The sequence below is a fragment of the Ammodytes marinus genome (assembly GCF_949987685.1).
Source record: "Ammodytes marinus genome assembly, chromosome: 1".
Lineage (NCBI taxonomy): Eukaryota > Metazoa > Chordata > Actinopteri > Uranoscopiformes > Ammodytidae > Ammodytes > Ammodytes marinus.
Window position 1 is genome coordinate 8367639 of NC_137230.1, and position 62795 is coordinate 8430433.

A 62795-nucleotide genomic window follows, 5' to 3' on the forward strand; every position below is an offset into this window, starting at 1 on the left:
CCCAAACTTTTTCATATGACTGTATGCTACCTGTTGTAAACCATTTTACTTTATTCTGTAAGATAGATAGCCTACACCTACATGATTATTATAAGTGTTACTTCAAACAGTATGATGGTCAGTCGATCAATCTGGAGGCTATTTAATTGAGATACAGCCATCAAAAAGTACCAGTGTACCAGCCCTCACCTGTCAGTAAAAATCACAAGCTTTGTGAATTCAAAGCTGTGGAAAAGACAGTGGACCACAGGAGGAGGCATTTTAGACCACAGTCTCCTAGGATCTGAAGTGGGCCACTCTGTTACACTAGAGATCTGTATGCCATGACAACCAGACACAACAACAGGTTCCTATCACTGGCACTGGCCGTGTGGCAAATGTACTACTCAAGTTCTGTGCCTAAATAGTGGTAGCCCATGAGCAATTTTACTTCAGTAAAGGATCTGAATACTTTACCTCCAACACTGCAGTTATCCACCTTTTTAACTGGAACATATTATGATCATTGTCAAATCTAGCTAGATAGTGTACCCTTATAGTGTATTGCAAAAGAGAAAGGCCAGTGTTGCAGTAGGCTATAACAAGAAAAATGTACATAATGAATTGAAGTTTAGATGGATACTTTATTGATCCTGAAATTCTGACATCCAGTATCAGCACACATAGGCTATACATATTACACACCGCCCCCGCCCCCCCCCCCCCCCCCCACACACACACACACTCACACACACACACACATATCAAATTTAACTTTGCAAAAAGATAGCATAATTAAAAACTAAGAGCAAACATTTAAATAAATTAAAACTTGCAATGAAGAAAATAGAAACGGTAGGCTATGTGTAAAAAATGTGTAGGCTTGCAAAAAAATATAGAAATAAAAACGTATTTAAAAAACTAAATTAGAAAATATAGCCTAATTAAATAAAATAATAGAAATTAAAATAAGTAGCCTACAAATTTGAATGAAACCTATAAAAAAATAGAAATCAAAACAAGGTGTAAGAATCACAATTTAAAAAAGCCTTGCAAATGAGAATACTTTTATGAAACATTACAGCACTGCTGCGTGAATGTAGAAAGTGCATAAAGAACTAAATAGAATCAGTCCGTCAGTTTGTTTCGTCAGTTTGTTGGTGTTGTTTGTTTAGAGCAGACCATAGACATATACTGTATATGTATATTATATCTATGAGAGCAGACGAGCAGTCATTCCACACAGCAGCAGCCTGGAGGCAGCAGCGCTCTGAATTTCCGGAAGCTGAGACACGAGGCGAGGAAAACATTTCCACCGGCTTCTTGTCTTTGTCCATCCACCTTCCTGCCGAAGCAGTAACATCCACAGCAGCACCATGGCGACCCCGGTCGATACCAAACTATACGACATTCTCGGTGTGTCTCCGTCAGTTACGGAAAACGAGCTGAAGAAGGTAATAACACGAGAAAGACCGGACAAACTACGCAGTTACATTTCCTTTCTATGGGGGCTTCAAACTGTTCGAATTGCTACAATCAGGAAATGCGTTGGTTGCTATGCGCAGCTAGCTGACGTTAGCCGAGAGTTGGGCTAGTGTGATAGCATGCTAATTGGCCTGGATGCTCATGTGAGGATGCGCCTGTCACGTTTATCGATTATGGGTTCGGACATTGTGTCATTTCTCTATTTTTTTAGCCACAGCCACCTGAAAATGGCCTTTAGTATTGTACATGGCAGTTATCTTTGATATCGTTAATCAAAAGCTAGGCGGAGTTAGCCAACTTAGCTTGTGACGTTACGAATGAAGCAATTGACCTGACGTTAGCTTTAGCTCAGGTGTTTGTCGCGCAGCTAGCTCAGCCCATCGAAGGTTGTGGAAAAAGGTAGTTTCCCCCAAGGCTCGACGCAGTTTAAGGCGAGACAGCTGACTGACAAAATTAGGAGATGTGGCAAAGAAAACATAATTAAAAACAGACTTGAGTGTAGTTAGTTTTTGGACTACCGCCACCTCGTTCGTATCGTAGGTCGTAACGTTAATATTAACTTTGGCCAGTCAGTGACAAGGGTCAACATGTACAGTGGGCCCGGAATATATTTCCGTCTGTAGACTAGTTGAGCCAAGTGCCAAAAATGTATCGTCGTGGCTTACATTAAATAGTTTAACGTGAACTACAGCATCCGCTAGCATTAGCTAGCTGACTGCAGAGTGCGTGTCATTTCTACTATCTCATTGGGAGCTAATGTAAGCGCTAACATAGCACAATGACTTTATGGTTTCACGTCTGTTGCAGTGTCCAGTATTTAGTTGATTCTATTCCCAGGCTTAAAGTTAACTCTATTTGACCAAATGGAAAACACATGTCACATTTAGGTATCGTTGGAAATAGGGTAACGCATCGCCATAGTAGGATATACTAATTACCAGACGCATGCTTACCGTAACGTTGGTGATAAAACTGCCTATTACTTTCGACAATGGTATTTATCTATACGTTGTTGTGACACGGCATAGGCAGTAGCCTCCAATAAACCCCGCCAACATGTACTTGACACAGAGGGTGTTTTGCCGGCCGGAACATCTGGATTTGTCAGTGAGGCACGTGTGATTGCGCAACGGCGGATAAGATTCATTACGTATGTGTATGAGTCACACTGGTGTGTATGGTTCCAGTAAACAAGGCATGTGTACAATGCAAATTATATAAACTAAAATGGCTGTCTTTTGTGTACTCCTAGGCATACCGAAAACTGGCCAAAGAGTACCACCCTGACAAGAACCCCAATGCTGGTGACAAGGTAAGACATTTGTGAGTGACAGTCCCTTTCAGTTTGATTAAGGACTAGAGGGTGATTGGAACAAGAGCGTTGCCCCCCCCCTCCCCCCCCCATGCTCATCTTCTTCCTTAAGCTATTTTCAAGGTCTTGTAGAAAGTTATCAACAGTCCAGTTTTGTATTGTTACAGTATTTGTATTCAAATAACAGCCACAGTATGTAGACCAAATCCCATTTTATTTTAGTCCTGACAGCTTTATGTTCTGCCATTCTTATTTGTTTTCAATTAACTGATCTGTTGTGAAAAACATACTTATTAATACAATTGATTTGTTTGTGGTTAACAGCTTTTATCAGCTGTCTTTATTTTCGTCCTTTCAGAAACAATGTCTATGCACTCAGCGGCCTGATCAAGCTGCCAGCAGACACTCTTTGTTAATTGGCCTCACGCACACAAGCATTGGTCAATGCAGATTATCTCAAAATGTCCTTAATTGACCAGATGAATCGGTTGGCCTATAGTCCATTGTTTCTTAATCTCTAAAGTCTAAGGCTTCTGTTGTAGTAGCAGCTGTTGATTTGCTGTGTGGTCCATTGTTGGAAGTTGACTCTCCTTGCTCTTGTAACATACTTGTCATTGTTTTATGTTCCCTTAAAACAGTTCAAAGAAATCAGTTTTGCCTATGATGTGCTGACCAACCCTGAGAAGAAGGAACTTTACGACCGTTATGGAGAACAGGGCTTGCGGGAAGGAGGTGGGGGTGGCCAAGGGATGGATGACATCTTCTCCCACATCTTTGGAGGTGGACTGTTTGGATTCATGGGGGGCCAGGGAGGTCGCGGAGCCAGGAACGGAGGTCGGAGGAGAGGAGAGGACATGGTCCACCCACTCAAGTAAGACCAAGCGTATGCACTTTCATACATTAGACTTGAGTTCAAAGTTTGTACTTTCTTATTTGCCAAAAAAGTTCAAATGTATTTGATGTTCAGCACAAGCCAATGTTGCCCTTATGTCACTGAACAGTATCTAATAATCGCACTTTTACAGGGTGACACTGGAGGACCTGTACAATGGGAAAACAACTAAACTTCAACTTAGCAAGAATGTCCTGTGTAGCGCTTGTAGTGGGTAAGTTGTGTAACCAACAGGCTGAAGTCCACATTGGCGTCTGCTTGATTTAGTCAATTGAAGTGTTGTCCTGTTACATTTTCCTATGTTTCTAACAATATATCCATCTCTGGGTGTGTATGTGTGCAGGCAGGGAGGCAAGACAGGCGCTGTGCAGAAATGTACAACGTGTAGGGGTCGTGGGATGCGCATCATGATAAGACAGCTGGCCCCAGGGATGGTCCAACAGATGCAGTCTGTGTGTACTGATTGTAATGGAGAAGGTAAGGGGCTTGCCATCCTAACAGTGAAAAGGCATCTCTTAAATATCGTGGCTTGGCCTTCACACATCCCTCATCATGTTTTCTTTGACGCACTCCAGGTGAAGTTATCAGTGAGAAAGACCGCTGTAAAAAATGTGAGGGCAAGAAAGTTATTAAGGAGGTGAAGATCCTGGAGGTTCACGTGGACAAAGGCATGAAGCACGGCCAGAAAATCACCTTTGGAGGGGAGGCTGACCAGGCACCAGGTGTCGAGCCTGGGGATATAGTACTTGTCCTGCAGGAAAAAGATAATGAGGTACGTGGGCCACTCCCCTATTCCTGTAGCCTCACTCATCTTTACCTTTTTTTCAGAAAAGTTTTGTTCGTCTATTTAGGCAAGGTGTGCTAATAACAAAGTTTAAAATGTCGGTTCACCTATTATTTCTGGCTATAAATAGATGACATTAGTTAAGACGTGTGGGTGCAGAGGTGACAACTGTGTTCATATGCTGGACAATAAGCTTTATGGAGTGGATTTTATTATTATTATTTTTAATGAATCCAAAAAATCCTTATAGTTTGGAATAGTCTTATCATGTTTCTTGATGAGCTACTTCTACAAAATGATAATAAAAAAAAAGCTTTTCAGTACAATTGGAATTGCCATGTCAGTATTAACAAATTGCTCTGTGATGTTGGGCATTAGAGATTAAAGTTGTGATTTCTTTGTTGTTGTATTTTGCTAGGATGTTTTTTTTTTTTTTTTTTGTCGCTGGTTTTTGTTTATTATCACAAAGTCATTTTGCATGCATTTGCTCCGAAATGTCAAGCAAGGTCTCACTTGTTGAACAGCTCAACTGAGTTCTGATTTTCCACTTTGTGGTGAGTCTGCATAACCAGCTTCATTACAAATCAGGATTGTGCAAGGCTGAATAATTACCGACGTTGTTGTAATGTTAGGTAAATGAGCAGTTTGTCACAGCTGGTAGTGCTTCAAACCTCTCCAGTGTCCGAGTGCTGAGAACCAGATTGTCTTGACAGTGCTGTGATCTCAGAGTGGCACTTCGTGTAAACTTAGACTATGATACAACTTGAAGGGATATCTGCCATGATGAATATTGGTCTGCCAATATTGACCAAATTATAGCCATATTCTTGCTGTTGGACCACACGCCCATATCATGAATAAATGATTTGAAATTATGTTTTAACTTTGTACCACACAGCATATTAAACAAATGAGCACCAGCTAATAGGTCGGCCCACTGCTGTAATTCAACATGTCATTAAATGGAATCAGACTTAGAACAATGCACTTCTAGTAAAAAGATTGTTCACCTGGTTGAACCCATAGTTTTGGAGGTTAGCTGCTGTATTGTCAATCAATAACAAAGAGATTTGTGTGTGTGATCTAAGAGCAGACCAACCAATACATCTTGACTGACTTGTCCAACACCTGTTGCATACCCAACTGCATCTGTTAGGAAATGAAAATGAAACTTGTATTCCAACTGGGCCAATTCTTGCTAACTGGCGCACATAGAGCCTACTAGAGAGGAATACCGTTAAAGAGTGGTTGGTTTTAGGGGTGTACACGTGTAGCCGGTTAGTAAATCATAACCGTTTAGGAAAAATCAATAAACGAAAACATTTATTTATTTTGGAAAATTACTTCATTTATTTCCAGGAGTGGGGGCAACATTTGCTACTGTAGGCTAGTAAAGCAGATAACGCAACACATTATTGTGTTTGGTTACAATATGCACAATACTGCTCCACCTTCAGTTTCACTTTTTCTTTCATCTCCGTCTCAAACAGCTGGTCCGATCAGCTGTTCGGCTCGACAGCGGGAGTCAGTCTAAAAAAAAAATATATGATCGCTAGGCTAGTTATGATCACTTTTAAGACAAAAAGCAAAATTATGAAATAAAGACCTCTCTGCCTATCTGTCGGCTGGTCTTTCTCACTGCACACTGTCACTCCAACAGCATTGAAAAAAGAAAAATAAATTACGTCGTCCCCCCCATATTAAACAGTTAAATGGTAAATGGTAATGGACTTGACTTATATAGCGCTTTCTAGCCGATTTTCTCAGCCCCAAAGCGCTTTACATATCTTACCACATTCACCCATTCATACACACACTCATACACCGATGGTAGAACGTGTACACGAAAAAATTGGAGCCGTGTAACCGTTTAAACATTTTTGTAAACGTTCACAACCCTAGTTGGTTTGTCCTAGATTCTTAAAAAAGTCAACTATGGGTTATATCGAAACCTTACAGGTACACTTGCTTCTTGGTGCAATCAGTAAGACAAGTTCCACATGCCCTGCCTTTCAGAACATGAGTGGAATGTCGTTGACTGTGGTCACCGAGTCATTTAATTAATTTGTCTAATAGCTAGCACAAAACTAACGGATCGGATTATTTTCGGGTCAACAACAAAAAAGGCAAAGTTACCAAGACAAATATGACGTTGCTTTCAATTACCTTTGTCATTTTATATAAAAATCCACAGTAAATTACAAAATAGCCTGTTGTGTCCTCAAAAGGCTATTTTACATAACATCTTCAAATATTTAAAAACAAAATAAAGGGCAAAATAAGGTAAAAATCCTGCTTCCTTTCAACAGAGTAGTGACTAAGTGTACAATGGAGAGAGAAAGATAGGCAGATGGATGGAGGAAGAGACAGCTTCATAATTTAGCTTTTTGACTTGGAGTGATCATCACTCAGTGCAGTTTGTGCAGACTCATAATCGGGTAAATAAAAGAATAAGACTTCAACAGGACTTGTAAAATGCATGTGAACACCTTTATCCGATATACTTAGCACAAATCGGCACATTAACGGACAAGCAAAGTCGGATAAGAGCACCTAGATAACTTGTTCATAGTCTGCATTCTACCTGCATGTATACAGGATTGCATATCGGAGTTTGCGTTCTGCATTACTCGAGAGTTCCCTGTCTTGGATTTCACAAGGAAGTGGAAGGAGACGACGTAATAAATAGTAGTGTTGTTGTTGCCGGAAAGGAACCGGACGTGGCTCTATAACCACTTGTTGAAAGTGCTACAGCCACCTAGCATAGCGGAGTCAGCCATGCTCTGGCCATTTATCGAATATTTGAAATGCCATGTATACTCAGACAAGTGACGCGGTCTGTTCGAGTGGCAAGTTCAGTATATGTCTTAATCCAATCTAGTTGTCCCATAGAAACACACTGACTGACTACCGCTGTCAAGCCCATCAGCTGATCCGATCAGCTATTTGACCCGGAGATTAAACGAAAGTGAAAGTAGTTCCTGGGTGGGCTGAGTTGAGGTGGAGCAGCCAAATATAAATTAATAAATGTTGTTACTAAACACAATGGCCCTCATTTATCAAACTTGCGTGGAAACTGGTGCAGATTCTGGCGCAAATACCTCCCTACGCCAGGTATCGCGTGGGATTTATCAAACAGTCGTATCTCGCCAATCTCAGCGTACGCCAGGCCATTATTGATAAATGCGGCGGCTGAAAATCATGCCCCTATATTTTCTCAGTTTAGAGGCCTCGCCCAGAGGTTTTACGACATGGATATGCGCATTATGGCACAGAAGAGGAACTTCTCTGAAGTAGAAATTGACAGAATAACAGCGAAAGTAGAAAAAAATAAGTTTCATTTCGGAGCGTTACAAGCGGCATCAAAGAACGACAGAAGGCAGCAGTGAGGAAGGAAATAACTGCTGCGGTCAACAGCGTTTGTGTTGACAATAAACGATCTCCAGCTGAGGATTTTGCATTTAAGGTTTACATCAGTAGGCTACTATCGCTCAAATGCTATAAAACAGTATATCCAATTATGTCGCAATTTCTTTACATAGGTGAAGAAAAAGTGGTCTAACTCAAAAATCGCCACTAAAAAAAGCGTGTTGCTGTTCTGAAATGCAACCAACTGGGGGTGCGGGCATAATATAAGTGGTAGAGGAGAAACAGACGCACCAACTGTCCGGTAATGGTCCCCATAAAAGAAATACACGTCTGCAGAGATTTGAATGATTAGAATGAATTGGCCCTTTTAGATAGCACTACTCAAAAGGGTTTTAAAAACTAAAAATAACACATTTTGCGTTTTACTGTATGACAGCATGCGCTTGGCACGAGTGGTCAGCCCGGCCCTCAGCTGCACAAGCCGACCCGGCAACGATCAGCTGTGAGAGCGCCCACCGTCCTGCTCCACCAGCAGGTCGGAAAAATGTGCCGGTTAATGGTGGAAATAAATCGCTCGCTTAAGCGATCAATGACACATTAAAAGAGGAACTAACATCTAAAAAGTGCGTCAAATAAATAAAATGTTAAGCTCAATGTTGTGCCGTGTATTTTTTTTGTCATAAAGAGCAGTGTAGGCCTACTACATATTTAATACTTTGGCTAACATTTTGAATTAATGCAGCCCCCGTACCTCAGTGTCCCCCCAGCTGCTCCAAGACAGAGACAACTGCCCTTACCCAGTCCCATGAAGTGCTCCTAAGTGGCCGGTGTGCGCACTATTGAATCAGCTCTCCTACTCATTTGCACACCATAAGCTGCACATTTTTAAGTGATTAATAATTTATAATTTATTTCGGTCTGAGCAAACACTGCATTTGTATTATCTTCTAATAAGTGTCCAACAAAGTCATCGGCTACCCGGCACAGCCTGCACTGCGAGTCCATGCTGTTTACAAACTTGCGTACACGAGCTGAGAGCTGGCGTGGGATTTGAGCGTATCCTACGCTCACGTCCATATTGATAAATGCTGAGGTTTGCGTGGAAATGTGCGTACACCCACTTTTCTGGTCTACGCACGGTTGATAAATGAGGGCCAATGTGTTGTGTGATTTGCTACAGTAGCCCACATTCTAAGCTCCTCGTGCCACTAAACGTTCTGTATTACACATGCACTGATCACATGAACACACTTGTGATCCGTTGCACCACTACTAATAGCTATGCAAAGGATAGAATGAAGGCATTCTCAAAAGACGTATAAACCATGATGTCGGTATAATCTCCCATGGTCCTAAAGTTCATGGACCAATGTTTCTAACCATCTCTTTCTCTCAATTTCCAGACATTCAGGCGAGAAGGCAATGACCTGTACATGAACCATAAGATTGGTCTGGTGGAGGCGCTGTGCGGCTTCCAGTTTATGCTGAAGCACTTAGACGATAGACAGATCGTTGTGAAGTACCCTGCTGGCAAAATCATCGAACCAGGTTAGCAGTCTTGATGCCTCTTCTATCTCACTTGTTGATTTTTGACTTTTATTTCAACAGACAGGTGTAGTTGGAACACTGTGTATTCAAAAGGGAAATAATGTCCAAAAGAAGACATAATGGGTGGTATTAATATGTATGTATATTAGTAAATATTTAATGGCACAGGGATGAATTTATTTTTTTAAACGTATCACAAAGGTAAAATGCTTACACACTGGGTTCCTGCTGAGACTGAACACAACAAGTGTGGCCATTGGGGAAGATGGAATGATGCTTCTGGATCCTCTTTCACCATTATGCCACTATTGTCTATTCACAATGCCTACACACTTAAAGCTGTTTTTGGGAGTTGTCTGCTGTAATACAGTACGCTGCATGAATTAGTGGAAAATAACGTATGACGTTTCATAAAAGTAACATGCAGCATCTTTTTTTCCACAGCCTCAGTCAGGGTGGTGCGAGGAGAGGGCATGCCTCAGTACCGGAACCCATTTGAGAAGGGAGATCTGTACGTCAAGTTTGATGTCCAGTTCCCCCAAAACAACTGGATCAGCCCGGAGAAACTTGTGGTATGACATGTTATTCTTTTAATTATAAACAGTCCATTACCTTCTCTTATTGTGTTCTGATACTTCTCCGGCAGATGCTGAGATTCAGGACAGCCTGAAACAAACAATGCTTCATACTCAACAGCTGTTGATTGTAATATTGACAGTTATTTTGTTTTTGTCAATTTTGCACAAGTGACTTGGCATAAAATCATTAAACTAAATTTATGGTCAAGAGTGTAGGCTCCTATGTTGGGTTTCTATACAGATTTGTATAAGGGAGAATCAAGTGAGCTAATCGTTGTCACAAGTCTGGGTTATCCTCAAAAATGTGGGCCATAATATTACGCAACCAAAAGTTATAAGAGATGGGAAATGAAATTCCACCATCAAGAATCTATTTGCCACAAGAGTCAGTGGCAAATAGGCAAGATGTAAAACAACTTGTTGTAGTAGGTATATTATTGGCAGTGCATTTGAAGGAAGAGAAACTATTCTGAGCATTCTGTTACAACAATGAGGAGATTAAACATGCTCCTTTCAGTGTTTTTAATGATGGCTAAGACTTTCACAAATTAGAATGTGCAGCTACATTTATACCAGTAATTCCACTCAGGGATTAGAGCTATTCTGGCCATAAATGGGTTACTTATTGAGCACTGCCATTCACACAGTAACCCTTCTTGTTCTCCCTAAAGATGTTGCACTCTGAGTGGAGTTAAATTGAGGCTACACTTTTGACCCCTGAGCTCTAAATCTCTGAGACTAAAGTTGTTAAAAGCTATAGGGCCTAAACTTTTCATATGAATGAATGACGGTTACATCAAGCTGATGCCAAATGAGTTGACAAAGTTAATATTGCCAGAAGACTCTTTGCATTTCTCAGTATGGCAGCGTTTACAAACTGCTGTCGCCCCCCCGACACTGCCGCAGAAGCTCAAGAAGCGCACACAAAAAACCTGGACGTAAAGCAGAAAGAATAAAAAACAGGCGTGTTGTTGTTGTCATTCCTCAGAAGTTCCGCACTATATCTTTAATATACATGTCTTCCATGTGTAGGAGTTGGAGGACATGCTGCCGTCACGGTCAGAGCCTCCCATCATCACTGGAGACACAGAGGAGGTGGAGCTGCAGGATTATGACGTGAGCCAGAGCTCCTCCTCGGGCGGCCGCAGAGAAGCCTACCACGACAGCTCTGATGAAGAGGGTGGTCACCACGGCCCAGGGGTTCAGTGTGCCCACCAGTAGACACACACACACACACAGACACACACACACACACGTCACCCACGTTCTACTTGGGGAGAAAATGTATGAGTTGCAGAGCAAACAAGGTGGGACTGAAAAGGCTCGGCAGTTCCTCAGACACAGACCAAATAAACATATTGATCGTGGCACCATCGTGGAGTTGTTGGATAATGTTATTTTACTTTTGTGCCGGGATTGGTTTGATCTTTGTCTGAGGAAGTGGCGCTAGGGCAGCCCAATACTTATTACACTGCACCTGAAACTGAGTTAGACACTTTCAAAAAGCAACTTCAGTTTTATTGAGTATTTGAGATTTATTGAAGCATGGTTGCCCCAGTGAATGCCATGCCATGTTAAGACTATGATCTGGTGTTCAAGCCCCTCTATTCCTCTCAGCCTTGTGAAAGTCCATTCTCCCCCTCCACTAATGGGAACTCCAGACCAGTCAAAGTAAGGAATGTTTCTTGTTTGCTGAGTGTGTGACTTGCATTTTGTTTTCATAGTATTTACAATAATTAATTTAAGAACTAACCCGTGTGTATACACAGACAGCGGCTGAGCAATGTGGCGTGCAGATCTTTGGACTCGTGGATTCATCCACTCAGCGCCATTCTTAGGATTTATTTCTGATTTTTACTGCTTTGTTTTCTTTGTAGCTTTATACTTGTTTTTTTTTCCTTTCTATATATTTTAATTGAAATTGGTTATTGTGTTTATCATTGAACTGGTTGTAAGCTTCATTAGCTGCTGTATTAAAAGCTTTTTGATTTTAAAAAAAGACAGTGAAATGACAACGTATAGCCTGTATCTGTGCTGTGCCCATGTGCATGTAAAAAAGCTTTCGGTTTCTGCACTTATCAAACTTCAAAAAGCAGCACACTTCCTAAAAGATGTCTATGAAGATGTTGAATAAATTGTTGAACTATCATTTACGGTGTTTGGTACTACTTTGTATCACTTATGTATTCTCATTTACAATGTGATAAATGCCCCTAATGGTTGGCTTTATCCAAGCTGATTGGTTTCAATATTTAACCTTTCTGCCATCATCGAAACACAATAGTGATGCCTTCAAAACACAATATTGAATTTTACAATTTGGTTCATGTTGTTCAGAGCCTGGACATTACACTGGGGGGGGGGAATCAGCTGTTCCTTTTTAGAAACTCAGTGATCAGCTAATCCACTGGTACGTCAGCATTTTATCCCAACCATTTGCACTAATAACTGTTGACAGAAAATACCACCTGGCCAAAATGCCTGGTGCTCATTTTAGATCGCTGTCCTTTCTGAAAATGTTCCGTTGTTAGTCATTCATTCTATGAAAGTGAGTGAGATCACATTCCCTGCTCATATCAATCTGACTCAATGGAAAGGTGTTCACTGTCATATTGAGACAAGGGCACAGTGATGAGTTGAAGGTTACATCTCTTAAACTTACCACGTGGTTGTCCACTCAAGATATGCACTAAATATAATTCAAGACATTAAACGCTTATAATTTATTTTTTTAAATATGTATTTCATGGGTATTCGTTGTTGGTGTCGTCATTAATACCGCCCTAACACAGTTAAATGTACCGGTATTTGTACTCATATATCAAATATAATATTTGAGGTAAGTTATGAATACTAATCTTACACCACATACATTTACGACCATATGGTTTCGGCAATGTAAGGATTGAAATGCTGTTCAGAGGGTTTCCAGATAAACCTGTTGGCTTAAACCTAGACCCCAATAATGCAAAAGCCATTACGTCACCGATACTGGTATGTAGATAACATTCATAAACGCAAATTTAACGAGGCGCTACCGTCGGCGTCGTGGCTTAGATGGTTAAAGCGCCTGTCTAGTAAACAGGAGATCCTGGGTTCGAATCCCAGCGATGCCTTTTACTCTACATTGTTTCTTTAAAAAAAAACATGTGATATCAATTTGAAGCAAATTGAAAGTGAAACAATCACATGGTCATCACATATACACAATCCCTGCAGTGTATGTGTAAACTGCATACAGTACTGTAAATGTAGGCTTCTGTATATTTACTTTGTCAGGCATTTTGCAGTACGCATATCTGAACACATGGGGGCAGTAGAGGAACGGCCGACTGATCCAAGAATCCGTCAGAATCATGGTCAGAATAGAGTGGAAAGATATGTGAAGAAAATCATGAAGCAACCGTATCTAGGACTACTCTCTCCATTTCATAAAGCATAGGCGTTTATTGTTATCTACACTCCAGGACATGACTACAGTTCCTATCCTTCCCAACTGTTTGTTACATTCATCCCAAGAGTGAAGACCCATAAACAAAGAATAATGCTGACCACTTTGTCCTGTTTTAGATGCGGCAAGCCGGACTGGGAGTAGGCCACAATTAGAGCGGAAGTTAGATGTTTTTGTCTTCAAAATAAGACCAGCAAAACGCGAAAGAAAGGGACCAAAGACCATAACTCGAATGGTAACTGCTCAGCCATCAGTTGTAAAGCTGCAGAATTAGCCTTTCGTCAATGTCTGTCCTTGGTAACAAACATTGATCAAATATTATTTTTAATTCCCATATTTAATGTTTTATTGTCAATTTTCTTACACTTTGACCTTTTGGCTTTCAAATAGTTTTTCCACTTTAGAAGTCTTTAATTTTCCAGATATGCAAAGCTGATACATACACTTAACTAGGTTATATTTTGCAGTAGCGTGCTGCTAGTTCAACAACATTCATTTTTTCATTGTTATAAAAGTAGCCTAGTTATTAATCAAGTAATTACTTGTTTGTCAATTTCTGTGTAGCTAACTACTGAAACGACAACATGTGTGGGCCATAAAAGGACAGGAATTAATTTAAATTGTACCATTGCGCTCTCTAATTGAACCCCCAGTGACGAGCCCCGTCCCCTTTTTCTTCCATCCTGACCACTATGAAGGTATGCACAAGGCTATCCACAGTCCACGAAGCTGGTTTGTTGCTTTTTGTTTTAATCGGTTAATTATTAATTAATGTTATTATTTGGTTTATGTAGGTGACAGGTCTATGACCTGTGAGGAACACATTTTTAGTGTGTAATAAAGTGGCATTTTATGCTGGCATGTGATTTTTAAAATATTATATGTTTTAATAATTTCAAATCACGTTGTCAAATAGTTTTTTTCTTCTTTCTTTTTCTTTTTTTGGTTTACAAAGTAGGCCTATTTTGAATGACTTTTCCTCAGTAGCCTACCTGAATATGACCAAACTAGATTTCGTCCTGGGGTAGCTTTGTAGTAGGCTATTAGTTCTTCCAGTGTCAACTCATCCGCCGTTTGCAAATCTCTGCTTTCATAGTAGGTTGTGTGTGTAGCCTACTTTATTGTAAAGTGTTACCCATAGGAGTTCTTTCAGAGTAGGCTAGTTCCTTGTGTAAATGTAATATCGATTCAATATGACTTTTATTTTGAATACGCTTGCCGGATATTCTTTGGTTTGCTACAGTTAGCTTGACCGCGGCGTCTTGGCTCCCTGCAAAGGACACAATGCTTTTTCCACGGTGAAGAGCACGGTGTGTGTGTGTGAGCTGAATGCAGATGTGGGAGCCTCGGATTTGGAGCAAACCGTGGTGGGGATCTCAGTGTCCGAGGTCATAGCAGCAGTCTCCGGCCCGGCGGACCATGGTGGGACTGACGGAGCCTCCACCGCTGCTGCTGCTGCTGCTTGGACTGCTGTGGCTCCGCTCCGCTCTGCTGTGTGCAGGTGAGGAACAACAATGCATCCGACACACTGATGTAATGTTCAGAAGGAAAGCGGTGCATGAATTGAATGTGTCTTATGTGCTGTTATTTCAACATGCCTTTGTGCTGTATAGGCTATGTAGTCAAACCATGAAGACGATTCAATGGATAGTGGTTGGTTGTTTGTTTGCATGTTTTGTCATCCTTGGAGATCTAGTTAAACAATGCTTCTCGTAGGCTATGTATCATTACATCATTGACTGACTATCACAACAGAGCACTACTTCTATGAAAGCTGATGTTCACAGCCGGATAGCATTGGCCGTTATTGTTCTTTCTCCTGTGTCCCTGTGGCAAAGTGATATGATTGGTGAAGACAGCGTGTTTCCATTGTTGTGATCGGCTGCAGTGAGATGCCGAGGCTATCACTGTGCACGGATCGATCTGCGGTGGGGAAATGATCGGGGTTAGTGTGGAAACACGGATGCTCTCGCTCAAATGTGATGCTGCTATCAGCATTACATCACTGCTGCTTCTCCTCTGCAGCCACTCACTCAATCCCTCTCTCTCTCTCTCTCTCTCTCTCTCTCTCTCTCCCCCTCCCCATCCCCCTCACCCACCCACCCCCATCTCTGTATTATCATATCCTGCTCACACTTTTATTGGCATGGAAATAAAGGAGGAGGCTGCCATGGCAAGACTCTTTCAGATTTAAAAGGAAAGGTGTGTGTGTGTGTGTGTGTGTGTGTGTGTGTGTGTGTGTGTGTGTGTGTGTGTGTGTGTGTGTGTGTGTGTGTGTGTGTGTGTGTGTGTGTGTGTGTGTGTGTGTGTGTGTGTGTGTGTGTGTGTGTTACGATCTTTATTTATAAAGCACTTTCAAAACACGTAGTTACCTAGTGCTTCACACACACACATGTGCAATGTGAACAAATAAGTAAATATGGACACAATTACAATAAATACCAAAAGTGGGCTAGTAAGTGTAAAGGTGGGTTAAGAGACGCTTAAAGATGTGTGTGTGTGTGTGTGTGTGTGTGTGTGTGTGTGTGTGTGTGTGTGTGTGTGTGTGTGTGTGTGTGTGTGTGTGTGTGTGTGTGTGTGTGTGTGTGTGTGTGTGTGTGTGTGTGTGTGTGTGTGTGTGTGTGTGTGTGTGTGTGTGTGTGTGTGTGTGTGTGTGTGTGTGTGTGTGTGTGTGTGTGTGTGTGTGTGTGTGTGTGTGTGTGTTGGAGGAGGAGGAGGAGGAGGAAAGAGAAGCAGTCAGACACACTCCATTAAACACACTCTATCCAAAACACTTGTCAGTACTTGTTTGACCTGCCTCTTCACACAAAAAGTACTAGTCTAGGACACACACACACACACACACACACACACACACATTCACACTAACCAGCTGTGTGGCTGCTGTAAGAAGAAAAGCATTATGTGTGTTTTAGAGGCTCAGTATTTGTATTTAGACACAGAGGATCCAATGTTCTTTTTGTAAACTGATGAAAAGAGCTGAAGGTCTTAATACTGCAACATAGCCAAATGTATTCTAGAACCAAAACTTAAGTACAAGTTTGATGTATTTTATCTTTGTTTATAGTACTCAACTTTATATCTATCTACGTATAAGTATCCACGTCACTACATTTAGCAGCTAGATTTAATAGCCTGTGTTTAAGACTGTGCCTAAAAAGCATCATGAGCTTGTAAAATCAAATGCATTGTTTGAGATGAAGTGGTTTCCATTTTGTTTGGCCTCACAAAGGAGTAGCGTTTCAGATGTCTGTGAGTTGTCAGCTCTTTAGTAGAACCGTTCATCATGCAGTGATGCATCAGTATTAACCATCTAATAATGTCAGATAAAAGGATAGAGCAGTCACAGTCACAGAGATAACTAACTGTCAAGGGGGCCTTTTATTCTGCATTAAAAGGAACGTTAGCTTCTGATACCTTAGGCACGCTGTCTTTGCTATTAATACACACTGTGCTGACTTCACTGATTCATCATGAAGAGCCTGACACAAACACACTGGCTCAGCAGAAGTGAGCAGCAGACGCTCTACTGTGTGACCATGTTGGAGAGTTAATGTTAAGCACTTCAGCTAGAATGTTCTGTCTCCGTGGTTTTCGGGGGTTTAAATAAGAGGCTTCTTGGACAGATCCTTCTCGCATGCCTTTCATTTTTCTACTACCGCATTAAGCTTTGTATATATATCTGTTCTGGGTCAATTCTTTACCACTGATTGTAACATTCACCTCACATTACCTCACTCTCTCCACTGGCATGAGGCCTTTCTCTTTTCAAATAGCTGTGAGGGTTAATAGAATAGGATTTGTGGCCTGCTGTCCGTAGTCATCTCTGTCTTGTTGGTGGAGCTACTCTCAGACACCTCACACTGTGTTGTTCCCTGGAGCGATGGCAGCGGAGGCGATGCTGTTGCCTTGGCTGCCAGTTTGACTGCTGCTGCGAGTTCTGCTGCTTTTTTTTTTTTTTTCGTTTTTAGCTCCTCTGAAAGACACTGAGGTCATTTGTGCTCATTTGTTGTGTATTAGAATGGGTTGAAACTCATACTATCTATGGTTGAAACTTTTGACACTGATCAGAGACAAATAAATTATACATTTGGATAAAATGTTACACACTTTTGGAGTTGTAGCAGAAATAAGGTGACATACCTTAATACATTGATCTTTCAAGCACTAGTACATTTTGCGATTTTTGGCGGTTTTGCTTTCATACCTAACTAAACCTTGTCAGTTTGCTGTATATTTCTCCTAAACATCTATCTTTAACGGCCATTACCTCAACATACGTTTTTATCAACTAACATTTTCATACGAGTTCATTACAGAAGGATTTGTTCATTTGTTGTTTATTGTCTGATTTATGATATACCTCTTTGATCATGCTGAAAGTGCATTTTTAAGAACTGTCCATATGTTTTGATTTATAAAATGAATTTGCGCTGTATTCAAAATCTGTCAATGTAAGTAACCAACTGGCATTCTATAGGTTCAAAATGTTACACTATTCACCTGCAGTGTCTCTCCAAAATGCATTACTGCCAGAACTTCTGTCAACTGTCAGTGTTCCTTGTACAGATCCACCATGTCATTGTGTGTTTTGTTGCAGACATGTGCACGTCTACAGATGGACTGACCTTACTAATGTGTGTGTGTTCATCTCCCATGTGTCCCCTCTGCTACCTTCAGGCTGCAGTGAGCGGGTGGAGGTCCATGCAGAGCGGAGGGGAGTGATCTACAGTCCCTCCTGGCCTCTGAACTACCCCGCTGGAGTCAACTGCAGCTGGCACATCCAGGGAGGTCAGGGAGAGGTCATCACCATCAGGTAAAACCCCCCACACATACAGTTTATATACACACACATGACATTTGTTTTGAGGTATAAGCTCCTAAATGTTCGATGTTCTATCCCTAGTTTCCGTAACTTTGACGTGGCTGAGTCGGGCCGTTGTTTGGGGGACTGGCTGGTGCTGACTCCAGCGTGGAATGGGGAGTCCAGACGCTGTGGCTCCGTGCTGCCTAAGCCCTTCATCTCCACCAGGGGGCGTGTCTGGCTCTATTTCCACTCTCAGGCCAACAGCACAGGACAGGCCCAGGGCTTCCGCCTCTCCTACATCAGAGGTGAGCTGGACTAGGGGGGGGGGGGGGAGGTATATATTGAGGCTATCTTTAATGCAAGTTATGTTGATTAAACATTTACATTTTATTTTATTTAAAAAAAATAATAATAACTTATTCACTTTTTCATTTACGTTTAATGTATTTTATTTCCATTCAATCCTTAGCTTCAGTGAAACCAAATATGTAGTTTAAGAGAGTGTAATATTGAAATAAAACTGTAAACAGTTCTGAAGGTATTCGTGTGAAAGCTTATAGTGATAGATAGATATTTTCATATCTAGATGGTGTAATTTATAACAATCATAATAACCTTAGAATCCCCTGTGTCACATTATAGCAGTGTTTCTTTTTGCTATATGACCTCATCACTAGATATTGTTTGTTCTTGGCTCTATTTGCTCTGCTTGCTAAACTCTGTTGTCAGACTGTGGGCCACAGTGAGCTGAAGCGCTATGCTGTGGCTTGGGCAAGAGCCAATCCCATCATTTCTCTAGAGTCAGTGCAGGGGGAACTCAGCCATAACATTGTACACAAATTGTTGTAATATTTATTTTGTTTTACAATAACAAATCATCAATCATTTATCATATCAAAGGCCTGGATGTGTTCAGGAGTGTTATAGTGGCTTTCTGTTTGACCCAGGACATTACAACACTGGGTCAGGATTGACAGAGTTTTATAATTAAAAAATGGGGTTTAGCTGCCGGGCTATGCTCAAGATAGAAAGTTAAAGCCATTAGTTGATGATTGCCCTAGTAGTGGCAATGAAGGCAAATTGTAGTGTAGCCTATATTTGTGAGGAATGTCACACTAGTTTCTTAGTGTATGATTGAGATCACTGTTGGTTGTGTGTGTATGATCTTAAAATCAAACGTGTTCTTTTTTTTTTGCGCTCAGCTAAATGCTAACACGGGTCCCTTCCTCTCCTCTTCAGGTCACCTGGGTCAGAGCAGCTGTCAGTCGGATGAGTTCCTGTGTGGGAACGGGAAGTGTCTGCCTCGCTCCTGGAAGTGTAACGGTCAGGACGAGTGCGGCGACGGGACAGACGAGCGCTTCTGTTCCCCCCCTCCCACCGAGGCCTCTCCTGGCCTGTGTCCGTATGGCTCTCTGCCCTGCACCCAGGCCCAGTCCACCCACTGTCTGCCCGCCGCACTGCGCTGCAACGGAGCCAGAGACTGTCCTGATGGTACGGACGAGCTGGGCTGCCCCGACACCGCCTGTGGTAAACGTATGGGCAACTTCTACGGCTCCTTCGCCTCCCCAGATTTCTTCCGTGCCAACAGGAGTGGAGTGCTGGAGCTGAGGTGTTCGTGGTGGCTAGACACCCAGGATCCAAAGCCCATAGTGCTGCAGCTGGACCTGCAGCTGGGGCCTGGGGACTCTCTGCATGTGTATGACGGCCTGCTGCAGAGGGCAGAGCATCTCCTACAGGTGTTATCCTATCATAACAACAGAAGGCCTGCACTGCTGGAGTCAAGCAGGGGGCAGATGAGTGTTCTGTACATGGCCCAGCCCCGCAGCCCCGGACACGGCTTCAACGCTACGTACCAGGTAGGCTTATAGCTGGGAAGATTACCACCTGTTTTTAAAACTTATTCTCTCCAGATTTAAGTGTAGTGTCAAAACAACCATTTACACTCCTCACAGTGCTATTTCTAAATCTCCTCTTTTTAGCCTCTGTCTGAAATGCTCTTTTTTAAGAGCCTTTAAGCCCCGCAAAAAGCACAGTCTGTGCCAATCTAATCCAATCCAATCTGTCAATCAAACTGCCACTTAGTGCTAAATAAGGGAAGAGAAATCTGGAAGGTGGAGGTGAAGAAAAAGAAAGAGAGGGTTGTTTTCTCTCATACACTGGGAATCTACACACACTGGGGACCCATATTGATGTTAAAGAAAACGTGAAAAAATGCATTTTGCATTATACAGTAGGTGACCTTTAAATCCTTCATCTCATCCCAACACTGCATGTTTCACAGTATATCTTCTTTTGGTTCCTTTCACCATCTCTATCTTCCCTAATAAATCAGCCCTTTTCTGATTAGCATGGATGAACTAGATGGATGTTGGTGCAAAGAATCCCTCAGTCATCATTTGTTTTCAACACTGACATATTTCTCCTCTGCCCTTCCCAGGTCAAAGGTTACTGTTTCCCTGGTGAGCGTCCCTGTGGCAGTGAGCAGGGCTGCTACTCCGAGCGCCAGCGCTGCGACGGCTACTGGCACTGTCCGTCTGGCCGTGACGAGGAGGCCTGTCCCTCCTGCCCGCGGGGGGAGTTCCCCTGTGAGGGGGCGGCCGCAGTGTGCTACCCCGCCTCAGAGCGCTGCAACAACCAGAAGAGATGTCCAGACGGCTCTGATGAAAAGAACTGCCACGACTGCCAGCCGGGGAACTTCCACTGCGGCACCAACCTGTGTATCTTTGAGACGTGGCGCTGTGACGGTCAGGAGGACTGTCTGGACGGGAGCGATGAGAGGGACTGCTTGGTGGCCGTGCCCAGGAAGGTGATCACTGCGGCCCTGATAGGAAGCCTGGTCTGCAGTCTGCTGCTGGTCATCGCACTAGGCTGTGCCCTCAAACTACACTCCCTCAGGAACAGAGAGTACAGGTGAGGTTGGGGGGGACGCAACACTTCAGCCTGTTTTTTGAATCTGGAAATCATCAAATCTTCCTCTTCCTACACTGCTTTTGCAAGATGTGTACTACTTGGTTTTTTCTTCATCCCGCCTTTGATGCGTTCATTGCTTTGTGTCACCATAACAACATTGTTTTATCTCTTTGATTACATACCAGTTTACAAACCTAGTTTGTGTATTAACACCATATGTCCGTGATTGTGAGGAGATATTCACTGATTGACAAGCCTTCTCCAGAATTGTGACCCCACCTTTAAAGCACATTGTCTGAATCAATCACTTAACTTCTTTCTCCTCTCCTCTGCCCTGCTGTCTCTCTGCTCTCCTGGCTCTTGTCTGTCCCTTGCAGAGCTTTTGAGACTCAGATGACTCGCATGGAGGCTGACTTTGTCCAGAGAGAGGCCCCCCCTTCCTATGGACAGTTAATCGCCCAGGGCCTCATCCCTCCAGTGGAGGATTTCCCAGTGTACAACCCCACTCAGGTAGTACACACATGTTGATATCTAAGAGCAGCAAGAAACCAATCTCAAACCATTCCTTTAAGGGATAAGGGGGAGGACACCCCTCAGCTAGTCATAGCAGTCAATAAACTTTCCATAGCTCTACTCATGCAAATAGTGTTAGTAGACAATTTAAATAGTGAAATGGATCCCTGTAATAATCCTCTTGACATAACAGAAAATGTATTTGGATATCCATAGCAAATGGTCCCTTGGTTTTAAAGTGTTCAGTTTAATATACAATTGTACTTACAGCTGTAATGGAGGACAGGACCTATCATTTGGATGGCTGCTTTAGTCAGACCTATCCACATGATAGGTCTATTAAGAGTTCACTGTTCAAACCTAGAACTCTGCCACCCTGCCTGAACTGCAGCTTTGTTTGGAGTGCAAACAGAGAAATGGACTACTGCCTGACGATAATTGCGTCTCATTTACACTTCTGCTGGCTTCACACCAGCACAGGAAATAGGGCTGCATGGGCCCACTGCCAGGTAAAATCTACTTGACATTTACTTAGTGCTCCTCTGTGTCTTCCTGTATATCTGCCCCTCCCCCTCTCCTCCAGGCCTCCGTCTTACAGAACCTGCGTCTGGCCATGCGCAGGCAGATCAGACGTCACTCCACACGGCGCTCCACCTCCTCCACCTGCCGCCGGCACCTGGGTCACCTGTGGAGCCGCGTGTTTCAAAATGGAGGTCGACCCAGAGGCAGCGTGGCCCTGCTGGACCCCCCTGGACCCACACAGATCACACTGGGGCTCCACAGCTACCGGACTGTGGGCGTGCAGGGGCCCCGGGCTGCAGCCAGGGCTGCTGGAGCTGCTGGATCTGGGCTGGGGGATGAGGTGGGATCCCGTGGCTCAGCTAGCATGGGCCTGCAGCCATACACTCCTGAGAGCCCCGCGTCACCTCTCTCCCTGCAGTCGGTGGACAGTCAAGAAGATGAGCTGTCACCTATTAGCAGCAGGGACACGCGATCAGAGCCCCCCACCCCTGTTCAGAGTGACTCTTCTTCAGGCCACAGCGGACTAGCTCACACTCCCCAGGAAGCCTACGTACCCCCCTGCCACCCACGGGCGTCTAGGAAACTGGTTCTGGAGCTGGCCGTTAACCTAAAAGGTGTTTCCTTGAGACGATACTCCCCACTGGGGCCCCTGTCCCCTATCTCACCCCCTCTGTTTTCAAGCAGCTCCCAGACACCCACAACCGGCCCTAACTCCCCCGGGCTGGGGCTGGGGGTGACGTCCCCTTGTGAGGCCTCGTCCTCTTTGGTTAAGGGGGAGGACAGAGACGGCCATTTTACCGTGGAAGTGCCAGGCAGGGAAATGAGAAACAGGCACGAGAGGAGGAAGAAGGGCAAAAGTAGACTGTTCAGGTTGAGCAGGACCTTCAGTGACGAGGGAGGAGATTCAGGGAGGGACACCACGCCATCCTGAAGGGTTCCCCTCTGTCTGTAAAGACCTGCTGTCAGTCATATCTGCTCTGCTAAAGTGTCCTTTTAAATGTGTCCCCACCAGACCCAGAGGTGAGAGCTGTACCTTATGCCTCATTTCCACTGAGCGGCACGGTTTGGTATGGAATGGTTACCATAGATCTGGCTTGTGTTTCCACTACCGACAGTACCCTTACTTGGTTGATGGGGTATATGTCGGATGGCGATAGCTGCAGTCAGAATTTACAGTCTATGGGTCAGGGCCGTTGAACAGCACTGGCCCTTACAATCAGTCTTTGTTCTGGCAGCAGCAGATACATAACTATCCTGACATCATAGCAGCGAGACCCAGTGTAGCCCCACAATTAATTCAATGAGGAGGAAGAACACGGCACAGTAAACAAAGAGCTGTGCGCCAACAATTTTTCTCTTGCCAAGAATATTACACACAGTGGTTTATCTCTTGAAGGGAAATGACTATTCTGTCAACCAATCGACAGCCTGCATTGTGTACCTCCACCCTTTTGGGAAATGGAAATGGTGACAAAAATCGGTACGGCTCTGTTCCCTTTTCTTGGCACCCTTCCTAACTTTTGACAGTGGAAATGCAACTAAATGCATGCCGTGCTGTACTGAGCCACAGCGCTCAGTGGAAACAAGGCTTAATCCCACTACATGGAGGAGGTACAGTAACGTACAATGAGCTCATGTCCATGCAACACTTTGATTGAATGCATATAAATCTTCATATGCTCAAATTTATACATATGCACCTTTTTCCTAAAATGAATAAAAACCAGCGTTAGTAATTTTAACGGTTTGTGAGACAGTTCTGGCCAGCAGTACCAACACACAACATTGGCAACATCTTCTCACAATGCCAAAGCAGCCTTTGTGTCGTTACCCAGAGCCCTTATGCACCGCCCAATACTGTGAACTAAAAAAGCCTATAAAGTGATCACACATTGATCTGGTTAATGACCCTTTACTGTCTTATACACAATTTGATGGTGTTGTTGTGTGGCATTTCTAAAATGTTAATGCTGGAAATATTTTATATTTTAATTATTCTCATCAAGTCACATGAAAAGGCCAAAACCATCGATGTGTTTACCCTACTCTCAATAACTTTGAACTTCACCAGCCTATGTATATTATTATGTATAATAATAATTATATATTTTTTTTTAAAGAACAGTCAGCAAAACAACAAGGTACCAGAGTTTAAAATTTAAGTAACACAAACAGGAGGAAACGGTGCATTTCCCGAGGACTACTTTCAGCTGTGGATGAATACACATTTGGTGCCCTTGGGAGTATTTGCTAATGATGTAACATGTCACCAGTGCAACAGTGTGGCCCATTCATGGGTTTGCTAACAGTTTTTGGACAACAATGGAGCTCCATGACACCGATGAACAAGATATCGGGTAGGACTGAGACATATTGTAGGATTAATACATTGTTGGTTTGGCTTCTTTTTGTGGGATTTGTTGACAATACAATATATACGATATAACCAGACTTATCTTTTGAACACATCTTTGACCCATAAAAGTCTGACATTTTGGGGGAAATGATAAGCTATAAGATTGATGCCACTCTAATTAGTAGGTTAGCTTAGCTTAGCACAAAGGCTTGAAACAGGGTGAAAAGCTAGCCTGGCTGGCCCTGTTTGAAGGTAGCTAGCTAGTGAGCTTGAAAGGTGTTCGGTAAGTAGGCACATTAGGTTACAATCAGACAAAGCCAGGCTAGTTCTTTCCCTGTATTTCCTGTCTTTGTGCTATGCTATGCTAACCGGTTTGGTTTCTGGCTGAACCTTTAATTCATAACCATATGAGAGTTCCATCGGTCTTCTCATCTAAAGGGAAAATACTTGCAATCCCCCCCACTCCCCCCCAAAATATATCTATTCCTTTAACACTTTTGCAGTATCACAGAGTCAAACAGTGGTTCAATTATGCCAAACCTTAGATTTAGTATTTATTCTATTCTATCTACACACAAGCTGCACCTTTTCCCGGGCTACTCTTCTCCAGTGACTTTCAGACAACATAGAACTGTTTCCATTATATTTTGGAAGTTGTATAATATAGATTTTTTCAGTTCAACGTTTTGAAACATGATGCATCAGGAAAAAAAAAACATTTCAAAAAGCCAAACTTGACTGGAAACTGAGATGGGACAGTCCAAGTGCATTGCCTGCAACCCTGCCCAACCCCTCAACCCATCCTCCTCACGTCAAACCCAAAACTCAAGGAAGCCTTTTTTCTCACTTGAATGAACTTGACAGTGCCCCGCGTCACTGTCTGCTCGCATTTCCCCCTCGATGCATCAATGATTCCGTGTGAATGTCCAGGAAATGTGCTGGGGGGGAAGAGACAGGCTTTCACTTGAGAATATTGATTGTGTTGTGTGGACTCCTGTGCTGCGCTGCTGACTGCACACTGATCGATGCAGATGTCCAAAACGCTTGATTTATTCCACTGGAAATTCATTACGATGTGGAATTTTCTATGACGAGACATTTAAAAACAAAAAGACTTCTATTTTTCAGTCTTCAGTGGAGACCTGTACTAATTCTACTTTATATTTCTCTCTCTCTCTCTCTCTCTCTCTCTCTCTCTCTCTCTCTCTCTCTCTCTTTGCCTTGACAAACGATGACCTAGGTTGAACTTGGTCGCCTCTGTGTTTTTGTTTTTTTCTTCAAAACTTGTCTGTTTGTGGTTTCACACTGGTGACTAGTAACTACTAAATCACTGTTTGACTCCTAAAGAATGTATCATTTTCCTTTCCATTGAAGTCAATGATTTTTATTCCTATATTATTATAGTTTTATTTTTTATCAAAATGTAGGTTATTGCTACTGAAACAGAAAGGTCAGATTACCTGCGTAGGGAGGAAGAGTGTGAGAAATGACCAGAAGCCAAAATGTTAAGTTAGATTTTTCGCTGCATCGTCAGGTTGCTGTACTAAATAACATGCTGTGTTTTGAATGTGCCATGCTACCCTTGATTTGCTTCCGTCTTTAAAGAAGTTTTTATCAGGAACGGCTGCTACTGTACATGCTATGTGCCATTAGAGATGTGTCCATCCATGCCCCTCCCACAAGTAATCCCTGCCCTTATCATCTCTTTGTATTCCCTTTCTTGAGATAAGGAGAAATACATATCAATTTACTCACTACTACTTTATCATAGTTTTCCCACCTGTCCCTTGTAATTAAAGCTCAAAGCCAGTTGACCTCATTTGACTTGTAGTAGTTATGGTTTAGCTGCTTATCGGAACAAAAAACTAAATCTCATATCTGCAGAATGTACGTCTTAACTTGCTTTGTAATGTACAGAAGGGTGTAAAAAAGAAACTTGCCTTAATAGTTTTTTCTTCACTGTTGTAAATATAATGGAGCGTGTTGGGGTTTACGTAGGCCTACATGTTTGAAGAGATGAGATTTGTCTGTGTGTGACGTGACGTGATCGGTACAACTGGCTGCTCTGGCGTGCGTCAGGAATCTCTGGGATTATTTCGGCAGGGGAGTAACTAAGTAAGGTAAAAATTTGAGTTATTTTTTTTCGATAACATTATTCCAGTGTATTTACCTGTTTATTGAAATGATCATGTGCGACGAGGTCTTGGTGACATTCAGGTCTTTGATTTTCTCGGTCTGCAGCCAACAAATAATAGAGAATGACGTGGTGCAATATTACAATTTGAATTATTTCTATAAAAAGGGAATCTATGTCACATTGACTGTTAATGTGAGCAGGGTAACCTTTTAATATGTGTCAACAAGGATAAATAGTTTATGTGATTCTGTACCCTGGGATTTACTAGTCGGTTTAAACTGCCGGGTAGCCATGTCAAAATCTTCTCAATGGTTTTGTCAGTGTTTTTTTTTCTCTATCACATTTATTCACTTTGATGTAAATGACTATTTCCAATGTGCTACAATCACTTTCTTATAACTGTCACTGTTAGCATCTATAGAGGTAAATACACTGGTTTGAGGCCTTTGGAAAGCAAATTACTACTGAACCATTTTGTATGAACGTGGCGTCACATCTCCATGCTGTTTTGATTTTGAAGCTTCTTCCCCGCCAAAGGCTGAACATATACTGTGTTTTAAATGAATTGATCTCATTTGGAGAACTATATTTGTATATTTTGTGCTGAAAGGAAGAACGAATTATACCACCATGACATTGAGGTGTTTAAAACCCTGTAGGCTAACAGCCATCATCTTAATAGTCCTTGTTTTGTCTGTGCCTGCAGTTAATAAAATTCAAGCTCTTTATCATTTCACTGAATTGTAGATGAAATATATGCTGTCATAGGTTGTCTTTTTCTGCATCAAAAAAATACTACTACTGTCAGTATTACTTCTACTAGGTAGATAACGGCTAGCCATGTGTTCACCCAATGTATTCACAATTGCATTCATTTGTCACAACCTATATTATAGTGTCTACAGCCATGTGAATACTGGTTCAGTCTCAATGCTAACATTGTTACCGTCATGTTTATTATGTTAGCCTTCTAATTAGCACAAAACCCAACAGTACAGCTGAAATGGCAATTATTGACCCGATGATTGGACTAGATTAAAAGACACAACAACCACTAACATATTAAAAAAAAAAAATTTAAAAATCCTTCTGAAAGTTGCTATATTTAATATGCAATTACATTGTTATTCTTTACAACAAAGACACTCTTTTACAAAACACGGAGGTACACCCATCAATTGTACAGTATGTAAATGTATCACACAACATGTCTGAGGAATGTGGTCTTTGTAGGAGTCTCTCTGGCGCATTCGTAAAACAGTTGTTCTTTTTCTTTACACAGTATTTACAGATCTCAACTGTCGCTAGCAGCACCTGGACATGGCAGACAGACATGCATGTGGCTCTCTAGCGTGGGTTCTTCTATTTGTGGATTTCTTCTAGACAGGGAAACGTACTGAATCTAAGTTCCAACATGCTGCTTTATGTAATGTTTTAAAAAAAGGCCATTGGCCCACACCTTCACATGCTCTGTTGTAATGCACCACATAAACAGCTGATAAGTAAAGTGCTGTGAGAGATGACCAAAATACACATACAACACCAATGTCTCCTGGACCACAACTTCAGTAAGGATATCACTTAGACTGTCTTCACTTTGTAGGCAACATATTGTGGCCCAATTGAAATAAGTCAATATATTGAGTGAAGTCAATTCAAGTCATTATAATCAATTTGACTATACTATTTCAAGGGTATCACGGTAAATCAGGCCATCTATAACAAGTCACAGGGCCAGGGCTAATTGCAGTGATGATGCGATTTGGGGGTGAGTTGGAGAAGATCCATGCACAAGTAAACCTCCATTGCAAGCCGCCCAGCTATCCGTCTATAAAGTTTTCTTCTAATGTCATCATTGAACAACACATTAACATATAAAGTACCGTGTCATAACGTCAGGCGCGACATGTAACTGGCAGGTCATGCACTTTGTTAAGAGTTCACAGTGCCATGCAAGCCCAGAGATGAGAACATTTCAAAAGTTAAAAGGTCAACAGAGGCTGGAGGGGGCTTCAACTCACCATTAAAAAAAACCTGAAGAACAGCCTGTGTGGTAATGGTGTAGCTTATTCATTTAGAGTCAGCCATTCGTCTAGCTGACATACACAAACTTCCTTTCTCCTGTGCAGTGAATATTGCTGGGAAAGTTTTAATAATAATAGGAAGGCACATAAAGTAGGCTATCTTTCAGGAGAGACTAGCGATATAATAATAGAAAAAGATAATGGCTAGATAGTGTAGCTAGGCAGGAAAATACTCATCCACAGTTGACACACGGTAAACACATCATGTGAGTCATTATTAAAATGGAGCTGAAGGTAGCAGCGGTAATTGACAAAGTATTGCCAAAGGCGGATATTTGCTTGCATATTTACCTCATAAAAGTTATTCCACCGTCAAAATACCCGCACAAACCAGTACACTATACCGACACGTATACATTTCATAAGGCACATTAGCTCAAGGGTTTTAGTTCAATAGGGGAAAAAGAGAGATATTGGCATAGTGGTGGGAGACGGGAGGGACAGTACAAGCAAACCACAAATTGTAACACATTCCACAGCTTTAGGGCTCAACATGCTAATGCCCTTATTATAACCACCAGCTTCTTTTATTGATGGCAGACCCATGGTTTTTTTTAGGGGCTGCACCATGTATGAGATCATGGACCAAACCATCTCTTCACCATTCACAAACTGACCAAATCCACGTGAAAAAAAACTAACGGAAAAAACTGGAAGTACACGTGTTGACGTAAAAAGGGGGGAATTCCCTGGGTCCACCGCACATGCTCAGTCATTGGCTTTGGAGGCAGTGAGGGGTTGAGTCTCTTCAGTGTCTTCCTGAGGAAACACCACGTAACAATACTTCTGGCCCACGTATGTGACTCTCTCTGCAACACAGAAGACAACAAGAGTTTAAATTACAATGACTAAAAGCTGACATGGATATCCCAATATGTTTTTTGTCATTTGAATATGTAGTGTTGGAGGCTACCCTGGCAAAGACCAACTCACCAACTATCCTGTACACCCATTTGGGTTTGTTCTGCCAATGGACACCCACAAAGTAAACAGGGACCCCGGTCAGCATGATGACCATCCCCAGGCCACACACCACTGGTTCAGAGTACAGGCTGAAGCAGAGCAGCACGGCCCAAAATACCAAGTAGGCGATGGGCACCAACATGTTTACCTGCACGCGACACAAACAGACATATTTTCACACAATCCTCAAGTTTTTTTCTGTTTGTTTTTGTGTTTACAGGAAAGCGATTGGTACCGCGAACTCATTGATACTAGACTTTTAGAGTGTCTGAAACAAGGCTAATACACATTTGTAAACCTACACTGTCTTTGCATACAGTATCCACCTATAGGGCTAGGATCATTATTATAATTTTTATTATAAAAAGGAAAAAAAGAAATAGAATTGTGAGCCAAAATGTAAGTCACATGTGTGACAGCAGGGGGCGCCAACATATTATCCATGTCCTTGACGACTTCCATTGTCTTAACAACCAGCAGCAAACACATAGGACCCATAAATAATCCTGTTATCAGCTTTCAGCCTCCCTTTACTTTGGCTGCTAGCATAGTGTTCTTAGACTGACGGGAGAAGCTGCTACTCAGCTGAGGTCATAAGCTTAAAATATCAGTGTGTATGATTACCAGTTATGGATGGAGGAAGCTTTATGAAGCTTTCTTTCTGTGTGTGCTAAAATAAAAGTTTTTTGAGGGGATATTTCAAATCATTGTAAGTTTTTTTTCAATGCGGTTTAACCTTTCTTCCACAAACAAAAAGTGTTTAAGGCCACCAGAGAGCTTTTGGTGAAAATAGTAAGAAACGTATAAGTTACAACTGCTACATCCTGAGCCAGGCTCTGCTGGCTAGTGAGCCTGCAGCCAGTTAATTAACAAGTTATTTGATACAGCTGCTACACCTGCCAGTGACATCTTCCAGCTGTCTTAACAACAAAACGAGAAACCAAATGATGCTAACTTCACCCTCTCCTGTAGTTACGTTTGTTTTATTAAATTCTGAGAAAATGATTAAAAATAAATGTAAGCATGAAGAACAAGCCGTGTGAAGGTAAGATGAAAATTATATTTATGTTGTTGCCAATTCAGTGATTATTATTTATTAATAATTTAATTATTGGTCCATGTCATGTTTTCCTGTGTGTAAGCCTATCTGAATAAGCCCTAAGCATGTTTGAAAGATAAAGGGAATATATTTCTTACTTTTGTTTTCACATTTCCATGCATTATTCCTGTGTTCTGCACTGTGTTCACATTTCACAATTACAGTTTATGAGGTGAGGTATTTGCAAAGAGTCTCCCAACAGTCCAATTATTTTAAAGTCAACTTCAGAGTGCTATGGTTACATGGAGAAAAAACATTTGGTTATATATTTTCTGACGGGAAGTAACTGAACACCCTAGGTTAAATCCTGGGTTCTCAGGTGTCTGTACCTTGATGGGTCTGGCCAGGTTGGGTCTCTTATATCGCAGGTAGAGGAGGCTGGCGATGGTCACACCATAGGACAGATAGTTGATAAAGGACACATAGTTGATCAGGTTGTGCATCTCTCCAATGCACAGGATGAATATGGTGGCAATGCACTGTGGGAGGGGAACGCAAGTTTGAATGTCAAATACATTTAATTTAAAATAGTGCCATATAAATATGCAGAAATAATTTCTGTTTGTGCCAAACACTTTACTTGTGTGGCCCACTGAAGTAAAAAGAAAAAACAGGAGGATAAATGTATGTGCAGTACTCACGCAGACCAGCAGGGCGGGGATTGGAGTGCAGTTCTTGAGGTGGATCATGGCCAGCAGGTGAGGCAGGTGACCCTCTCTGGCTCCAGAGAAACACAGTCTAATACACGGACACATGCCTGTATTAATGTATGATCAGGTTTACTATAGATGTTAGGATAACACTTTGAGGGACATAGTTGTAGGTTAGAAAAGCACATAAATAAAGGTGTCAGGTTTTTTTTTTTTTTTTTTTTAAGGTTTTTTTTGTTGGCATTTTTATGCTTTATTGATAGTGTAGAAACAGAGTTGAAATGGGGCAGAGAGGGGAGTGACATGCAGAGAACGACCGCGGGCTGGAATCGAACCCGGGTCCGCTGCTGGCCGAGGCCCATGGGGGGGGGCGCCCTACCAACTGAGCTAAGGGCGCCCCCGTGTCAGGTTTTGTGTATGTGTGTGTGTGTGTTTTACCTGGAGGAGGTGAATAGATATCCATTGATTCCTCCAAAGGTGGACAATGCTACGGAAATGGGCATCATCCAAGAAAAAATCCCCAGCAGCTTTTCCCCGAATGTCTGGAAAAAATCGTGATGGATCAGATTATTGATTTTTAATTGTTGATTAATTTCACTGAAATATCCTATGTGCATTTAGAACATCAACACTGTGGCTACTAAACATGCAAGTTTTGTGTATATGAGATAGAATGCTGTTTTTTTAAGTCTCTTTAGGTGGTTTTTGATCTAAACATTCTCATAAAAGAGGCCTTATCCTCTTAATATCCGAGGACACTGCCTCTAATTCAAGTCTTTTAATGAAGTCACAAACTGAACTCATGGCTGTCCCCAGTTTTCTCCCGGCAGATCATGAAAAAGCACTTTAATCATGTTGACTGATTGATTGGTTGGCTGAGGTCTGTCTCATGCTGGTGTCCTTAGCTTCAGCTGACTTAACAGTCCCAGACGTTTTACATTTCCAGACAATGCAGACTCTTGTTTAAACAGCATAGAAGCTTCCTATTTAAAACGTCCATTCACAGAGCTGGACAAGGCGCTCACCACTGCCACAGCGTTGGAGGCCAGCAGCTCTTCAGGGGTCATGGAGGAGAAGTAAGCGATGTTGGTCATGGTGTAGACCAGGGTCACCAGTGGGATGGAGATGTAGATGGCCCGGGGCAGGTTCCTGATAGAAGTAACAGTGATAATTCAAGTTTTATAAAGTGTGCATTGCAAAGAGTGAGTTGAATTTCTCCAGGTTTTACAACACCAAGCATCAACATCGACTTATGAAATATAATTAAAAATATGGAGTAGGAATTCAAACCAAGTAGTGCATGTAATAACGACCTATGCCGTACGCTATGTTCTACAGTATAGGTGCAAGTGTTAACATTTAGACCGAAGCAGTGTGTGTTGTATTTTAGTCAAAAACCTGTTAGGGTACATTTTTCCGATTTTTGGCTATTTTGGGTCCACAACATGTGCTTGTCCTCATATTAGTATAAATAAAAGGTACAAAATGTATATCAAGTTGTTAATTGAACCAAACCCAGTCTGTTTGGGTACATATATTTCTCCTATACAACCATCTTTAACGGCCATTATCTCAAAATGGGTTATTTTTTTAATTCTCTCAACCAAAAATCTCAACCACTTACAACACTAACATTTCCATAATAATTCTTAGCACTATTCTGAAGGTTATTACAGAAGGATGTGTACGTATGCTGTTGATTTTCTGATTTCCTACTTGAAAAAAGGCTCAATCAATGTTTTGTAAAAAAAAGTAGACACTTATATGTTGTGAAAATGAAATAAAGATTTTAGCTCTGGCTTTAGCCAACATCTAAATCTTTGATTGTTAAAAAGATGCAAATTTACACATAACCAATTATATATTGCCATATGTAACCTTTCTGAAACAATTGTCATACCAAAAATAATAGTTTTAAGTAGTCCAGTGGCAGAGTTTGATGATGATATTTATCTGTTAAAATGTTTTACCCTATTCACCTGAAGCGTCTGGCCCTTTAATACCATCATGCAGTGTGTTGACATACTTGCGTGGCTCTACGATCTCCTCTGTGACATAGTTGAGGAAGTTCCAGCCGCTGTAGGCGAAGGAGGCCTGAAGGAAGGCTAGCGCTATCTGTCCTACAGACGGATCCCCACGGAACTCAAAGGCCACACTGGGCCGCAGCGAGTCATAGTGACCTGGAGGAGGCGAGGGGATGTGGATGACAACTTTAAAATCCAAAGTTTAATGGCCTCCCTGTCTCTTTAAAATGTAAAGTGTAGGGACATAATACACTACATGTGGTCCTTGTGGTTTTCACCATAGCACAACTTAATTGGCAGTAGTGTACAGTGAATTTTAAGCAAATGTTGAAAGTTATTCATCACATTTTCTTCACCCATTGTCTCTATATGAATACCTACAGCTGTACAGTAGAAGGTTAAAGTTCTACTGGAATATACTTTTGTTGCCATTGTTTCTACCTGAACAACTTTTAATGGTGTGTCTAGTTCTGATCACCAGGGGTCAGCGGTGTGGATACATACTGTACATGCTGAGGCAGAATGTACAGACTGGCTGCAGCTTATATCCCACATGACCTCACTGAAAACAAATGCAAACCAAAGTCATGGTCCCACAAATAAGTGCTTATAGGTTTAGCAGCACTATAGAAATAACATCTATCCTACAAACCAAATGTACAGATGATACCTTCATTTGTGTTCTGCTTGTGTGACATATTCTTAACCTACAAATCCCAAATTCAATTTACATATTATTAACATTTCACTGGCTATAACTTTTATAAAAAGCCCTGAGTTTATTTGTAGAATGATTTAACTTGTATGAATTGATTATTTTGTTATGTCTTTTGCTGCTGTAATGATCCTGTTCTGTCCGTCTATCCATCTTTAAACGGCTTCCATTGCTATTTCATTGAAGACCTCTGGATATACAGTGCATAATTAGTTCCATACCAAACCACAAAGGGACCAAACAGAAATGACTGTCTCACATGAATGTTTAACGTGCGTGTGTTTACCTCTACAGATTTGGACGATTCCTACCACTATGATGAGCACCAGTGCGAGGAGTTTGGCTACGGTGAAGACGTCTTGAATCCTGGTGGCCCAGCGCACACTGGAGCAGTTCACCCAGGTCAGGAACACTGCAGAAAATACAAAAACACTCAATGAATAAGAATCTCCACTTAATATCAGAGGAGATGAAAAGACTTTGATGTTAACCTTGAGGGAAAAGCATAGACAGCTCAATGTCTGTTCTTATAATTAAGTGATGTGTATTTATTACATTGAGGTACATGCATACAATTTTTAAGACTATAACAAAATAAATCGCACTTCTATCGGAGCAATACAATGTATTAATAGCAGACAAGGCCCCAGAATGCCACCTGAGTGAGAAAAAGTCCGATGAGTGGAAAGATGCATAATACGTGATTCAAAATGAACATTTAAATTATCTACCTTAGGTGTAGCTTTTATAAATAAGGTGATGGTTACCCTTTGAATAAATATATATATATATTTTAGAATCAATGCTCTATTGTTAAGCACTGACAAAGTAATCGCTAGCCTATACAATCTCCATACACATGTATCACAATCCACAGTAACTACACAATGAAACAAGCTGTTGTTGGTTCACATGGATTACATGCATTGTTCTGCCTCTTTTACATCTATGCTTAAGGTTACGCTGTGTACATAGTCTCACAGACCCCACATTCCTCTTGTCAGCACACAGAAGTAAAAGAAAGGACATCTTTCCTGACCAAACAGACACAAGTCAATGGAACTGAACACTTCCTCCTTCCTGTTTCCGACTGGCAATGAGTGTTGCATGCCACTGACCTTCACACTGACCCTCAGTCTTGCCTGTCTGCTAGTGCCACCATAAAAAGGGCTGGCCAGATTCCAAGTGAGCCAATCCGAATAAGTGCAAGTGCTTGGCTCTACAGTTGCCCTCTAACTCAAGTGCACGCGTACGAGCGAGAGGAAAAACAAAGTTGTGTGTGTGTGTGTGTGTGTGTGTGTGTGTGTGTGTGTGTGTGTGTGTGTGTGTGTGTGTGTGTGTGTGTGTGTGTGTGTGTGTGTGTGTGTGTGTGTGTGTGTGTGTGTGTGTGTGTGTGTGTGTGTGTGTGTGTGTGTGTGTGTGTGTGGCTAGCTACCAGAACAGAGAAGGGAAGACTTTTGTGCAGTATACTTTTTCAGTCCTGTAAACGTTATACCACAAGTTGTCATTAGGCCTACTGCAATTCTGTCAGCCAGCTCACTGATGGCTTAAATACACCACCGTAGTTAAAATACAGTGTTTATAGTATAGCAGCTGACTAAGGGTTGGGCTGCCTGAACCTGCTTGCAGCCTGCACTTTAAATATGTTGTATTATACACGCAGTTTGTTGTATGATACCTGAGGTTTGTATGGGTGCTGTGGACTTTCAGACATGCACCTCCTTACATGAATGTAATGCTAATTCCAATTCCTGGTTGTTCCATGTTTGAAATAAGCACTTCCAACATAGCTTGAGGCAGCCCACTGTCATTAACATAAAAGGTGTAGCTCACATAACAATGAAATACATTAGAGTTAAGTACTTATACATGACTCTTTAGTTACCATTGTTCTTAAAGGTCACATATTATTCTTATTTTCGGGTTCAAAATTGTAATTTCGGTTTCGACTACAAACTGTTTTCAAGGTGTAGTGTCCAAAAATAACTTTATTTCTCACAGTGCCATTGCAGAATCTCTCTGCCTGAAACACTCTGTTTTAGAGCCTGTCTCTTTTATAAAACCTCAACCACCTCAAATATAGTGATTGATCTAAATTTACGATGGGTCCAGGCGTGTGAAGCTGTTCCGTTCCATAGTGTTCAGTGTTTCAGTCTGTCTGATCCTCTCCAGGTGTGCGCCCTTGTCAGTGACTTTACTGCACCAGCTGAAGCCACTCTGTCATCAGGGCATAAAACTGACAGGCAGAGCTTCAGTTGGTGCCAGTGGGCACAGCGGCAGAGTGGGAGTCGCGTGCATTGCTCAAGAGCTATGTTGTTTGAACCAACACACGCACTCTGGGATTTTTTGTAATCGTTACTCTTTCTTTTTTCTATTCTACTACATCTGACGATAAAAATAATCTAGTTAGGATGCAGTAGGCATACAATTAGGACATACTTTTACTTATTTATTTCATCATAACATTGCCCCTTGATCTTGCCTCTTGCGTTTATATCTTTCGCATCCCCGTTTGTTTTCATATGGAGGCTCCGTCGATGTGATGTCACTTCAGTTGCGCACTGGATTATGGGTCAGAATCGCCCAAATAGCATTCAACACTAAATATCTCGGCCGGATGTAGTAGACATCCAAGTATTCCTAACCATCCTAAATCTGGCCACAAGAATCGGGACATCCTAAATCACATACTACATAGTATATATTATGGGTGCTGGAACGCAGGGTGTATCTTTACTGTGCAGTTTGGCCTTTTATCCACAAACAAACATCACCCTAAAATATTTTTGAAAACTCCAGCGAAGTAGAGATTTTGGAAAACTCTATATCTATGTAAGTGGGAACAGTGAAACTCTGGCAATTGTTTCCATCTACTGAGCATGTGCCACACCCACTCAAGAAGACGCTCAATGCACATGCTCACAATGTTCTTGACGTGACACATTATAGTTACCTACTGGCCTGTCGTGATTACGTCAGCGTTTTCAATCGTTTTTTTGCATTGCCATGTGTACAGAGAGATATTCTAAAACACCATTGTGTACATGAATTTGTCTTCTAAGGGAGGGGGGGGAATGCATTTTTTTTTAAATAGGCTATCTGTGTATGTGTGGGCATGGCTTAAGTTGTATAGTGTGTTGGTTACCTAATTGAACTCTTTAGTGAACCTTTGCTGTTAAGTCATCCTCAGTGTAGTTGAGATCATTTTCAGTTGGTTTTAATTTGTTAATAAATACTTGATTCATCCTTCACCGCTTCCGCCGGTCACTAGTTTTTTTCCCAGGGTTATTCAATTGTTAGTCCCTCATCTCCTATACATTCCAGGGATGTAGCAGTAGCCTCTTAGGATTTATGCTATGTTTAAGTACGAGTATATACGAGCAGGGATGTAATCAACTGGTCATCCATCAACGGGGCAACGATCCCCTCCCTCCCCAGGAATCTGAACTAACTGCTTCCGCTGGTGCGGGCACACACACACACACACACACACACACACACACACACACACACACACACACACCACACACACCACACACACAAACACGTGAGTTTTTGGCAGGAGGTTTTGGAGGCACTGGGTAGAGCTTTCTCTCCCCTCCATCACCGCTGTGTTTTATAGTCTCTTGCCCTAGTGGAGTTGCATTTCCGTTGCTGTGTTCCTGCGAGCCCTCTGTGTTAACCCTGACAGGAAGGAGGTGCCAGCGGGCTTTGAATGTGACAGTGCAGGTAAATCTGTGTCCTGCCGTCACAGTTGCTATTGAACGCTGCCTCAACACTAGAATACTAAACTAATTACTGCTTTTACTCTTAATGGATTCTGAACCCAACTGCGTGCAGATTTATCGGGGGGCTTTAAGCTTTAGAAAGGCCTCCTCCTGGTCCTGATTCTGGTCACTGGAGTTACTGAGCCGGCAATAACCTGACACCAGAATCCCTTCAGACTACAGTAAATCTGCAGGATTTAGTCTGAGTGAAATAAATGAAGAGATACTGACAGTTAACATAGTGCAGTCAGTGATGTATTGAAGGGGGTAGATAAAAAGATGCCTGCAGCCAGCCATCACCGTTAATTTTGCTAAATTTAACTCCCATTCACACTTAAACTCCTTTTTTCAAAAACGTCTTTAAGACGAAGCCAACGAGGGCACCAACACCAGCCTGTAACCGGTGGATTGGGCATCGCATCATTATGCATGTTAAATGGTGGCATTACATTGGTTTTGTATTTGGGATTTTGACTTCGACTTTAGACTTTATTGTCCCCAAGGGAATTTTTTTTGTTCACGTCACAGTGCAGTTATGGGCCGCACGCTGATGGACAATAACAGATGGACAACAAACACAACAAGATAAACAAGCAGACAGATATATAGACAGAGTGGGACTGGAGTGATTTTATCTTGGCCTTTTGTTTAGTGCTGCTATGGCTGCAGGCACCAGGCTTTTGCCATAGCGAGCCCTCCTGCACAACAGGGACCTGTACCTGCGTCCAGAGGGCATAATGGTGAAGTGGCAGTTGAGTGGGTGTGTGTTGTCCTGTGCTATTGTCGATGCGATGCGTGAGATGGCCTTGAGATTGAGCTCTGACAGTGTGGGTGTGGGGAGAACGATTCATTTGGCAGCTATGTTTGTGACACGTGTGAGTTTGACCCGGTTTTAGACAGTGAGCATGTTAAAGAAACAGGTGGAACAGTAGAGCAGGATGGACTGGACAATACTTTGATACAACAACAGGAGGAGATGGGGGGGCAACATAGAGTCCTTTATGTGTACGGATGGCATACAGTCTTTGATGGCTCCTTTTTTGAATGTTTGTTGTGTGCTGGTCAAAAGTGAGTTTATTGTCTAGTGTGAGTGTGAGGTATTTAAAGCTGTCAACTGTTTCAACTGTGTCGTTGTTGATGAGAGTGGGGGGCTGGGGTGATGGGGCACCTATTGTTATTTCTCTTGTTTTTTCTACAATGAGATGAAGGAAGTTATGGTTGCACCTTTGGGAGAAATGTGTGACAGTGCTGTGGTAGTCTGATACAGAGTTATTGTCTGATAGGAGGGCGAGTATGGCAGTGTCGTTGGAGTATTTGAGGTAGGTGTTGGTGCAGTCATTGGTGTAGAGGAAAGGGCTTAGCTAACAGCCCTGAGGGCTGTTTGTTTGTGTTGTTGAGTCCTCTCTGACATGAACTACGCTTGCTGGAAAAGCTGAATATTAAGTCTAGCATTCCTATATGACAGGCTTTCTATTCTGTAACTCACAGGGCGTGTGTTCAAACATCTCAACCTAAGTAACTTTAAGTGACATCTTCATGTCCGGCAGCTTTCTTGTTCTTGTGCTTATTGTATTAACTCTTAATAGACATGATGCAACGTCACAGGGGAAATTCTTTCATATTATAAGCATTATGGTGATGATCCTATCAAGATCAGAGTACAAGTTGACAGGTGGTGTTTGCGTTCTTTTTTCATGATCCAACTATTTTCTTTCTATGAACGCCTCTGCAGAGCAGCTGTAGTGTAGCTGTTAGTCTGATGACTGACCATGATCCCTCAATTAAACTCAATAGCAGTTTTGTGCAGCGTTCAATATCAACAGTCCAACATGGTCATGGAATCTGTCTGGGATTGGCCTAATTTGTGCATGACGTCTGCATTTATTCTTAGCCGGCGTACTGTGTGTGCAGCACTGCTTCATCCATTGCTGTTTACTCTGAGCATATGGTTGGATCATCGTCCTGACTGCGGGCTCGCTTTCCCAGAAACCAATAAAAAGGCGAACAACAACTGCAGGAACAAAGGACTGAGACGTTGCACAGTGTGACTGTCAATGAGATTGAGCTGCTGGCAGCAGCTCACTTTTATGACACATCTGGTCCAAAAGGAAATCTACAAAATTAACATTTGAGTCATTTAAAGCAATTCTATTTTCATATGTTAAGAAGTTGTTCCATTAAATGAAATGAAAATGGCAGTTCCCATTGATATTTGAAAAACTCCTTGATTTCTGAGGCTTGTAGTGGAATACTTTAAAGTCATCCATCAAAAGCAGTAGGCGCGCCGAGGTAACATGATGCAGAAAGCTCTGTATATGCACAAAGTCACATTCTTTTTGTGTTATTTATAAAGCTGCATTTATATACGTTTCTGATTGAGAAATCTTGATCTTACGAGCCGGATTTTCACTCATTAGACCTGTGTCCCATCAGTGAGGTTCTCCTACACGATAGCACCAGATCAGCTGTCATTTCACAAGACTATTACACATGGTTCTGGTTATTCATAGCACCCTTACCAATAATCCATCACACGCATTATGTAAATGTAAATCATTGAGCAATATCTCAAACATCAATGTTCAATGTCAAAATGATGATTGGTTAATGATATACAGTATTTAGCATGCTCATATTGAAATAGACTTTACAAAGTGTTTCACAATTCAGGATAAAAATGAAAAACTAATTCACAGCAAAACAATGGCTCAAATGTAAATAAAAAGAACGTTGACCACATTCTTCATTTATAATTGTTAATGGGAAATCGCTTAAGCATGTTTCTTTTTTATATTAACATTGTTGACACATCTGGCCTCAGATTAGCTGAAACATTCTGCTACATTTTCTCTGCCTACCGCTGCTGCACCACCACATTGATGCAGCACACACAAGTGGTGACTGAACTTGGCTCCCTGCTGCACTGGAATTAACAACAGAGGCTGTTATTACGGGTTCTCCTCAGTAAAACGACGGGAGGATCAAGATGTGGGTCCCTCCTGCTCTAAAAATAAACATCATTGCATTGGAGAGATGGTTGGGTCCAATGTGAAATGAATGTTGACTGTTACAACCTTTTACATTTTTTTTGTTGTTTTTTTTAAGATCTTTTTTTGGGGCATTTTTTATGCTTTATTGATAGTGCAGAGAGACAGAGGTGAAATGGGGCAGAGAGGGGAGTGACATGCAGAGAACAACCGCGGGCGGGAATCAAACCCGGGTCTGCTGCCGTGCCCGGCCCGGGGGGGACGCCCTACCAACTGAGCTAAGGGCGCCCCTACCTTTTACATTTTAAATAAATACATTATTATTCTATTGGATTTTTTCAAAAATCATGATTTCTAGTAAAAGGGATTAATATTTCACAGAATCAAATGGTATAACATAGTAAATGTCCTCAGATGGGTGCACTAGTAGGCGCGTGACTGTTCTATTTCCATCCTATTCTTAGAAGACCACCACAGCCAGCTGACAACTGGTCACACACACACACACTCACCTGCACTCTCTCGTGCATAACACTGCAGTGCGTGATCCCCTCCATATATCTAGACTGACTCACGCTCATAAACCCTTCACCAAGAAAAGTTCAGTTGACATAACAGGGCCTCAATACGACGCAGCAGCGCAGAACAACATTTAATCCAGTCAATGTCACTGTCACCAAAAGTGCTGGAAAACTATTTATTTCTGTCAGCCAAGATACTTCACATGTTTATTTCCCTGAAGTGAATTACGTTCACACTGATCTCCATTTTGGCCGAATGCCTTTAAACAGATTATATGCGACTTCAATTTACGGTGAACGGTTTATGGTTATCTAGAGAGTGCAAATGTGATCAACGCTATGGCAGTGTGACTCATTGTAAACAGAATTTACCCAAAGGCGAAAAAAAGCCTTGACCTTTGAATGACAACAGCAGTCCATCCTCCTTTCTCAGTGGGTGACGTTTACAACAATCATTCCCACATTTGCCATGGTGGCATATGGACTTTGGAAGATTAAGCTTATCACCAGTGACATGTCTCATTTCCACGTGCACGCTTTTGGTGACGTGTGAGAACCAATGCTACGGATAATAATCAACACCAAAATACATATCAAAATTGGTATTGACTATTACATTTCTGGTATTGTGACATCCCTGGTTGTCAGGGTTTATTTGATATATTTCACCTTTGTTTAAAGGCAAGTCATTAAGAACACGTTCTTATTTATAAGGGCGGCCTGATAAGCAACGAAAGCCACTTGAAACCATGACCTCACACATTCCTTGCTTAGAAGTAGCTGACAAAGTTTCAGAAGACTGTATGTATGGTATAACTTCTGACCACAGATAGAAGACTAATAGTCTCTCTGTGTTTGTAGGTCTGATGTGAGATGCTGTGGACCAGAGAGGAGGAGAGGGGCGGTACAAAGCAGCCAATAGGAACATCAAACAGACAACCAGAATGTCAGCTGGCCAATGGAATCCCTTCATCATTCATGTGCAAGGTGTCCTGCCCATTTCCTGTTTCTATGGCACCCAGTGACAGGAGCATCACGGTAACCACTGTCAAACAATGCACAATGGCGAGGACACGCCCACTCATTAGCGGCGTCCACAAAGGCTGGCACCATTATATAGTCTGACACTGTTGTTACTGACACGCACATGCAAACATACGCACACGGACAAGCTCTCAACACACTCCGAAGTACAACACATAAACACATGCACACAGAGTGCCCCCCCCCCCCCCCCCCTGATCGAGCTAAGGCGGCAGTTGTAGCATTCTGTCTCCAAAAATAGTGGCGGTCCCCCAGTGTGTGCTCTGTAAATGCTAACTCCAGCCTGACACATCCACACACCCTCACACGCACAGCCCCCTGTCTCTCCATCCAGTTCAGACAAGACCAAACTGGCTGGCCAATTGTCCAGATACATGTAGAGTCTGCTTTTTGCCATTGGCTATTTTGAATACAGATTGCTGTACTACTGATTGGATGGAAATAGAACACAGCGTTTCAGGAGGAATTATCAAATGACAATGACAGCCGTGACTACACTGCACTATCACAGTGTCATAATAGCTTCAAGCCATGAAATGAAAGTGGATGGATTTGGTTTGTAGAGTTCATTTTACCCTTTGTAGAGCTTTTCCTTTGCTTTACATTCATAGAGACTTGTCAGGCCCCCTCTTGTTTGTTTGTTTGTTTGTTTGTCTATCCAGCACTAATTTATGATCTGCCATAATCCAATGCTCAGTCAATATTTCTTTAATACATTTAATTGCGCCCTGATAATAAGATATCAAACCCCTGAATACGTTCTTGTTATGTTGATACTGGAAAGAGAGTCAGCTTTGACGTAAACTAAGTTGGAGTCACTCTGGGTCAAACAGTCAGATGACCTGAATGTTTAGAGTAACAGCAGGTCTTCAGCGTGATACTCAACCAAGATGTCATGATGACTGAGGCACAGTTCCAAACTGGAGCAAGCAGTCATCAGGAATGTAAACCCCAAAGTCTAAGTATCCATTGTAAGGGGATCCTTTGAAACGGATCCCTAAGGTGTGTATCCTACTATTCTTCAACAGTTCAGAAAGACTGGGCAAAGAAGAGACACTGATAATGTAGCTCAGTCTGTATGGACTTGGATTAGAGACTTGAGGGTTGCTGGTTCAAGTCCAGCATGGACCAATATTAGGTTTGTGGACATGGTAGCTGGAGAAATGCCAGCACCCCTACCGGGCACTTCTTCAACAGCTGATCAAAAACACATGCACAACTCATCCATAACATTGAAAGTGAGGAGTCTCAAAATGTACTCTTCAGTCCTGACTGTGGCTCACAGTGAATGTTGATCTATCTAGATTATCCAGTTAATATCTGTACAGGGCTGTAACACAACAGTGGCTTTCTACACCCAGTGAAATATGGAATTTAATTTATCTTTTTAATGCAGTTTTACAAACTAAGTGCATTGCAGTGACACACCTCTTCTCCTCTCACACATTTCGGTACTTTTAAGGCTGAAAATGAAATACAAGTGTGTTTTGAATAATTAAAATGTTTAATTTGCATAGCTTCTGCAAATGTGGATAAGGCATATGACTGACTGCATATCAGAAGGGGGAAGGAATCCTGCCAAGGTTTGCTACTTGGAATTCTGACTTGAAGAGTGTCTGTGAGACCAGACTTTATAATTAATGAAAAGAAGCATACAGTGTCTCCTAACATTTACCCTTGACGTCACTGCACAGGACGTTGTTGGTATAAGTCTTAGTTTGTTGTGGATCAACAGAAGAACCATGTGCTTAGTATTAGTAGTAGAAGTTACTCCAGTTCAACTGAATATTATTATATAAACAAATACTTAATGAAAATCTGAGAAAAAGTACTCTGAGAGTTTGGCATACATAACACTCATTTACATTTAAATAGCATAGCACCAAATAAGGACTTGACAAAACAATTCAGATATATCACGACTTAAAGGACTTTCAGAGGGCTTTGGGCTGTTTGTGACTCACATATACAGATGGTGGCTAGGAGCCTGGTGGCGATGTAAGGAGGCAGGCAGTCGGTGAAGGCCGGCTGCAAGACGTAATTGGAGAAGGTGAGTGCGATGACAGCCAACGTGGTGGGATACATGATGAGGACGGCGCTCCATAACAACAGGAACCTAGAGACAAAACACACGGGATGATGTAGGCAGCCCTTCGCATAACATATTTCAAACTTGACTTTTAAATGGAGACGTTTCGGAGACAATCTGTGGTGCTGACTGCTATTTGGACAGAAACATATACAGTCATATGAAAAAGTTTGGGAACCCCTCTCAGCCGGCATTATAATTGACTCTGCTTTCACACAAAAAAGATAAAAGTGGTATGTCTTTCATTTACCAGGAACAGCTAAGTACTGGGATGTTTTCCAAACAAAGATTTTTTGAAAAGCAGTATTTAGTTTTATGAAATTAAATAAAATGTGAAAAACTGTCTGTGCAAAAATATGGGAACCCTTGTGGTCTTGCTGATGTTAATGCATGTAACAGCATGTAAAACTGAGGACTTTAAACACAAAATTGGTTGGATTATGTTGTTAAGCCTTGAACCTCATATAAAGGTCTGTTTAATCATGATAAAAGGTATTTTAGGTGCCTAAATGCAAGTTCCACTTCTCTTTGACTCTCTGCAGAGATGAGACAGAATGTGATCATCAAATCAGCTCCCAAAAGATCTGAAAAACAAAGATTATTCATTGTCATGGTTTAGGGGAAGGCTACAAGAAGCTTTCCCAAAGGTTTCAATTGTCAATTTCTACTGTAAGGAACGTTGTCAGGGAATGGAAGGACACAGGCACAGTTGCAGTTAAACCCAGGTCTAGCAGACCAAGAAAAGTACAAGAGCGGCATATGCGGCGGATTGTGAGAATGGTTGCACACAACCCAAAGATCACCTCCAAAGACCTGCAAGAACATCTGGCTGCAGATTGTGTATCTGTACATGGTTCTACAATTCAGTGCAATTTGCACCAAAATATCTGTATGGCCGGGTGATGAGAAGGAAGCCCTTTCTGCGCCCACGCCACAGATACAGTTGCATGGAGTATGCAAAAGCTCATTTAGACAAGCCAGATTCATATTGGAAGAAAATGCTTTGGACTGATGAGACAAAAATTAAGTTATTTGGTCTTTATAAAAAGCAGATGTTTTGGTGCAAATTGCGCTGAATTGTTGAACGATGTACAGATACACAATCTGCAGCCAGATGTTCTTGCAGGACTTTGGAGGTGATCTGTGGTTTGTGTGCAACCATTCTCACAATCCTCCACCTATGCCGCTCCTGTTTTTTTCTTGGTCTTCCATGCCTGGGTTTAACTGCCACTATGCCTGTGTCCTTCCATTTCCTGACAACGTTCCCTACAGTCGAAATTGACAATAGAAACCTTTGGGAAAGCTTCTTGTAGCCTTCCCCTAAACCATGACAATGAACAATCTTTGTTTTTCAGATCTTTTGGGAGCTGTTTTGATGATCCCATTCTGTCTCACTTCAGCAGAGAGTCAAAGAGAAGTGCAACTTGCATTTAGGCACCTAAAATACATTTTCTCATGATTAAACAGACATTTCTATGAGGTTCAAGGCTTAACAACATAATCCAACCAACTTTGTGTTTAAAGTCATCAGTTTTACATGCTGTTACAAGCATTAAAATCAACAAAACCACAAGGGTTCCTATATTTTTGCACAGCCAGTTTTTCACATTTTATTTTATTTCATACAACCAAATACTGCTTTTCAAAAAATCTTTGTTTGGAAAACATCCCAGTACTTAGCTGTTCCTGGTAAATTAAAGACATACCACTTTTATATTTTTTTTGTGAAAGCAGAGTCAATTATAATGCCGGCTGAGAGGGGTTCCCAAACTTTTTCATATGACTGTATAAGCCTTGTTTTCACTGAGCAGCGCAGTTTCAGTTCTGTATGGCACAGCACACTTTTTTTTTGCGTTTCCACTGTCAAAAGTTGGTAAGGGTACCAAAATTAGCGAACCGTGCCGATCCTTTTTTTGGCACTCTTTCGTTGGAGTACCAAACCGTCCCATAAGTGTGGGGCTACACACTGAAGTCTGCTGATTGGTCGACAGAATCATCATTTCCGTGTGAGAGATAAGCTGCTGTGTGTAATCACCTCAGCAAGAATGAAGAGTCTTCTGTTTAGAGAAACATTTTGGCACGCAGCTCTACGTTAATTGTGAGCCGGTTTTTCCTGTTCATTTAATTTATTGGCGGGTTACACTGTGTCCCGCTGTCACAATAGTCACGGGGGAACACCCGTACAGTTGTCCTGATGTGCCCTGGAGGGAACGGGGGCACAGGGAGATCTTCGGAGGAAAATTTTTTAAAAAGGAAAATCTTTTGGCTGCTTTGCTTACTATTCATTTTCAAAAAAACGACCACAACAAGAACATCATCATCCCACTTCTGTGAAGGAAAATTGTGAGTCTCTTAAAGATGAATCCACACAGAGCTGCAAGCGAAGTGGTCGCAGATCCACCCTGTTAACCTAGTGCGCTGTGGTATTAATTGCACATGGTAATGGCTGTCAGGCAGTAGGCAGGCAGGCACCTGTATATATCAACCAGTGTGCCTCAATGTGATTTTTTGACCAAATTTTTTTTTTATGTTGTATAGCCTACATTTATGTTTTTCATCAAGACGCCGCAAACGCCGCCTACCAAGTATGGGTACCGTTGGCAGTGGAAACGCAACCCAAATGTAGGGTTACCGTTCCCAGCTGAACTGTGCTTCTCAGTGGAAATGCTATATTTTTTATTTCCTGAGTGACTACACATTCACTCTTGTACTAAGAGCTGCCCTGCACTTAGTTTCCTGCTGTGGATTTCTGTGTAGATACACCAAAGCATTCAGCAGTTTTACAGTCATACTGTATATTTCTACATCATTTTAACCTACTGCAGCCCTGTCACTGTCACCTACCAAATTTCATCAAGCGCCTTTCTTTAATTCAATGCATCTTAATTCTCAATAACAATTATTTCAACTATATTTGAGATTGGCATGGGGGTAGCCTATAGTATATATTTTGATCCTTTAATGATTTTTTAATTTTTAAACTATCATGTTTATCTTTTGGTCTTTTGATGTAATCCCAGTGTTTCTTTGCTCCCTTAACATTATTCAAAGGAATGAGCTAAACAAAGGCACACAGGACTAAACCAGTCCCCCATGCCGGCATGCTCAGTGTATGACCCTCCCTAGACATACAGTACTGCACTATAATCTGCTGGCATGTCACATGACCACATGGAAGTCACAAGACACATTTAGAGCTGATTGGTTCCAGACAGGGCAGTCCTTTGAAATCAACCCTCTGTATGCACAGACAGTAGAATGCAAACTACTGTAAGTGAGTGCAACTACTGGAAACTAAAACAGTCAAGATTAAAACGTCTCAAAACCTATGATGTGGAAAAACTGCTGTTGTAGATTGGGCACAGCAGTGTTATAAGAAAAGGGAGATGGGGGCAACTGGTCAAAAACAAGAGTACTTACCCTGCTAGCCCTCCAAAGATCTCTGTGACGTATGAATAGTCTCCTCCGGACCTGGGGATGGTGACACCCAGTTCAGCGTAGCACAGGGACCCAAGGGCGCAGATCCCCCCTCCACATACCCACACGATGAGTGACAGCCCCACTGAGCCTGCATGCTCCAACACTCCCTTAGGTGAAATGAATATCCCAGAGCCAATGATGTTCCCTGAGGAGACCAACATGTCAGCTTATTTACACTTGCTTAGAGATGATTAAATATTTAACTAGAAGGTAATCTGAGAGTCTACTACTATAACAGTACACACAGAGTCAACATGGGAATTTTATATCTTATCGGACCCTTTCCGTATTAGGGCCACGGGATAGAAGTTTGTTTTCAATATGCACTTTGTGAAAAAAATCAATAAATCAGATGAAGTCGAAATGGGTTACAACCAATCTTTACAGAAAAGGGACATCCTCTAAGCTTGACTTATATCTGCACTGCAATGTAAAAGAGTGAAGTCATTGAATATTTTTCACTTCTGTGTGACGCTTATTGCTGATAAAGAGCAATGTATTATTAGTCGAGCTTAGGAGATGGCTCGTTTCTGCAGAAATGAGGTTGTGTAGCCCATTGTCTGCCTGACTACAATAGCAAACATGCATTGGTTGTGTTTTGATCATGTTTTTACTTAAGGGTAATTGATCCTGGAAATGCAAATCTGTCAATATCTTTCAAACTTTACTGCAGTCTTGAACTTGACTTTTTTCCTTGAAGTGCATCATGAAGAAAAAAATCCTCATTTAATTCCTTTCCCATGACCTAATACTCTTCTGTAGTAAAAGCATAGCTGGTTTAGAGAAAGAAAAATCCCCAAGCCAAGAAATCCTAAAAGGCTTGGTAAAACATCCCAACCATTTATATAGGGATATATTCTAACCTAAACACCTTATCATTGACATCATGTCTGTCTTGTTGTATACTGGATGTTTCTGTGAAGCTGCTGTTTGATCACATTGTACATTTGATAGTATTTGGTCCACTTGCGTATCTACCTTAATAAACAATAAATGTAACTGTAGCATAACAATCAAAACTAGACACACACGTGAAGAACGCATGGGTCAGAGGTCAACGCACTTAATCTATATTGCAACTTTTTTAAGTTGCTTTCTTGATTATACAAGTGGATAGAACAGTAGTAAGACCAAAATCTCAACACACACAGTATACGTAAAATATCTTCTTCTCCCCTCTCTTAAGGCCATTGTTAATGAGTGTAGTTGGATGTGGATATATTTTGACAGGCATGACTGCATACACCAGCCTTATCTCAGCATGTCAAAGCTCTGCCCCGTCCCTTCACTGCGTGATACACTTAAGAAAAACACTTCCCTCTGGTTGACTGAAATGACTCCGGCACTGTATTCAGATGATCGCATTGAGTACCACAAAAGTGAATTGTCTCACACATTCAAACTTCCAAAAAAGACACAATCTTTTTGAGCTGATGCATTCAAACCCTAAAAGAAGAAATCATTATGTTGTGTATGCTTGTGAAGTCTGCCTCGTTAACGCTCGTCCAGTTATTGTTTTATTACAGTGAGATGAAAAGACGACACAGAATACCTGGCAGCACTACAGTATATGCATGAGTTTTTGACCATAGTCATATGACTGACCATAAAAAGCTTTTAATATGTAGAGTAGTTGTGGAATGAAAACATTGGTTCAGCTGCAGCATTATTTACCAAACAGCAGCTGTCCAAGTCATACTTGTTTTTCTCCTCTTTGGAGAACTTTGGGGGGAAAAACTTTCTCACAAAAAAAATATACCACCCTGTGCGCTGTAAACGTTTTGGCTGTTAAAACTGGTCCATGGTTAAAACCCAGTGAGACACGCAATGGCAGCCTTACCCCGTTAGAATGGTTTCTGAAAGCACCCTAATGATGCACAGGGAGAAGGGAGGTCTGAACCGGAAATTTATCACTGTCAGATTTGATTGTGTAGGCCCTGGTGAGATGTGGAGCTGTTGCATAATGCCTATGTTGTGTTTGTTATGTCATAAAGTTTGGCATTACAGCTGAAAGCACAAATCGCAGTCCCACCGACCGGCTCAATCTCCCCGCACGGGAGCTGAGAAAGTTTGTCCAAACGTCCTGGTAATTAATCAGCACTTTGTTCAAATGATGGTGGAAAGTGAAGAGGGGGTTAGGCAGCCATGCACACAGCTCCAACAGTTCACCTCACCAGAGTGGATACATGAGTAGGCTGTATCTGGTGGGTAGTAGCGTGACTCACGTTGTATGTGTGTACTGGCTGCCCAGCCTTCACTCCATCTGTGCTTCAAAGAAAAGACTTGGCGAGTGTTCAGCTGTAACCTGAGTGGTTTGAACATTCAATTCACAGTGACAATATTAAATTAGACCGGGTATATAACCCCTTTGAGGCTCTCTGATACACTGCAAGGCATTGTCAGAACTGCGGGTGTACTTTGAGAGTTTAGCAAAGGATTTGTGCAGCCACAGTGTGCCAATCAAAAAGGGGAAAAAAAAGAAAAAGTGAGTGAAATGGGCCGGCAAAGGAATGAGTATTAACTGGGACGCCGGTATCAGTTTCTATCAAGGCACATAAAGGCATGGCCCTCGGTTATGAAGATAAGCTGTTAAAATGATAACATCGCTTTTGAAAGTGCCATGCTGTTTCCTTTTCCTCCTTGTAAAGCTCTTGGAATGTCAGAGATTGCCTTTCATATTTCACTCTCCACTGATATCTCATCTGAAAGATCTGTCATTTTCTATAAAGATACAACTGCCTTTCGACTGTTGTGGTATGTTTGTCTGTTTGATACTACATTTTACATATGTATCACCCTTAACATAAAAAACAAAAAGGAAAAAATCAGGCACAGTGAGTAGTAATAAGCACTGTACATATAAACTAATGTGTTAACTAGTTTAACAGCCATAATGTGTAACATCTGTCCTCAACCTCCAGTCATCTTGGTTTGTTCGGAATCGGATCCCCCTTTCCCTTGGAGGGGTGCCCCTATCTGTGATGTAAAACCTTTTGATTTGGGGATGTCCTCTAAAGGAACACTAGGGACTGATGATGTCATTGCAGTACAGTATGTTTTCTCACTGGCACACTCCTAATGCACCATGACTCTTCCTCTGAAGTATGAAATTAGAATATGCGTAGGTGGCTCACTGGGGCTGGTAATCCTTAAACATGAGCTTGTATTTCTGGATCATCTTAAAATGTCATTTCAGAGCAAAAAAGGCAGTTATTGAGGAATGTTGATATGCAAGGCTATTTGATCTATTCCACGTGTAAAGTCATGTTGTGATCATTCAGTGAGTCCAGTAAGGCTAGCCTGAAAAATAGTTAATTCAATATATTGCAATATTAATTTTCATGATATCTGTATTGTATCGCCAGCTCCAAAAAAATCGATATTTTCGAGAAAAAAATCAACTGGAGGTACACTATAACCTTTGCTCCTAGATGTAGCACTGAATTGCTGGGTTTTACATTTGAAGAAAGTTTTAAAATGAAACAGCCCTGACTTAATTTGTAAGCTGAATTATCAATAAAGTGCAATGTCATGTAGTAAGACTACCCAGATCGTACACAGCAACTTGTATTTAATTTCTATATTTATAATTTTTCAGTATCGCCATATGCATTGTATCCCAATGTATATGACATATCTTGACCCATATCTTGACCCATGTTATGTGTATTGTATTGTGAAGTCCTTGTCAATACCCAGGCATACAGTTCAGTTGCTTCATCCTGAATGCCCTTAGTTAATGTTGGTGACCTTGATTACTATTAAAGGTGCCATTAAATACTGAAGAATGTGCTTTGTATTTTTATCATTATCATTATCATACTCTGACTGAAAACTGATATTTTGAGAAATCGGTGAATATCCCCTCATGATCCCCTACCTGTGCGCTGAAAGAAATCCAGTGTTTATACACAGCCTATGCTCTGTAAACGAGCATGTTGCTAGCTACAGTTGGCCCTTTGTTACCCGTTGTTTACATACCAGTTTACAGAGCCTAGGCTGTGTATTACCACTAGATTATTTTTCAACACACACAGCTACGGACTGGTAGCGGATCGTGAAAAGATATTCACTGCTTTTGAAAAAGTTATCTTGACAACCAACTTGAACGTGACATCAAAACAATTAGGGCAAAGCTGATGCCTTTTGTCCTGAACAGCAGAGATGCCCTCCTAAAAACATTAAAGTAATCCATACAATGTGTAATATGTACAATAGAAAAGTATAAAAATATTAAACTAAATTCAAGTGTCTCACACATAAATAACTCCATCACATAGGCCTACAGTATGTCTTAAAATTAAGCCAATAGCCATGTCCTCCCTTTGCCTTCAGAATTACACAAGCAGGCTGGATATGATTCCAGGTAGAGGCTCTTTATAAACTGGCAGCTGAGCTGACGCATGGGGAACCCTCTTCTTCTGTCCGATTATAATAGCACATACATGGCTATAGTATAACCTGTAGGTTACTGCTGCTGATGTGGTTTTAAGTGTGTCTGCATACTGTAATTATGTCCAGTACGTCATCAAATACAATAAACAACGCAGCTCCCATAAAGTTCAAGTAAGGTTACTCTGAGCCTAATTCATAGTGGATATTCGTTTCGCAGCAAAATTCTTACAGTATGGCACCCAACTGTTACATGAAACAGCACATGGTGAAACATATTCAAACATGCTCAAACAGGAGGGCTGCATTGTTCAACGTGTCCCACAGCGTGAGTGCACTTCTAGTTTGGGCGGGTAATAATAAGATGATCCCATGCATCACTCACTAATGCCTTGTGGGGAAAGTGAACCTCTCACCCCGTTGTCAGAATTGCGGTGTTTAAGCTCAATTGTCCCACAGAAACACGCGCAGGCTTGTGGTTTGTCTGCATGCCTTTCAAGTACAATATGAGATGATCCAGCCACGTAGGCATGTCCATATTGAGAACATCCCGCCTGATGCAACAGTTTCCACACAGAACCCCGCAATCCAAGCACAACTGGACCTAGACATCAGAGGTGGACCATCCGTGCGTAAAATCGACTCTTTCTGTGCGTTTTTTGGTGCCAAAATCAGATTATTCAGCCATTTCTGAATTATTTATTTCGGTGTCCTTACAGTAAACGCGAACCCGAACAAAAACGGACAGACCCCTTCTGTGATCAACTCCTATTGTTTGATATGATATTGTAACTTTGACAAAAAAAAGCAACCGAAAACCCGTCAAAATGGTTATTCCGACACTCAAACAGGTTTCCCCATTTAACTTCTCCATAGATCTGAAGTCAACCTATAGACCTGCTCTCCACACAGAGCCCGTTTTAGACAAAAGCTGTCACACACTCACCAATGATAATAGCGCAAGCGCTCAAAAGTCCAATTTCTTTTTTCAGAGTGACTCTGTCGCTCTTGGGAGAGTCTGTATCCTTCTTCTTTTTCTCGTTGTCCTCCATCGCCTCCGCCTTAGTGCTTCCTGCCCACCTCGGTCCGGTCCAGATACTGTAGACTGAACCACGCTCCGCTCTCCGGGCTTCCCTTATAATAACCGACTGATGAATGGAGGAGGACGTGCGCATGCGCACGACCCGGCACTATCCATCACCTTGCCTCAGGTAGTGTGAGGTAGGGAGGGTGTGACTGCTCACAACAACAAGAAGGACAGAGTAAATATATTTGCTTATTGCGTTTTTTTCTCACCAAGTCATTAGGGTTTACTGGGCTATTACTTATTTTCTTTCATGTTATAATAGAAACCTAGAATTCAAAAATGTAACTAGGGCTGGGACTGTGTCCATAAAATCTAAAGCTAAAAAGCTGATCTGAACATGCCACTGTCTGTGACACCATATGTTCGCTAATAGATGGTCCTTATAACTTGTGGTACAAACATTACTGTCCCTTTTGAATTATTCTATGGAGCAGTGAAAATCCCAATAATAAGGCAACTGAGGGTCTGGAGAAGTGGATATACGTTTATATGAAGATGGGGACCTAAATGACGGTGGTCTTTTTCACAGCTCTCTGAGCAACAACATTAATTGGCCATGTGGCTCACAACATGCCTCCCTGGGCAACCTACCCAGAGTTCATACCATAGGGATTTAGCTTACAGATAAAGCCTAGTTAGGACTCGAAGCAAATTGATGTCTACAGGTAAATCTCCTAGTTAGGACCAGGTACATGTACCATCTTTTCATTTAGCATGAATGCCATTTTCAAGCATTTATTGTGCATGTAGTTATACATTTGTTGATGATGTCATTCCAACGTGTTATTATTTATTTTACATTTATTTATTTATTTACAACTCACCAGACAGCCTCCATAATATTGTCATGTCCTTGTACAGTTTGATGCTGCACACTGTAAAACGTACAGCTGGAATACATTTCACCAACTTGTGGTCAACCTACAACTGTCGTCTTCACAGCCGCGGCATATGAAGTGAAGTTGGAGAAAATTTCACACAAAAGTTTCACAATACACAGAAATGGCTGGTTGCCTCTTGTCAGTAGTTTGAGGTGCCAAACAGGTTGTGCCCTGCTGTAATATGAACATGTGCTCATTCTTCTAATGAGAGAGGGAGGGTGGGGGTGGACAATAGCATAAGCCTACATAATGCTCTACACAGAAGTCTTCAATCCGTCTCATTAATGTTTGTCATCTATGTGAAGGATTCTATAATCGTAACGTGCTTGCACATTACCAAAAGTAATGTGTAATATAACTTTGTGTATGATGATTTGAGTACAATAGACCCACAACATGGCTCGGCTCTCTTCCCAACTAAATGTAGATGGTAGAAAATAGCTTATTTGGGATTTGGCAGCACATGACTATAGTCTCTGTCTCTGTGTGCAGCTCAGGAGTGGTCGTCTAGTCTCCTCCTCAGTGGGACCTTTTCTAAAACTTCACACTCACACCAATTAGTCAAACAGGCCTACTGTATGTGTGCCAGAGAGACGGATAGAGGGAATCCTCAGCCCCAGAATGATTCATTATTTCCCCTGCAGTGCACTGCAGTGAACTCCTGGTTTGTCCCATACTCTTTGCAAGCGACGGATAGGCAAGTGCTGCTGGGCATTTCTAGATACATTCTGGGCAATGTGGATATCAAAAGTATTTCTCAATAAGTGAGTTAAAACAATGTATTTGATGGTTTGTGTCATTTCCTTTACATTTTATTTATTTTTTGCCACTCAGTGTATATATTCCCTATCAATGCACATATTGTATATGTACTGTCTGGGTGCAATCTTCAAATTTGCTTATGTGCACACAGGTTGATGAATGCAGATTGTGAATGTAGAGTATGCAAAATAAATGGGTTGCCCACTGGCTGGTTCTCTCTGAAATGTTTTTAAAATTACAACAGGGAAGTACTCCAACTCCTTGGTTTTGTCTTTCCACTCATCAGAAGAGGGAATGTACAGTAATTCATTGTGTAGGTTTGCATCCGTTGCTGGTGTTGACCTCAGAGCTGCATGAGAGCAAATACCAGACCAGTTCCATGATGATATTTCTGTCCGTCATGACCCATGACATAAGTTGTGGGAGTGTGGTCATTCATATCGTGAAGTAATAAAATGTGTCTTTATCAAAAACTGTTTACAGAAAACGGTACCCAGTGGAGACATGGGTTTTAGTATTGTGTAGCAAGGTAATTAACACTTTGAATAAGCAATATTTCAACAGGCGGGTGAAAGGTTGTGTGTTATTCATGATTTGTAAATCTAAGAAGAAAACTGCCTGTTGAGTGATTTATTTGTGAAGGAATCGAAAATAATAACTGACATTATCATCACCAAAGATTTCACCAAAGATTTTCTTGCGTTTCAAGCTCTGAGGTGTGTTTCCAACCTTGATACATTTTAAGCTGTCTGTGTGAGCCGTGAAGGGGGAAAGACTTATGACTTGTCTTGACTATACAGTAGCTGGCAGCAAACACCTAAGATATCAAAACGTAAATGGAACTAAAGAAAAAAGTGGCCGGGCGCAAAAACTTCAATGTGATGGGAGCCTGAGGCCAAACAGCTCCCACAAACTAGCAATCTCACGTTGCACATTTTTAAAGCCACAATAAGATTTAACAATTCTCACTCTCAAGAAAGACAATGTTTTGGACAAGAATGTATTCTAATACCATACCCCCCCCCTCCAATTTTCACAGGGACTGCCATCCAAATCATTAGGTTTTTAAAAAAAAATCAACACATAGTAGCTTTAACTATATCACATCTTTTCTTCAGATGAGAAAAATCAATTCCCGGAACAATCAGAAAACTGCTGGACACTTACAGGAAGGATATAAGTCTACCATAACCACTAACCTGCATGATTTGCAGCCCATGTTGTATACTAGTAGTGACACACTATTTTAAGTCTGTCCTATTGCAACACGTCACCTCTGAGTTCCCTGGAGAGAGCATGTGTTGATTTGCAATCCACACACTCTTCCTCCTTTCCTGCTCCTCCCTCCATCAACGGAAAATCCAATGATAACTACTGTATGATCTATGTCAATATAGACAGTGCAGACGATACATGTTGGAAAAATGTGAATGTTAGACATGGTGATGGATGGCACTGAACATTGCATGATAAATGGAGAAGAAGAGCTGATACAGCAGTGAGGAAAATGAATGGAACAGGGTGAAGAGGAGCTAGAGATAACTGTACAGTTTATTAGAAGGATAAACCCCTTGAGGTGAATCATCTCATTTTCGAGGGGGTCCTATAACACAAATAAACAGAGTACAATGCATATAATACATTAGCACACAAAGCTACCCCAAGCCCAACTACTCCAACAACCACTAACCTCCCCTACATATCTGCATACTGCTGACTTTATAAAAGGTGTACATGCTAAGTTTACAAGATTAGTTTACATACATCCCAAAATACATTTCTGTTTAAAGTGTCCATGCATACACTTCAACACATTAAGAGGAGGGTAACAGTGATGATAGATGATAGAGTAGATAGACAGCAGATAATTATATTATGCAAATAACAGATCTGACAGCGCTTACAACAAAGCAGATAATATTATAATAACATTCTACTATTCAACTGTAAATAGAAAAGAATAAATGATACGTTTCTGGATTATTCCTGTGGATAACTGGAGAACTGCACAAAAACGTTTGCCAGTGATGTGCACTCTGCAAGGATAGCACTGTGGTCCAATGGATGGCAATATCGTTTGGACGATCCACCACTTTGGTCCAGACTGAAATATACTAAGCTGTACTTTGTGTTAAGTGCTCATTTATAATTGACATGTCAATATGCCAATGGAGAACACGGTAAGAAATGACCTCTGCATGTAAGCATTGTCATTGTCAGCATGTTACGATGGCTTAATAATCATTGAGTTGACCAACAACGCTGTTCCCGTCCACAGTGTCTGTCTTGGTTTGTTATGTTTTCACCATACTTTTATTATTTGAAAGTTTGCTTTTATGGCTTAACAGTGAAACCTGGTGTGGAATATAAATGCACAATATCGTATTCACTTCCCTCCTGAGAAAAGGCCAGCTAGTCATTAGGGGACTGCTGTAGCAAAAGGCAAATATATCCAAAGTGTGAATGTGAGGACTCCTTCCTTTCTGAACTTGCCTCTCCAAATTAATATGCATTTAAATGTTTTTAATTTCCATATGCATTTAGCAGCTACAGCCCCAGAGCAGAACTGAATAACAAAACGTAAAGGAACACACATCCACACACTCACAAAAAAAACACTTCATACGGTTTAAGGAGTTAAGTCGTTAAGTTGCGGCAGGCGAATGCTAACGAATGCACAATTACTTGGAGGGCAGTCTCCCCTCTCCAAAAGGAGGCCCCCAACAAAGTGAGGAGATACTTTGTTGGCGACAGGAAGGCAGGCTGAAACACTGGCTTCTGTGTGATGGCAGGAGGGGATGAGGAAAGGGAGGAGATGGAGGGTGGGGGGGCACAGCCAAAATACTGTTGTGACATACAGGAAGGAGTTGTGCTGTAAACAAATACATCATCATAGAAGGAGGAGGAGGAGCTAGAGGAAGAAGAGTAAAGGGAATAGGTGGAGAACAATGAGGGGGAAAAGTCAGAAGATGAAGAAAGCAGGGTGTGTGATGTCCACTGGAGGATAACTCAATGGATATGTATCTGGATAGGAAGCTTCCTCTGTCTATTGACCTGGATGCATTTGACATCATCTGGTGTGAACCCACATACAAGCCTGGATTAAAGGTGGAGTCAGCAATTCTGGAGAAGGCTTGTTGTCAAAATCACTTTTAGTCATCATTGGTGAGTATCTCCTCACGAACCGCTATAACTGTCCGACTGTGTGTGCTGAAAAAATATCCAGTGTTAAAGCTCCCATATTATACACTTTTCAGTTCTATTATACACCATATTATATGGTCTTAGTGGTCCCTAATACGTTTTTCTTTAATTGTTTGCTGAAAAAAACTTTCAGATAATTTATTGTACTATGCTGATGTTCAGCTAATCTCACAATGGCCTATTTTTTAAAAAGAGCTGCAGCTCCCCTCGTAAATATACAATCTTTGAGCTCCCCCCGCCCCCTGTCCGGAAGCGAAGCCAGATACGCCTCGCCCTCTGTCTGTCAGGGCCGTGGACCAATAAGAAATAGGGGTGTGGGCTGCACAGTGGAAGCTTCTGGCTTTCCAGTTTTTGAGGTCAGAAACGAGGAGAATTCTGACTGGAGTATATTGGGGGGGGGAGGGGTGGGGGTTTCAGAAAGGGGGAGAGTGAGAAAAGGAGAGATTGTTATTTTTTTTCTCTAGGCACACCGTGGACACATGGATATGTTAGAACACGTTTAAAAAGTGCATTTAGCATAATATGTGACCTTTAATACACAGTCCAGGCTCTTTAAATAGGTATGTAAACAAAAGGTAGGCATATGTAAAGAAAAGGGCCCGCAGTAGCTAGCAACATGCCCGTTTACAGAGGCTAGGCTTTGTATCAACACTGGATGTTTATCAGCGCACACACTAAGGACAGGGAGCCGATCGTGAGGAGATTTTCACTGATTTTGACAAAGTGATTTTGATAACAAGCATTCTCCAGAATCGCTAACTCCCTTTTCAAGAGGCTAAACACTAGAATATCCAGATATCTGCACTCAATGTTATTCATCCATCAGCTACTTGCTGGAGTGTACGCTTAGGTATCATAGAGCTTTTGTGGATTTACAAAGTACACTGTGACCTTCTATGTGAAAAAGTGAAAGAAAACAGTGAAAAACACACCCATTCTAGTAAGTTGCTGGATAACAGGTATAGAAATTAGAGGATGGAGGTCCTAAAGGAGGCAAATGTTGATTCATACCAAACAAGATTGAATTGGAGTTGAGTAAATTAGTTGTTCTGTTCTCTCCCCCATTTATTTAATTTTATTTGATACTGAATTTGCATTTATTTTGTATAAGTAAAGCAGTTCAATATATGTTTACTGTTTACGACTATTGTTTTTTTTTATATCAATCCTGGAATTTAATATTAAACTTTTCACACATAAAAATCAACACAGAGCATTAACCAACAACCGGCAAAGCACGCCTGTGAATAACTGATGACTCTGTTCTAGTTGGCAGAGGACCACCATGCGCAATTCAACACCATTTGCACATGTGGCCATTTCTTCTTATTATATTCCAGAGAAGAATTGAGAAATAATGGTATTGGTTCACTATGACAATGACACAAATGACACAAAAACGGTCTCATGTGTAATCCAGGCACTGTTCACACCAACTTGATGTGTTGCCAAGAAACTTTATTTTTTTTCATTCTTGGTCCCCAGAGGATGTGGCATACTGACTTTTCCTCCACCTACCTTGAGACATAATGACATTACCCTCTGTAGTGCCCTGAGCCCTGTGCTTTTGCTTTGTGGTGTATGTGCTTATTGTCTTTCAGTGTTGGAGGTTCCTGGAGCTAGAGGCCATTAAGGAACTGAAGGCAGCTGGCCACTGTTTCCAGGTTATGAAAAGACCTGCCCCATCCTGGTAGAGGGAAGGCTCCCTCTTGCGAGGTATATTGAGTCTAAAGCCAGAGTTTTCAATGTTGCTAAGGCGGCACTCTTTTGACCTGGATAGATAACTGCATGGTTACTTGTGCTGCAAACCTAACCTGTCCCAGACAGCGGCAATTTTAGGGGTGAGCCAGGGCCAACCAGGAAATCTGATTGGCCACCCCTGTGGCCACCCCAGATCTGATTAGTTTTCTATTTCTTTTAGAATACACAATACTGGTGGGCCTAAGCAGCAATAATGATGAGACTTGTAATCCACAATATAGAGACATTCTCTAAAGACTGTGACTCTGTTAAGTAGAAAGCTCATCAGGGAGACAGGGGGCTTATGGGAAACCAGTTTACAGGTTGACTTTACAGAGTGGTTTAGCCTGTTACCTGAAGCTGTATGCTGTTGTTCAAAAGTTGGAGTAAAGAAGCGACGTACTATATCGTTTGCCTCTCTTCTGGCCAGGCGAACCATTTTGCTGAGGTGGAGGGAACCTGTCCCGCCCACTCATACACAATGGCTGAGAGATGTTATATTCTGTCTAAAGCTAGAACAAATTAGATTCTCGCTTCGGCATTCTAGTGCAGGGTTTCAGGAAGCATGGGGACCTTTTTTGGGCTCATTTAAATTTAACAAAATGTACCCAAACATTAGGTAGGATCCTTCAGACTCAGCAACAGCTTCGTCCCCCAGGCAGTCGAACTCCTAAACACCCTGTTGACCCATGGACAAACTGCTTTCACAGCTCCTACTTCACTATACACTCATTGAGATTCACTTAGATCTACATATTTCTATTTGAATAACTCTATATTTGGTCATGTGTATTGCACTACATGTTTGAACCTTGTTTTGTAACTTATTTTCTTGTTTGCACCTGATGTCATGTCAATATGTTTAAACAAATTAAAGCTATAGTGCGTAACTTCTGTCGCACCCATGAGATATTCTGAGGAATTACAACAACACTGTTGGAGCATTTAGATGATATAAGCCTTCGGTGATCACGCATGGATTTTTTCTTCATTCTGTACGTCCAGGTTTTTTCTTAGAATCAACCACTTTGGATGCTTCTTGGGCCCGCCAGTGTCAGAGGGCGACACCAGTTTGTCAACGCTGCCATACTGAGAAATACAGAGAGAGTTTTGTGGAGCTGATAGGCTTAATCAACCGTGTGTCAACTCGTATGGCGAGGGCTTGAATGTAACTGACATTCATGTTTATGAAAAAGTCACGCACTATAGCTTTAAGTCTTCAGATACCTAATGTAGGAACGTTAGTAATTATTCTGTTCCATTGGAGTATGGTCCAATTATGTACCGAGGTGCTGTTTATTTACTGAAACAGCATGTTAGTGATAAGAAAGTATCAAGTTTTGGAAGCAGACAGAGCGAGAAAGAGGGCACAACAAATAAGACAATGGTGGAAGTGAAGACAGGCGGATGAAAGAAGGAGAAATGTGGGAAGGAGACCAGAGACAAGAGTATAGTGGCGCTGTGGGAGGGAAGGTCAGAGAAAGGATAGGATGGTCAGTGACAGGTAGACAGGGAGGAGTGGTGGAGGGAAACAAATAAAGGAGGAATGAGGAAAAAGGGACAAAAAGTAAAAGGGAGGCCATGAGCGCAGTGCTACTACGCAGCCAAGCACAAATATCACTCTCTTCTTCTCTCTTTCATCCCATCCTTGATCTATTCTTACTGTAGAGCTTCTGGAGTGCCTGCTCAAATGGTTTGCCTTACTGCCTGCACCACACACCATTTGTTAACAGGGAAGCAAGAGTTCTTGCAGTCTGGGAGCAGGGCTGCATAGCAACCTCACAGCACTTCCTGTTGGGCCGGGGGTTGAAGGCCGGTGCCCGTTGTTCGACGCAGTGCCCCCTCTGCCTTTAGAAAAGCAGCCGGGAGGCAGTTCACTTACTATTGGCTTTGTGCTTGGTTGTGAGGAGAAGAGAAATGAGCGGAAAAGGCAAAGCACCCTCAGTTCACTGCACCCTTTAACAGGCAGGCCGAGGGGACCTCTATATGGTTTAACTAATGGGTTTCTTGTGGTTGACATTGGGAATGTTTAGGAATGAGCATTGCCATCAGCATCGAGTACCTTTTATTATGGCAGTTTGCATGAACAAAAAAAATTGTAGTAATCACTGCTTTTCATGAGGGTTTATTTACTTTTTGCAGGGCATGAAGACACTCTAAAACACATGGAACCTCTTATGCTGTTGCTGATGAGTCTTGGTTGCCTATTTTATGTAGCAAAACACTGTAAATTAGGCTGTAAATGTAAAATACTGCTCGCTTTTCCACCGGCCTGCAGATTATAGTCAAAGTGTTCAAAAGGGGTTTCACAGCCATAGCTGCCAGGGCCTGCTGGGTTAACTCACATAAGCTGCTTAAGTAAATTCATATGCCTACCTGACATTCCCTTTTAACATTACAAGCAATGTGAATGGAAACTTTTTTTTCTGGTCATAAGAGTGCAAAGCCTCTATAAACTTTAGCGTAGCACTTTTCACAGGAGCCAAGCATGTGCAGACTGCATTAATTAAAGCCAATGCCCACACGTTCCGTTGGTTGTAAATGTATCATTATACCTTGATTGGATGGACTCTCTGTAATACATTTGCAGTTATATTGTATTGTATGTAAATGATTTGCACTGCCTGCGACCCATACAGGTCAGTGCCTAAATGTTTTTACAA

The 62795-nt window shown here is 41.7% G+C and overlaps 3 protein-coding genes across 3 annotated transcripts; 2 read left to right on the top strand and 1 right to left on the bottom strand.

The window, feature by feature from the left end:
* Nucleotides 1-1286: 1286 nt before the first annotated feature.
* Nucleotides 1287-12096, top strand: dnaja2a (DnaJ heat shock protein family (Hsp40) member A2a). Its single transcript, XM_080033833.1, has 9 exons — nt 1287-1433; nt 2717-2776; nt 3415-3647; nt 3802-3882; nt 4012-4145; nt 4244-4440; nt 9225-9369; nt 9814-9941; nt 10980-12096. The coding sequence occupies exons 1-9, from the start codon at nt 1356-1358 to the stop codon at nt 11166-11168; spliced, it is 1245 nt and encodes a 414-aa protein (XP_079889959.1). The 5' UTR covers nt 1287-1355; the 3' UTR covers nt 11169-12096.
* Nucleotides 12097-14796: 2700 nt separating this feature from the next.
* lrp3 (low density lipoprotein receptor-related protein 3) lies at nt 14797-23081 on the top strand (the record flags this gene model as incomplete). Its single annotated transcript, XM_080041236.1, has 7 exons — nt 14797-14899; nt 18079-18214; nt 18305-18510; nt 19445-20061; nt 20643-21115; nt 21493-21625; nt 22212-23081. Exons 1-7 carry the CDS (start codon nt 14818-14820, stop codon nt 23079-23081), a joined length of 2517 nt encoding a protein of 838 aa, XP_079897362.1. The 5' UTR covers nt 14797-14817.
* A 4655-nt stretch (nt 23082-27736) lies between these two features.
* slc7a10a (solute carrier family 7 member 10a) lies at nt 27737-53525 on the bottom strand. The gene is made up of 11 exons (XM_080026181.1): nt 53405-53525; nt 48007-48211; nt 44462-44613; nt 34465-34590; nt 33466-33619; nt 32465-32588; nt 31878-31981; nt 31431-31527; nt 31119-31268; nt 29661-29838; nt 27737-29536 (listed from the first exon to the last, which is right to left on the bottom strand). The coding sequence occupies exons 1-11, from the start codon at nt 53508-53510 to the stop codon at nt 29436-29438; spliced, it is 1497 nt and encodes a 498-aa protein (XP_079882307.1). The 5' UTR covers nt 53511-53525; the 3' UTR covers nt 27737-29435.
* Between the last annotated feature and the right edge of the window lie 9270 nt (nt 53526-62795).

Bases quoted from the DNA above. Each gene is read 5' to 3' on its own strand.
- slc7a10a (XM_080026181.1), bottom strand. From the start codon at position 53,510: ATGGAGGACAACGAGAAAAAGAAGAAGGATACAGACTCTCCCAAGAGC. The intron at 33,620-34,464 runs GTAAACACACGC...CGCCTCCTCCAG, and splicing joins AATCGTCCAAATCTGTAGAG to GTCACTATGACTCGCTGCGG. The intron at 29,537-29,660 runs GTGAGTTGGTCT...TCTGTGTTGCAG, and splicing joins ATGGGTGTACAGGATAGTTG to AGAGAGTCACATACGTGGGC.
- dnaja2a (XM_080033833.1), top strand. From the start codon at position 1,356: ATGGCGACCCCGGTCGATACCAAACTATACGACATTCTCGGTGTGTCT. The intron at 2,777-3,414 runs GTAAGACATTTG...CCCTTAAAACAG, and splicing joins ACCCCAATGCTGGTGACAAG to TTCAAAGAAATCAGTTTTGC. The intron at 9,370-9,813 runs GTTAGCAGTCTT...TTTTTTCCACAG, and splicing joins TGGCAAAATCATCGAACCAG to CCTCAGTCAGGGTGGTGCGA.